The 72089-nt window shown below is 35.4% G+C and overlaps 1 protein-coding gene across 1 annotated transcript; it reads right to left on the minus strand.

Annotated features, from left to right (window-relative positions):
* Nucleotides 1–15120: 15120 nt before the first annotated feature.
* Nucleotides 15121–58523, minus strand: CIA30 (complex I intermediate-associated protein 30). The gene is made up of 4 exons (XM_072529821.1): nucleotides 58156–58523; nucleotides 57609–57826; nucleotides 18878–19063; nucleotides 15121–15392 (listed from the first exon to the last, which is right to left on the minus strand). The coding sequence occupies exons 1-4, from the start codon at nucleotides 58403–58405 to the stop codon at nucleotides 15168–15170; spliced, it is 879 nt and encodes a 292-aa protein (XP_072385922.1). The 5' UTR covers nucleotides 58406–58523; the 3' UTR covers nucleotides 15121–15167.
* Nucleotides 58524–72089: the final 13566 nt, after the last annotated feature.

The raw sequence follows: 72089 nt of genomic DNA on the forward strand, positions 1-72089 counted from the left end.
TTTGCAAAATTGGCATATTTGGACTCAAAGTTTTTCTAGTTGATAACAAAACAGACCAAAATATACTCGATCCTAGCAATAAATCTATATCATTAGACACATTAAAATCTGGATCTGCCAACTTTAAACCTAAGGGAATTTTTAAATCATTTTTATTAAAAGACCTAATCGGTAACTTTCCCGTAATATTGGGAATAACCAAACAATGAGTTTCCATAGTGAAATCTCCTTCGCAAGAACTTAGTGTGACAATAGCTTTATTATTAATTTTTGCTAGCGCCTCTCCAACACCCTTGACCAAATGTTCTACCCTTTGACATTTTAAATCTAAAAATTTACAAATTTTCTCACTAACAAAATTACTCTAAGAACCGCTGTCCAGTAATCCACGGCAAACAATCGATTTATTTCCATTTACAATGCGAATTAAGACCGTCAATAATAAAACCTCAGAAATCTCATAAGAGCTGACAAGGCAGTTGGAAACGTGAAGAGCAGAACTTAGACGACGCTGACCGCTGTCTGAGCGTTCAATACAGTTGTCCATATTTTGATTAGATTTTATTTGATGTTGATTCGGATCAATTCAATCAGTAGTAGCCATATTTCTAGAAACATTATTTGTGTTGTAATGACTTAAATGCAATAATGAATTATGCAACTTATTTTATACATTTTTGTAGCTTGCATTTCCATGTTGGATGTGAATTACTTAAACAATTTAAACACAAAATTTAATCTTTTAGCAGCCGAGATTCTGTCATTTACATTTAATTTTAGAAATGCATCGCAATTATATATCGGATGATCTTTTTGACAAAAGTAACATTTGACATTGGAATATCCTTCAATAGAAGCAAAACTTCGAGAACTTACATTGCGAACCTTTGCTTTATTATTTGTATAACCAGAAGATATTTGAAGCTTCTCCAACATTTCACATTTCTCTTTTAAAAATTTATTTAAATAATGTTTAGTCTATTTGAAAGTTGTTGTTGCAACATATTATGGGCATTTTTCCAAAATGTTAGGGTGGGTTGGGACTTATTTATTTCGATGAGGCCTCATAATCAAGATCGAACTTCAGGTAAGTTCGTTTGATCTTAAGATTATATTCGGCCTCATCTCATAAATAAATAAATTGTAGATGTTTATAGTCGTTACAACAACTTTATTATAATAATGCCCAACATATTATATGTTCCTAAAATGTAAAGTTCGTATCTAAAAATGCCCTGAGGCAATTAGTTAACACATTACATAACATAATCCAACCTTAAACTAAATGTTCTAATATTCTAAAATCCTTACAAATATTATAGTACTTAACATAAATCAGGTTCTTTTTATCTATTTAAAATTGTATTGCAAATTCTTTATTAAACCTAAGGGCCTATTATAAAATTTCGCAAGTTTCTTAGAATTTTTCGTCCCACCTGCCGCCTACTTATAGTGTCAAAACTGACCCTTTTCATAGTTGCCGCAGATGTTGCGACGTGGCGTGTGCTATGTGCTTTAAACCACAAATACTATGTTTAAACTGACTTATATCCAGGCCACTCTGTTGTAGAATAAATTTGATCCATCTACCAATAGTTTGTGGAGTGGCCTTATGAAAAGGTTTCTTATGAGTCAGTCATAAAGTTCTGCATGATCGTCTTAAATCTTTTGTCTTCTCCAAATGATTGTTTCAATGTTAAATATTTATGACGTTCAAATAATTTTTGTGTGTAAAAAATTAAATTCTATAGCCGGGCAAGCAGATACAAAAGTTTCCAAAAATTTTTCAAATTTTCTAGTTTTAGACTCCGGCAGTTGCAAAAAATATTAAGCGTTTTTAGAATCTTCAATTTTTTGCTGTTAGGTAATGTTACTGTCAAATTATTTGAGTCAAAAGTAAACCCCAAATATGTGCACACATTTGTAGGAGTAATTTTGGTTTTAGTATGATTAATTAAAAACCTAAATTTATAGTATTTCTACAGTTAATTTTACATTATGTTCACACTCTTTATATGATTTCCCTAGAATCAGAAAATCATCCAAATATATTGTTAAAAGATCCCCCTTTTCTCTTAGAATTCCTACAATAGGTTTTAATATCTTTGTAAATATTCTAGGTGCACAACTTAAACCAAAAGGCAAAACAGTTGTATTCGTATAAAGTGCCATTAAATGAAAATTTTAATTATTTACGATGAGATGTTTGTATCGGTATTAAATGGTAAGCATCTTTTAAATCAATTTTGACATGAACAATCTTGAGATATAAGTCTGACCACTTTATTGTCTTCTAGCTTAAAATGTACATTTCCAACAATTTTATTAAAATTTTTAAGATATAAAATAAGACGGTATGATACATCTGATTTTGGAATTGCAAAAACCTTGGAAATATACTGATAATCACTATGATCGTTATGATCAACATTAGATATTGCACCACTACGCATTAATTTGTTTATAAGGTTTGTAATAATGTTTACTTCTTTAGTTGACCGTTTATCTTCAGACGCTACAACTGTTTGTTTTGGTTTCTTTGCAAGTGGGATAACCATACCTCTTATGTATGTTAATACCTTTTTGTTGCCCTAATTTCTCCAATTCTTTCGCCGTCTTGACCTTATTGTCAAGATCATTACCAAAAGGCAATCAGTGATTGGTGTCTCCTTTATTACCTCTGCCATTTCTTTATTTAAATTAATGGCTATTAGTTCTCTTCGCGATACTGACTCTGAATAATGAATGTTTGTCAATAAGCGGCTGGCATCGCTATACTCTTTATTTCCTCCCTCCTTTTCACCAAGCATGTTTGTTAAAGCTATTCCTATAGCTGCCATACTAGCATCAATTTATTGCTGGAGCAGTACCAAACGAGCATCTTTGCGAAGTGTGGAGTCACTTACTGCTATTTTTACTTCCGGATTTATATTTAGAGGAGCCACTAGCTTGCAGATATCTTCTTCTAGTCCGGAAGTTAAAATATGAGCCCATCGAGCGGCAATATCTGTTTGTATGGAGCTTGCAACTGATATTTTTACTTTATTATCATCACCCAGAATTGATAAAATGTCTTCTTGCAATCCAAACGGCACTACATTCTATTTGGGGAAAATTCACTCATCCCAGATATATACGGTATTAAAAGGATTGAGCTCTGGTGGGACTCTTTCCGTGTTTTCGAGCCCTAGGTGACTTGGTTTGCTGGAGTATCTCCCAAAAATTTTCGTACACACCTGGACGTCGCGAGGAGTACAGCTTTCTGCATGGCCTTATAAAGATGTTCATTTAGACACAGCTGTTTTATGTTCGCTAGGAGGTTTTTGGGAATAACACCAGTAGTAGATAGAATAATAGGTACTGTCTGGGTACTTTCCATTCTCCATTGTCTCCTGATTTGTATTTCTAGATCTCTATACTTGGCGATGTTTTCGTTGTATTTAACACGCAAATTATTGGTGTTAGGTATCGCCACATCAATAAGTGTTGTTTGCTTGGTAAGTTTATTAACTAGTATGAGATCCGGTCTATTATGTGCCACTGGTTGGTCTGTGAGCACAGTGCGGTCCCAGTATAGCTTGTAGTTGTCATTTTCAAGCATTCTGTCAGGGACATATTGATAATAAGGAAGATGGTCGGTTTGGAGAAGTCCCAGTTTGTCAGCTAGTTCTTGGTGGATAATCTTTCCTACTGAGTCATGGCGTTCTTTATAATCACTTTCGACAAACGCCTGGCAGCCCCCGGTAAGATGTTGGATGGTTTCTTGGGCTTGGCATCCATATCGGTATCTGTCATTTTGGACTTGAGGATCTTTCAACAATATATTTCAGGTAATTTTTAGTTGGTATAACCTGATCCTGAATGGCAAGTAAAAAACCCTCAGTCTCGGGAAACATCTTTCCTGATGTCAACCAGTTGTTCGACGCTGTATTGTCGACATATTCGTGGCTGATCTCATTGAGATGTCGCCCATGCAGAGGTTTACTCATCCAGGTGCGCATTTTTTCTTGCTTAGTCAGATGGTTTATGCGCATTTGTTGTTCCCTTAGTTTTAGCGGCGTTGTGTCATCTACTGCGCAAATTGCTCGATGTAAGGTAGATGTCTCAGCCTGCACCTGAAAATAAGTTCTTAAATTAGCAACTTTTCTATCCAATTGCTCACCTATGTCCATAAGTCCTCTTCCCCCTTGATATCGCGGTAATGTTGTTCTCTTATAGGTATTATTATTCACCTTATTATTTTTATCACAAACAATATTCATTATCAGGATAAGTTCCCCGAATATTTCCTCTACAAATTTTGTTATTCCAGCAAATATTTTGTCCTAAATATTTGTCATCACACACAAATATTTCTTCTACGTATATTTTTTTTTGACGGTATTAACAACTATATTATTGACGATATTTGTCACCACAACTAAATATTTACTTGGATAATTTCCAAAGAGAAGGAAGAATAAATGAAAAAATTTATTAGGTAAGCCCCTATTGTTTATATTCGTCAACACAGACAAATATTAATTGTGAATATTTCGGTCAGGTGTCAACACAAACACCTATAGTAGGTAAGTTTATTTGTTATTCTTAATAACAATTTTTTATATACACATGTGATATTATATACACGGTATTAATAACTATATTATTGAATGTAACGAGCCCATCTCCGATACGTCATAATTCTTAGAAGGACGAATCTAGAAAACGTAAGAATTGGCATGTCAATAGCTCCCGTCTTTCGGACGGGTGATCTCGATCAGGCAATTAGAGGTGGGACAACGCCAGAATGTTCTCGAATAGTAACTTTGGTATATATACAAGTAACGATGATTAGGAGTTTAGTTGTTAAGACACTACCGAACTGTAAAGTTATAAATAAATATATGTATATAAATTCAAACCGCTCGTTTTATTTAAATCTCGCTACAGTGGTGTCACGGTGTGAGGATAATTGATTTATTTAAATATAAATTCAGCAGTGACTTTTGAAAAAGACTTTTTAACATTTTAAAAAGTACGCGTGCCTGACCAAAGATGCTGCTAGTAGAACTGTCAGTAAAACAGTTGCATGAGCAGCTAGAAGAACGCGATGAAGACTGCAGTGGGTCCAAGAAGATACTCCAAGAACGACTGAAGACTGTGCTTAACAAGAATGGAGAAGACCCAGAGACATTCCAGTTTCAATCAACAGAAGAAGCAGTTTTAACGAAAATAATTGATGGAAAATTTGAGAATGTCTCGAAAAAAATTAAAGAATCTTCTAAAAGAGATGATAATAAATTAGAGAATGTTCCCAGAAGATTCGATGAAACATTCGAGAATGTATTTAGAAGATTCGACGAGACTTCACAAATAATTAAAGAAATATGTATTCAAAACAATGAGAAATTTGAAGAAGTCTCAAGAACATTCGATAAAGTAGAAGAGAAGATCAAACAATTAGAGACCATGATAAGTAACACAAAAGTGCTACCACCAGTTAATACGGTAGCCTTAGATCCGGTAGTGAAAGAAGAATCACCGAGAGACGAAATGACACATCATATGAGATTCAAATTGCCACCATTTGATGGAAAGTCCTCTTGGTCCATATACCTTAGACAATTTGAAGCTATTGCGACAGCCAATCATTGGACAGAACAAGAAAAAGCTGTGTCCTTGACTGCTGCTTTACGAGGTGATGCTGCGGATATCCTAAGATCAATTCCTAAGGGTCAAGAAAAATGTTACCAGACCTTGTTCACTCGACTAGATAAACGTTACGGAGATGCCCATCTACAACCAGTCTACAAAGTACAAATAAGAAGTAGAATCCAACGAGCAAGTGAGAGTTTGCAAGAATTTGAAGCAAATATTGCTCGTATAGCGCTGTTGGCCTATCCAGAGGCACCAGACAACATTTTGGAAGAAATCGCTGTAGATGCCTTCGTCAATGGGTTAAGAGACATTGAACTACAGAAAGCTTTACGACTAGCAAGACCGAAAGTTTTAGATGAAGCGCTCGCTATTGCCTTAGAACATGAAACAGCTAGTCAAGCTTCACGGAGCTATCGAGTACGAACCTCTGAAGAGAGCGACGATCAAAACGAGAAACGTCTGGAGGAAATCGTACGGAAAGTAGTTCGTGACATGATGCCGAAGAGACGTGAACCCAGATGTTGGAATGGTAACGACGTAGGTCACATTCGTCGTAAATTGCAAGAAAATAATACAACAGTCAGAAAGCTAGAACAAATCGAACAAAGGGCTGGAAAAAGTCATTCAAATGCTGATGCTCAGTCAAGACGGGCATACAGTGCAAATCGTAATCATTGTCTCGAATTAGAAGAACGACTTTGCCCCGTGAGACGAACCGCCGTCATTAATGATCAATGGCAGCCTTAACAGCTACAAGACGCTCAAGCAGATGATCCATGTATAAAAAGAGTATTGGATTGGATGCGTCGAAGTAAAAGACCTTCTTGGCAAGACATTAGTGCATGTAGTCCAGAAGTCAAGTGTTACTGGAGCCAATGGAATTGCCTAGTGCTGAAAGATGATCTTCTGTATAGAACCTTTGAGAACGATGATGGTACAGAAACTAAGCTTCAGTTGATTGTACCTAAAAGTAAAGTGTCAGAAGTTTTACGTCAGTTGCATGACGGTTCATTAGGTGGACACTTTGGTATTACGAAGACTCTGCAAAAGGTTCGAGAACGGTTCTATTGGGTGAACTGTAAAGATGATGTAAGAAGATGGTGCCGGAAATGTGAACTGTGTGCAACCAGTAATGGTCCAGTTGGTAAAAAGAGGGCACCCATGAAACAGTACAATGTTGGTAGTCCTATGGAAAGAGTAGCAATCGACAATGCAGGTCCACTTCCAGAGACGAGTGATGGAAATAAATATATCCAGATAGCCAGTGACAGAATGAAAGATCAATATGATTCTCGATGCAAGAGTGAAAGCTATGAAGTAGGTGATTTTGTTTGGCTTTATAATCCACAACGTCGTCGAGGCTTGTCTCCCAAACTGCAAAGACAATGGGAAGGTCCATATGAAATTAAAAAGAAAATAAATTACGTAATATACCAAATTAAGAAGTTGCCGAAAGGTAAACCAAAAGTAGTTCACATAAATCGTCTTGCACCATATACTGGCTCAAATGAAACAGAAGAAGCACGAACCCTTCAACATGAGATCAAAGATGACCGGCGACCAAGCTTTAATGAATTTATGTCAAATTACGCAGAGAGAAAGAGTGCTAGATTCGGCGTGACCACAGAAGTTCAGCAGGATCTTTTTAGTGTTCCGCATAACGTCTCTCTAGCCCACTGTGTTGCCCAAGATCTTGAGATGACTAAAGGAATCTCATCCGTATTTTATAAGAAATTCGGTCGTTTGGACGAGTTAAAAAAACAGCAACCTAAAGTTGGAAGAGTACTGAGATTAGAAGATGGTTCTCGATCTTTGCTATATATGGTGACCAGGAAGTCGTATACAGACAGGGCAAGCTACGAGGATATATGGCGTGCTATAACTAATTTGAAGAAAATTGTGTGCAATTACGACATTAAGAATTTGGCCTTACCCAAGATAGGCCATGCACTAGATAATCTGGACTGGAAGATTGTCAGAAGCATGCTTGAAGTGATCTTCCGAGAAACCGGCGTACGAATTACTGTGTGTTGCATTAACCCGATGAGATCGTATCCTTCAAAGTCAGTAGACTGTTATTTCTTTCTAAAGGGTTCATGCAGAGCTGGAGAGTCCTGTAGATTCCGCCATCCTGTGCCTACATATAGAGTTGCTGATCGGGACGATCAGATTTAAGAGGGGAGCAGTGTAACGAGCCCATCTCCGATACGTCATAATTCTTAGAAGGACGAATCTAGAAAACGTAAGAATCGGCATGTCAATAGCTCCCGTCTTTCGGACGGGTGATCTCGATCAGGCAATTAGAGGTGGGACAACGCCAAAATGTTCTCGAATAGTAACTTTAGTATATATACAAGTAACGATGATTAGGAGTTTAGTTGTTAAGACACTACCGAACTGTAAAGTTATAAATAAATATATGTATATAAATTCGAACCGCTCGTTTTATTTAAATCTCGCTACATGACGATAATTTGTCATCACAACCAAATATTTACTTTTTACTACTACTATTAAGTATTCCAATATTGTTAATATTCGTCATCACAGACAAATGTTAATTGTGAATATTTCGGTCAGGTGTCAACACAAATACCTATAGTAGGTAAGTTTATTTGTTATTCTTAATAACAATTTTTTATTTACACATGTGATATACACGGTATTACCAACTATATTATTGACGATATTTGTCATCACAAACAAATATTTACTTGGATACTTTCCAAAGTGAACGAAGAAAAAATGAAAAAAATTATAAAGTATTCCAATATTGTTAGTATTCGTCATCACAGACAGATGTTAATTGTGAATATTTCGGTCAGGTGTCAACACAAACACCTATAGTAGGTAAGTTTATTTGTTATTCTTAGTAACAATTTTTTATGTACACATGTGATATTATATACACGGTATTAAAAACTATATTATTGACGATATTTGTCATCACAAACAAATATTTACTTGGATACTTTCCAAAGTGAAAGAAGAAATAATGAAAAAATTTATTAAGTATTCCAATATTGTTAATATTCGTCATCACAGACAAATATTAATTGTGAGCATTTCGGTCAGGTGTCAACACAAACACCTATAGTAGGTAAGTTTATTGGTATTCCCACCAACAATTTTTTATTTACACATAGGATAATATTATATACACGGTATTAACAACTATATTATTGACGATATTTGTCATCACAAACAATTATTTATTTGGATAATTTCCAAAGAGAAGGAAGAAAAAATGAAAATTTTTATTAAGTATTCCAATATTGTTAATATTCGTCATCACAGACAAATGTTAATTGTGAATATTTCGGTCAGGTGTCAACCCAAACACCTATAGTAGGTAAGTTTATTTGGTATTCTTAATAACATTTTTTATTTACCCATGTGATAATATCAGATACACAGTATTAACACTATATTATTGACGATATTTGTCATCACAAACAAATATTTATTTGGATAATTTCCAAAATGAAAGAAGAAAAATTGAAAAAATCTTTAAGTATTCCAATATTGTTAATATTCGTCATCACAGACAAATATTAATTGTGAATATTTCGGTCAGATGTCAACCCTGCGATAGTATTTATTACCACCTACCTTATGTACTAGTATATTTTTATCTTGATTCTCCTATAAGATAACAATTTTGAACCAACACTTGAAACACTTTTGGGTATCACTTTTCAAGCTAGGTGCTGGGAATTTTGATATGATGAATGACGCTGTGAACGATTTTTAATTAAATCCAATCTCTTTTCGTCGCTACTTACAATTTTGTATATTTCTGCGATCTAATGATCGAATTATATTCCGTTTTTTTTCGGTAATTCGTTGCCGAATTAATTTTACGCGCTCTGTGTGTAGCAATCATCACAGAAAAGGAGACTGAATGGTAAGAGGTTTCGAGTGGTTGTTTATACTTTAAAGTGTAAGTAATTAGCCAGAGGCGGAGGTACTACAATTTATTTATTTATGAGATGAGGCCGAATATAATTATGTTTGAACTTCTGGCTAATCAATGGTGATTGACCATATTCCTGATTCTATCATTTAGTATTAAAGTACATAAAAACTTTAATTAAAGAAGGAGACGTGTTTACCATTTTATTGCTACATGACAGGAGAGATATTACAATATACAACCGTTACATCAATCATAACAGGCTTGCCAACACTTTCACTCCACAAGTACCTATATTTAACAAAATAAAATTTATGTCTAAACACCCCGAGCTTAGAAGACGTTTTGCTAGTACTCCGTCTACTGCTCCCAGGGTCAATACAATTGGGTTGTGTGATGAGTCTCACTCGTTGATTGATTGTATTTCGTTTTGTTGACCCACGTTTTGTGGAATTGCTATGTCCAAATATGTGGGAAGTCTGTCTCCAATGTGGAAGCATGTAGGTTCTATGGGCCCTACTACTATGGTGTTCTGGTTTTCTTCAAGATAGTCACACACCAGTCTCCCGTTACGATTTGTGGTTCTGTCGAACCAGTTGAGCGATCTCGCATTCAGATCTCCAATAATGATGGTGGGCTCCTCCGTGTCCAAAATGACATTTAGGTCCTCACTAAAGAGCGGATCACTCGGTCTAACATATGACGAAACGATTTTCAGCATATCGTTTCCGGTTCTGATGTTTACTATAGTGGCTTCCATATGACCAGGTCATCTGGTGTAGGAATTGATTCATGTTCGATTCCCTTTTTCACTAGTATATCTGTGCATGGTATGGAAGACCGAACAAATTGGAAAAAAGTTGTACAGTCAGCCAAGACCCACCCAGGGTTGTAGCGCTACGTGATGATGATATCTGTGCCTCCTGAATTAGCCCTGTAGTCATTTCTGTAGACATCATAGCCCGGAAATTTTGTTTTTATTTTTTCCGTTATCTTAGTTTCTTGTAAAGCTATGATGTCTAGTTTATGTCTACTGCAAACTCGCCCAGAGTGTTAATTTTCTTTCTTAGCCCTCCAGAATTCCATGACCCTATTTTCAGATCGTCCAACCGATTAGAGAGTTCCGTCTACACCGATACTGCCCATTGCGGTCAGTACACCAGTCATTTTCTCGAAAATAAAAGTAAAGTTCTTAATTTGTTCGTGCAGGATTGCCATAAGATTCGCTACTTCATAATTTTCTTTTGGTTCTTCTGTCTTCTTTGCTACTTGGGCATAACTTTTGTTATTGTTTTTAGTCGTTGGTGCATGTTCCATTGTTTTGTTTCTTATTGGTGCATGTGGGATGTGTGTTTTTCTTTTTGGTGCTTTGGGACATCCTCTTAATTGTTATTTTACGCATTTAGTTAAACAGTGGCATGATTTGGATCCATGTTAGTATCCTTGGCAAATATAACACTGCATAACTTCTTTGCTTGTTCTTAGTTCTTCTTCTACGTGTATTCTCATGTAGCAGTGATTTGTTAAGCTTCTTAGTTTTTCTTTTTCCTCTTCTTTTATTTTGACTAGGAACATTGGCAGAACAATTCGGTCTTCCTTTTTGGAAATCATATTTGAGACTTTAATTACCTCTATACCTCTAACTTTTAGTTCTTGGTGGATTTTTGTTGTTTCTGTAGTTTCGTATAATTTTTCTGTAATTACAAGTATTGTTGTTCTCTCTTGGTCTATTGGATATGCAATGTATTCAATAGGGTTCTGTTGACTGTATTCTTTGAGTATCTTGATCATTGCAAGGTATCCTTCTCTGTGACTAGTCTGTATAATGATTAGTTTGCCGATCCTATCCCTTTTTCTGCAGCTTTTTGCAGGATCTCCTGACTTTTCCAATGGTTTTGAGGGTGATAGTCGGTGGTTTGGGCGCATCTTCCTTGGCGTTTCTTTTTTGTTTGTTGTATCTTCCGTCACTACTGGTGGTTTAGTCATGTTCTTTTTTTATTTACCTTTTTCTATATTCTTTTCCCTTTCATCGTGATGTTCTTTGTCTTGTCTCTTTCTTAGCCTATCACTGGGCACGCAAGTATCTTGTTTTCGCTTATGTATTTCTTGTATCTTTTCAGCAACATTTGTCTTTTTTGGTTTTTCTACTTCGGGATTCTTTCTTTCCGAGTTGGCATTTTTGTTTATTTTTCTTTTTTGATTTTGTTGAATTTTCCAGTCAGCATCATTGTTCTCTTCTGTTTCCATTTGACATCCTTTACTGGTACTGGGTCTTCCCAGTTCTTGAGTTTTTGTTGTCATTTTTTGATTTTGTTTCTGTTTTTCAGTTTTCTACCGGCTTTTGTAGTCCTGCTATTATATCTGTTAATTTAAATATCTTTTGCATTAGCTTTTGTATTTCTTGGTCTTTTTCTGAGATTTTTTCTTAGAGTTTTGTCATTTATTTCATATTTTCCTCCTGCATCTTACGGAGTTTTCCTCCTGCATCGGTTTCCACTTTTTTTGATCAATGTGTCCATTGATCGAACTAGTTCTTTATTTGGGCCATTTCTTTGGTACATTCTGTTTTTGAGTCACTTCCTGTGGAATGGGGTCTTTTTCTTTTGACTAAGTCTACGTTATTTACATTTACACTTATTTCACCTTCACTGTCACTATGGGCAATGTCGGGGGATATATCACTATTAATACTATTTATAATGCAACTATTATCTTCTGTAATTACACTACTGAACGAATCTTTAGAATTTGTTTCTTGTAAAAGGTCAGTATTATTGATATTTATTTTATTGTCAACTGTTTGGTCAGAAGGACCTGATTTTTCTATTAATGTATTTAAACGAACTGTAATTGTATTTACATTGTCTGAAGGACTTATTTCCAATTTATTCTTATTTGAGTTTATTACGTTTATATCATTTGATTCATTATCTTCTATTTATTTTAGTAAATCATCTACCCTAAAGTCAGGCAGATCATCGTTAATAATATAGTCTACAAATTCTTTTATTTCGTTTATTTGATTTGATGTACTTACTTCGGTGGTCATCTGATGACTAGTATGCTCGTTTGTAGGCTCTAGGCCTTTTTTGAGTAGTTATTTATCAGTTATTTACACTTATCAATCACTTTGTTTTTCAGTGTCCAGGCCTCAATCCCATACAAAAGGATGGGGAAAATATAATATCGAAGCATTCTCATCCGGATATCGATATTGCAATTACAAAAAGGTTTCCTCATTCTGTTAAAAGTTGACCGTGCAATTTCAATGCGACATTTTATTTCTTTTGTTTGATCAGTATTTTCTGTGATCCATCATCCAAGGTATATGTATATAGGTATGTGTTCAATTGTTAAACTATATTGAAGAGAAATATATAATTTACTTACATAAATGTCTCAGATGTGTCTTTATCCCCTCAACTATGAGTTATGGGTCCCGAATTTGGCATGTCCATCCTCAGCAGCTCTGAAGACAAGCATATCTTCTGGCGGATGTGGCGTCGCAGTTGCTTCTTTCAATGTCAATATAGTGGCCATCTAATGATGATAATAGTTAGTGAGTAGGCACCCAGTATTTCGGGGATGGATACTTTACCCCTATTTTCCATTTCCAACGACCATTTTCTCGTAAACAGATTTAACACATCGTTGAAACAAAATCCGTGTATTGATCATTTAAACTGCACTACTGTAACATACGTCAGTGGAACATACGAACAGACTGAGTGTCCCAAGTACCAGTAAACCTCTTAAAAATTATTTTATAACACACGATTCAAATGACATACGATCAAGCACCACCAAAGCTTCACATCAAATGACTATATCAGTAAGTTAAACAACATTATGTTTAGTGACTCTGCAATTGCATCTAAGTTTAGTTAGCTCAGCTGGACCAAAGCAGTCAGCTCTGATAACTCGTGTTTTAACAACATTCAGCTTGAAAAATAGTATTGAAGAGATGAATAAATCCTGTTTACTTTACATGGTGGTATTGAAGGTGTGAGTTGCCTTGCACATGTATTACATAACAGCAACAGATAGATTAAGATGTGACATCAAAGATATTAATGTCAAACTCATCTCTTATTTTTCTATAAGCACGATGCGAACAGATTTTGTGAAATGGTTGACATCAAAATATGGCACTACTTTAGCACATTCAAAAACTCGTTGCCTGTCTTTGATGCCTGCAATAGAACGAATTTTAAAACTGTTTGATGCTCTAAAGGATTTCTTTTTAAACGAGAAAATAGCTCCACACATTTTGATAATATTTTTTTAAAACCTTTAAGTGAGGCATACCTATGATTTGACCTTAACCAATTCAATATGTTTCAACAAGGAATTAAAAAGATTGAAGGAAGTACAAAAAGTGTTATAGAAGTTAAAGATGTATTAGAGTCTACTCTCACAGCTTTGACTATGCTTGAAGCTTGAAGAAAAGAGGAACATTTAATATATAATACATTCTTAAGCGTGGCAGTATTACGGAACAGGACGAAATAAACTTCAGAAATGAAGTAAATGATTTTTATGAAACATGTATACAATATCTTGAAAGATGGAGTGTATCCTTCTCTACTTTCTCAGATTAGATGGATGCTTTTGAAGGATATTGAAAGAATTTATTTTTTACTTCAAAGAAAAAACCACCGAAATAAATGATACTTTGCTATTTGGTGAACTAGTACCATTGGTGGGTTTTGAAGGTGAAAAAATTAAAGAATGGACCGATGAAGATAAAAAAAACCATGAAAAATGGCTTTGTTGTTTTAAAATGCATACCAGAATTTTTCAAGATATACCAGTATGTGTTTGCGATCCCTGTCCATAATGGTAATACTAAAAGAATATTTTCCTTTGGAATGGATACCCTTTTTGCAATATTGCAGGTACTCTACAATTTAAAAATGGATTGTTCTAGTTGTTACTTTATATTACATAAAAAAGAGGTTTTAAAAATGAATGCAATGAAAGAAAAATATTCCCAATTCAAATTCTAAAGATTTTTAACACAACTTTAACTAACGATTTTAGTTATCTTCTTTAATTATATTTTGAAGTATGTATTAGTAAATGAGTATTCACTGCAAATTGTTGTTTTTATTTATAATACGCCTCACAATTTAAATTAGGTTACATATTCATAGGTCTTGAAACTTTAACTTCACCCAAAAAAGATTTATAGGTCTCAAATTAGCTAAAAGAGCATTTTTCAATTATTACGTATCAACGGACGACCCTCTTGACCGTCCTTTAGCTAGTGGGTATCGCCACCAAGCCATCGTTAGGTATGTCCTGTCTTTTTAAGTTTATTATTTGGTCACCTTAGTCTACGGGTACGTTTGTTGCACTCAACTTCGAAATATCTATCTTTGCAATTTTTTAAATTGGGATTCAGATATTACTTATTTTCATTTTACATATAAGCGCGCTGCATCGTTACATTTCTATTTTAAATCGATGATGCTTCATTTTTGTTTTTTTTTAATCATTTTTTTTTTATTTTGTCCAATATTGCTTATTTCACAATATTTTTAGAAAAATGAAAAACTATGAACAATAAATATATTTATTTAAATTTCAAAATACTAACAACTTCTTTTTACGTTGATGCTATATACTTATCTGTTCTGTACATTTCATAAGCAAATTCTTCCCTATGATTTGGATCAAACTCCAAACCTATGTAATCTATTTCCAAAGCAAAGTCACCACCATATCTTTCACCAGCAGTAATTCCAAAACTAGCAACTCTATCCAATTGTACTTGGCGTTGCATATCCTGTACTCGTCCTTTTGAACCAAAAAAGAATTTTGAGAAAGGTATCTAGAATGAATTTATTAAATAAAGATTATTTGCCAAAAAGGTAAAGGAAACTAAAAGATTCTCAAAAAATTATTAAAATCCTTTGTAAAAGGTATATATTTAAAAACCCAAACGGGCTGTGTTAGACAAAACGTTTTTGGATTACATGGGTTTATTATTCGGAATACATTTATTGGGTTTTTAAATATATACCTTTTACAAAGGATTTTAATTAATTTTTTAATATATGGTATACAGCCAAATACAGGAACGTAGATTCCTTGTGGTTTTTCAAAAGATTCTCGACGCGCTAACAAACAGTGGTATAGTACATCCACTAATAATTTTCCAACATAAACATGTCTTATTCTGGTATCAAAGAGACCGCCTTTCAAATCAAGGTTGTCAGACATATTTCCTAAAATTCCTAAGGTTATATTTAAAAAATATTCTCTATTCTCTATTCGTTATTATTCAATTGCTAGTCAACGAACGACACTCTTAAAAAATAATATGAACTTATTCTCAAAAATATATATATAAATTAATTAACTAGGTACTAATATTTACATGGACTCTTCACTAATGAATTAAAGCAACCGTGAACTTTGTATATATTACTTATATTCTAAGTAATTTTCGAATATTGGCAACATTGTAGTCTGGAGAGAATTTGAACGTTCGACGTTGCCCTGTTGGTGAATTTAGCGGTAATACTTTTATAGATATAATGATCGACTTTTAAGAAATCAGACAACTTTTAAGAATCCAAGTTCTCAAAAACGGTTTCAAGAATTGTATTATTTTTTTCCAAATTTCATTGATTTTATACCTTACCTGGAAACATGAAAAATTGCATATATATTAATAATGGTATTAAGGTTATATTCACTAATTTTAAACTCATGCAACAGCGCGAAGCGCAAAGCCATAAATTCTAATGAACACCTGTTGTCTGGCTATGCGATACGATAAAATATTTCCTATTGCAGAGGCGGAGGCTTATAAGCTATAGGTTATATAAGTTATAAGTAATATTATATTTTTCTAGGATGGCATTTTTTAAGATGCATCAACTTCTGTGTTATCAATAAATAATGACAATTATGTTAATGACAGCTCTGAATTAAAAAATAAAGATTTGCACGTACAATCCCAAAGAATAGTTTTAAATATGTATGAGTGTTTGAAAAAAGAAAATATTGGGATGGCTGATAATGCAATTGTTTCGAGAATTCATGTATTAAAAAAATCGGGTATAAGACGATATATACAATTATTAAATTAGGCACAGTTACAGATCATTCCTTAAAACGAAAGCGACCAAATAAAAAATTGGGTAGGATTGACACTGCTGCAAAAGACGTTATTCAGCGAACAGTTTACAATTTTACAGGCACACTGACGATTCTTTTCAGTCCTTCTAATTAATTTCTTTACAGCTATCGCGATGCATCTTGAACACTAGTATTCATTATTATACAGTGTGTCGCATTTAAGATGAAGACAACTCTATATATCAGCTACTAAAATACATACAGATTTGACATTTTGCACAGTCATACATGTTGTTAGTGCACATTTTTTTAAGATAGTCATCTGAAATTTAAATTTTAAACGCGGCTTACTGCGAATCCACAAACAGGGTAAATTTTCGATATTTTGCTTCGCGTTAGAGAAATCGGAAAAACTTATTTGGAAAAGTTGTTCCACTTATTGTAAACGCACATACCAAATTTCATGACAAAATTCGCAATTTTAGTTTTTCAGTATTATTTGTAATCTCGATCCTAAATCTACAATTGGCTGTCTAAAGATGCATCTCGGGACAGCCAACTGTCCGTTTTAGAATCCTGACTACAATTGAAGAGCTTATTTCCAAAGTGTCTTACATCCATATAATGAAATCCATGAAATTACAGATTTTCATACAAATTTAACATACAAATTATACAATTTTACAATTTTCATATGCACTTTTAAATGGTAAATAAGAAGTTGTTTTGGTACATATAACTTTATTCTAGACTTGAAGAAATCTATAAAGTTTAAAAAAAGAAAATTTAAAAAATCGAAATTTTGGATTTAAGACACTGGAAATAAGCTCTTCAATTAATGAAAAAAGTAAAAGTGCGAATTTTGACATAAAACTTTGTTATGTGGGGTTAAAATAATATTTGGAACATCTTTTCCAAATAACTTTTTCAGATATCTCTAACTCGAAGCAAAATATTGAAGATTCACCCTGTTTGTGCATTAACAGTAGGCCGTGTTTAAAAATTAAATTTTAGTTGACTATCTTAATTGCTGGATAGACAATGTTTTAAAAATTTCTGACAGAATGAGCCATTATTTACAGATAATTGTAAAAAAATATTATGGTTTATGTAAAAACTAAATAATAAGTCCAATATTCTTATAAATCACTAAAATTAACAAGCTTTAATTTGAAAGAATTAATTTGTTATTTATTCGGTGTTGTGAGCCCGCTCCCATTTGAAAAAAAAACTGATTCTGTCCTTTGAAGAGTCCTATTCAAAAATGCCCCGTTTAAACAAATCGAAGGTTGAAGGGTGCCGGACATTTTTGCCGGAAACAATTCAAATTCAAAAGATCACCTTTTTCTGCTACGGAAAATATTGCTCCGATTTCTCTCCAAAATCAATGTTGATACTTTAGTTTAGATACTCTTGAATCTCAAAAATACTCATTTACATATTTTTCAAGCCTCGAAAATGCATATTAGGTATCGCATTTTTCGGATTTTAAATCGCTTATATCTCCAAAACTATTAACTTTTGAGAAAAATGACATAGATCTTATTTAGAGTCACCCAAAAACCTAAAAAATATTTTTTGGAGCACAAAAGGTGATATTTTGAATTTGTTTAAAAAATTGTTTAAACAATTTCTGCCCAAAAATTGAGAAATTTTCCTGAATATAATTATGTAAAAATTAATAAAAATTATATGATTTTTCTTGAAATATGCGTTTGATAACTGATCCCTTTTCTTAATTTCCACGCCAATGGTCGGCATCGACATCAAAGAACCTCAAAAGCCGACGCTTGGCAAATTGACAATGGAAAAAGTATAACACTGCCGAGTCAATAAATACTTAATTTTTACTTAAAAATTCCTTAATCAACGTGATCCATTTATTTCATCTCTCAAGCCGAAAAATGTTGAAATAATAAAATTTTACGACTTGCTGTCATCGCTTGCTTATTTATGACTTTTGTAAGTAGGGAGTATAATAATGTTAATATTTTAGTATTGCATAGGAGTAACAAACGATATAGCAATAAAACCTTTTAAGTCACTTGTGTATTTTTATATAAAGTATTTTTTATTTAATTGAATTATATTTTCTATTATTTTCGAACCAGGGAACTCACTATTTCTAGTAAATACCCTCATCGAAAATAAAATAAAATTTAACACAACGAAATGTGACAAAATGAAAAAAATATGAGTATATATATGTCCATTATAAAACCATCTTACCCTTGCTACTTGCCAATATGGTCCACCTCTTGTAAACAGAACATAATGGTACATGTCATTCCAGGTAAGATCATAATATCCTTTACAATGAATATTTAACAAATATGACCTTCCATCTCCCCTTACTTTCATTACTAACATATTATAAGATGTCCAGTCTAAATGTCCATCTCGTTTAAATGATTTCTAAAACAGCAATAAACAAATAAATATTATAGTCGAGTCACTGCGCTTGGGAATACGTTTACAGAGACATGGTTGGAAACATGCAACATAAAAATTCCTATCACTCCTTATTGGTAGCTGAGATTTCTGAACACTGTACAGATTTCTTTGATTAAAAAAAGAAGAATAATTGTGAATAATGGAATATACAAAGCTTTCTATTCAATCTAATCAATAAACGATTGTAAAATTTCAAAAATAAACATTTAAACCAAATATACAACCAAATCGTCTGATATTTCCTATTATTTCAAGAGAATATAAAAAAACAACATACGAAATAAAAGAATATTTATTTTAAATCAATTAAATCACCAATACATAAAAATTAAATAAAACGGTACTCTTAAAATAATAAATTAAAACCACTTTAAGTCAATAACATAAAACTTTTCAATGTAAAATGACTAATGTTTAAATTGTTTTTATTTATTTATGTGTTTTTAGTAGTCAGTGTAACCACTCTCTCATCTTACACAATAAATAAAAATCATATCAAACTCCATAGTCCGAGTTCAACAAATAGTTTAATATATTCCGCGATTCAAAACATCCATTCGAACAAATTATTCCACGAACCCCATATTTTTTTTTATCAATTCCTTATAAACAATTGGCATAGTGAAGATACGACCACCCACTGAGAAATAAAATAAACACATGTGCGGATGCTCCTATTTTCTAATCACCATAAAAAAAAACCAAATGAAGCGGTCGGTAAAATTTAAATTCACCGGATAATTAAATTAACACAGCATCAATGTCGTTAATTTTATTACACCATCACTGTCGTGTTAGATTTTATCTAACATTAGTGTTTTTTCAATAAAACAATTTTAGTTTCCCAATAACTCATTTTAATAAGCAAAAACTGAAACTAAATTATTTAACACATTCAAACTTAACATAATTATGGCAACAAAACCGAAAAGGGTAAGTTAAAAGATAAGAAAAAGTAAGCTTTGGTAAGCAAAGTATTCCGTGTTTCGCTTAGACTCTGCGAACAATTGCTTAACGTTATTCTGTCTCACTGCCTAAAAAAAAACACAAAAAGGGAATAAGTAAGCTAAAAAGGTAGGTAAACAAAAAACTTACAATGATTTAATTTTCATCATTATCGTCATCTGTGCATTCCGTGCATGTATAACTTGTTCTCTGCGTGTGTTCTTTACAAATTGGGCTTGTGCAAATATTGCAACGATGTTGGGCAAAGCGGTTTTTTCTTACTGTGCAGTAAAGGCATCTTGGTTTTTCATTATTTGCTGTTGACGGTGCCGGTTGAGGTTTGATTCCAGCTACGTTATGTATTTTTTGACGAAGACTTGTAGATAACCTTGGTATAGATGCTCGACGAGTTACATGGGGTAGTGCAAGTTGTTTTGCTAAATCAGTAATGAAACCTCTTCGTTTTAAAATTACACTAGTATTGCTTCTAAAAATTATCTGGCTATTTACAGTGGCAATATTGAGCAGAGTACAAAAGACAGTAAGGGGCCAACGGTTACTTATTCTGCTCACAGAATACTCTGATTTTAGCCGATCAACGACATCTACACCTCCCTTCGTACTGTTGTAAAAGGTAATGACCTCAAGTTTCAGATCTTGGGATGAAGGATCTATGGAATCATCGTCATGCAATGTTGATAACATTAGTACGTTTTTGTTCTTTTTTGGTACGTAAGAAGCTAATATACAATGGTTTTTCGTATTTCCTTCTTTGTCACCATACAAAAATATGGAACTTTTTATTGGCCGATTTTTAACATCCAGTAGCATTGGAGGAATTTGGGTTTTATTTTTTCGTATTGTACCTACTATAGTTAATCTGTGGTTTTCGTATAAATCATTGGCTAGAGGAACCGATGTAAAATAGTTGTCCATAGTAACATTTCTTCCTGAGTTATTAATTGGTTGAATAAGTCGTTTTACTACACTACTCGCATCATTGGGCTTTTGGAAAGGCCCATCGGGTTGTCTGCCAGCATAAATTTCCATATTAGATGTATAGAACATTCTAGTATCACAAAGCGCATATATTTTAATCCCGTATTTTGCCGGTTTATTAGCAATATACTGTCTAAATTTGCATCTACCCCGAAATGCTTCCAACATTTCATCAATTGTTGCGTATTCACTAATTGTGTAATTATTCAAGCATTGTTGAACAAAGGCATCAAAAATGTGACGTATAGGGGCTAAATTGTCAAATTTTGCTCGTTCCTTCCTTGAATTGCTGTCGTCAAATCTTATAGCTTGAACCAGAATATGATACCGATATTTTGATAATGTAGCCGCAAAAAAGTCCGGTGCGGTTCCATCGGTGCTCCATAACTCTGCGGTATTCAAATGCTGAGCTTTTTTGACTCCGGCCAGATAAAGCAAACCCAAGAATGCACTAATTTCTATAAAATCGGTTGGCGCGCAGTTTTTTGAATTATTGTATGATGGCCTCATTTTATCTAACTTTTGATCGGTGCAATCAACAATATAAGAAATTATCTCATCGGGGAAAAACAATTTCCAACAATCTAGAGCTGTTTTATATCGTTTCGCTACATTTTTTACGCCTGGCCACTTCGTAATTATATTTTGCCGGGAAGTTTTATTTCTGAGATCAGTTCTTTTGTGATGAAGCCACTCTGTTTTGTCTTTTCCTCTAGAGATTGGCACATCAATTGGCAAAATAGTTATATTTGAAGCACTTGTGGATGGAACCGGCTCACTTTCAATTATTTCCTCACTCTCACTCAACCCAGATTGTTCTGTATCTGAACAGTGTTCACTATGCCCAGATGGAGCATCTGAATCCGAGTTATTATCCATTTCCACATCACTCTCACACTCCTCGAACCATTTTATCAATTGTTCTTGTGTTTTCTCATCCATTTTAGATAATAAGTGTAAAAGACGAGCGTAAATAATCTCGACAGACTACACGAAATAAACAACAACCTTACTCGACAGCGAGTACGCGATCACTGTCGTGTTAGATTTTATCCAACGTGCACCGCGCAGTCCGCACCTCCCACTCCAACCCATTGTTTCGCTTTAAAATGCGATATATCCAAAGCATCACCAGGCATATCTAGAAGCTTTAAATCATAACTACCCGAAAATCAAAAATATAAGGGTAAATTCGAATTTGTTAGATTTTTTCTAACATCGACAGTGATCGCGGGTTAATCGACTTTACTGATTTGTTGTGTTTTTCGTTAAAATATTTGCTTTATATGTTGAGTAACTTTACAGTTTCTAGAACATCTGAAAAACTACAAATTATTTTATAAGTAGAGGAATCCAACATTGTAGGCGTTTACTTATATTCGAACAACTTAAGAAGAGGTTAAATATTCGATATGGCCACGAACATTTGGAGCATGTATATCAGTCGCAGCTTAAAAATCGTAGACAGAAGAAAGATGAGGCTCTTCAAGAATATGAGGTAGATATTGCCAGATTAGTACGATATGCTTATCCAACAGCTCCCGAAGATATGATGGAAAAGTTGGCCGTTCAAACGTTTATTGATGGTCTTCGTGATCATGAAATGCAGAGAACACTACGATTAGCTCGTCACAAGACGCTGGTTGATGTCTTATCCGCCGCCCTCGAATACGAGTTAGCTACGCAGGCCTCTGGAGGATACAGTAAAGTTAGGACTGTAAAAGAGGAAGGAGATGAAGATAAACTTGACTAGCTCGTTAATATGATGAAAATTATTACATGCAAGAAAACGAAGACCATAAAATCAAGAAACTCACCATCAGGAAAACCAGAACGAGTCGGCTTTAGGGGAGCAGCTTCGACCCGGAACTTTTCCAAAGACCCTCTTATACTAATAGCTTCTTTGAAATGTCGTGAAGATAGTGTATATGTAGATGGAGAAATAAATGGTAAAAGACATACGTTGTTGGTGGATACCGGAGCGACCAGAACCATTATACGCCCGACAGTTATAAACAGCCGAAAGAAACTGTTACCAACGAGGTTGCGACTTCGGACCGCTACAGGTGAAAATGCCAACATCCATGGAGAAATCCAGGTACAATTGGGAATTGGAGCAGAAAAGTTTGTCCATACTGTTATAGTTGCTGACATCGAAGAGGATGTTATATTAGGAATGGACGTAATGAATATGCATGGATTCCAATTGGATTTTAAGAATAAGGTAATCAAAGTTGGCAACGAGGAAGTATTTCTTCATCCACATAATGACAACACTGTGCAAGCAGCCATTACAGAAGATATAGTCGTGCCTGCGAGAAGCGAAACGATCATAGTAGCGCGACTACAGGGAATTGTAGACGAAGGGACACCTGTTATGATGGAGCCTTGGAACCACGACGATGAGGTTGGCCGTGGAATCATAATTGGAAAGGAATTGGTGACTTCGGCTAAAGAAATTCCTGTGAGACTTATCAATGTCAACGACTACCCAGTGACCATCAAGAAAGAGACAAAAGTAGGAACTTGTGTACCTGTGACATCCATAATCCGTCAGGCGACAACATCTGATAATTCCAACGACAAATTCGACCAAATGGTTGCAGTTGCAGGACAGTCTCTAAATCAGATGGAGAAAAGGAAATTAAGGGAATTTCTTCGGCAGTATCGTGATATTTTCGTACCGAAAGGAGGAAAGACGGGAAGAACTACCGTTGTTAAGCATAAAATTGATACTGGTAATGCTAAGCCAATTCGTCAAACAGCTCGACGATTACCACAGGCGAAAAGAGAGGAAGCTGAAACGATTGTTCAGGAAATGAAGAAAGACGGGGTGATAGAACCTTCTACAAGCCCATGGGTCTCTCCGGTGGTCCTGGTTAAGAAGAAAGACGGAACGACGAGGTTCTGTGTGGATTACCGTTTGCTGAACAACGTTACCAAGAAAGATAGTTATCCTCTGCCTCGGATCGATGACACATTGGCTGGAAGTAAATTGTTTTCTACTTTGGATTTGAAGTCTGGATACTGGCAGGTAGAAATGGACCCAGTAGATAAAGAAAAGACAGCCTTCACCACAGGATCTGGATTGTGGCAATTCAACGTTATGCCATTTGGACTCTGTAATGCTCCTGCGACATTTGAGAGGCTTATGGAAAATGTGTTGAGAGGGTTATCTTGGAAAACATGCCTGGTTTATTTAGATGACATAATCGTCTTGGGGAGACATTCGAAGATCATTTGAGGAATTTAGAAAACGTTTTTAATCGACTTAAAGCTGCCCAATTGATGCTAAACCCCAAGAAGTGCCAGTTATTTCAAGGTAGAGTCAATTATCTGGGTCATATAGTCAGTAAAGAAGGAGTGGTCGTGGATAAGGGAAAAATCGATTCCATTAAGGAATGGCCAAAACCAACTGACAAACATCAAGTGAGAAGTTTTCTTGGACTATGTACTTACTACCGGAGGTTTATTAAGAAGTTTGCAGATATCGCTAAACCATTAACGCGACTTACGGAGGAAGCAAGAGATTACCGCTGGGATACAGACTGCCAAAATGCCTTTGAGACCTTGAAAAAGCATTTAATAACAGCACCAATTTTAGGGTATCCACTGCCAGAAGGAGAGTTCATCTTAGATACGGATGCAAGTAATGTGGGAATTGGAGGAGTGCTGTCTCAGATTCAAGGAGGACAGGAACGAGTCCTCGGATATTTTAGTAAAGTTCTTTCAAAACCTGAGCGGAATTATTGCGTCACGAGAAGTGAACTTCTAGCAGTAGTTAAATCAGTAGAGCACTTCTATCAATACCTCTATGGCAGAAAGTTTCTAATCCGAACCGACCATGCCGCCCTTAAGTGGTTGATGCAGTTTAAGAATCCAGAGTGTCAGATAGCCAGGTGGATCGAACGACTCCAAGAATACGATTTTAAGATTGAGCACCGGGCCGGAGTTAGCCACAGAAACGCTGATTCTCTTTCCAGAAGGCCATGCCCAGCAGAGTGTTCCCACTGCAACAAAACGGAATCCAAGGAAGCAGCAGTGCTAAGAACGACGATTGTCAACGACGACTGGACGCCTACTAAGATAAGGGAAGAACAGGAGAGAGATCCAGTTATACAGAAAATCCGAAAATGGAAAGAGGAAAACCGTCGACCACCTTGGCAGGAAATATCAAACCTATGCTCAGTAGTTAAGACGTATTGGGCCCAGTGGGACTCATTTATCATCGAAGATGGCTTGCTCAAACGAGTCCTGGAAAATGATGACGGTTCAGAGAAGAGAAGACAGTTGGTGATCCCAAAGAGCAGAATAGCCGAAGTACTTCGTCAGTTACAAGACAGTCCATCGGGAGGGCATTTTGGTGTAAGGAAAACCCTTCAGCGAATTCGGGAACGGTTTTATTGGATGAACAGTTCCGACGATGTAAAAGACTGGTGTAAGAAATGTACTATTTGTGCCACGAGTAACGGGCCTTACCGAAAAAGGAGAGCTCCTATGAGACAATATAATGTTGGAAGCCCGTTTGAAAGAATAGCTTTGGACATCACTGGGCCATTTCCAGAAAGTGAAAATGGAGGCAAGTACATGCTGGTAGTAATGGATTACTTCACTAATTGGGTCGAAATTTACGCACTTCCAGACCAGAAGGCCGCCACCGTTGCAAAAAAATTGAAGGCAGGAACTTCGAAAGCGATCTATTCCAAGGAATATGTGATAGACTAGGCATGAAGAAAACAAGAACTACCGCGTATCATCCGCAATCGGATGGTATGGTAGAACGAATGAATAGGACAGTTGGCAAGTATTTGACAAAGATGGTGTCCGATCATCAGCGAGACTGGGACCAATACCTTCCGTTCTTCACAATGGCCTACAGATCTGCTGTTAACGAATCAACAGGCCAGACACCAGCCAAAGTCCTATTCGGACGCGAAATGCGACTACCTTGTGATCTAGAGTTTGGGTGTCGACCTGGAGAAGATGTAGCAGGTGAAGATTATGTAATCGAATTACGAAGAAAAATGGACGACGTACATGAGTTGTTCCGTTCCCACCTTCAGATCGCTAGCGACCGAATGAAGAAACGGTACGATACACAAGCCGAAAAGGGTTGCTTTAAGAAGAACGACAAAGTCTGGCTGTATAATCCCAAGAAGCGAAAAGGTTGTTCTCCCAAATTGCAGCAGTTTTGGGAAGGTCCATACCTCATCATGGAGAAGATCAACGATGTCATCTACAGAATAAGCAAGATTCCGAGGGGAAAGCCGATGATAGTACACCATAACCGGCTGGCGTCTTTCGAAGGTGACCACGACGTAGATGAAGAAGTGGAAGTAAACCAAGTCCAAGATGTGTCTGACCTCAGGTTTGAGGAATTCATGGGTGCCTATGGAGGTACCGGTAAAGCGAGACATGGTGTTACCACTGAAGAAAAGCAAGATCTACTCGCGCTCCCCGATGACTACTCGCTGGCCCTTACCATCCCGGCCAGTATCAAAGACGCACCAGGGTTGGCATCCGTCTTTCGAAGGAAGTTTGGTCGAGTTGCAGAACTTCAATGCCAGGTGCCAGCTCCCGGTAAAACCTTGAAACTCCAAGATGCATCACGTTACCTTTTCTACCTGGTAACAAAAGACACTGCCGTGACCAACCTACCTACCGAGATGTATGGGAAGCCTTACTTCAACTGGGAGAGCACGTACTAGAGTCCGACGTGCAAAAGTTAGCCATGCCAAAGTTGGAGTGCCGCCAATTAGATTGGAGGGTTATCCGAAATATGGTGGAGGAGATCTTTAAAGACACCGAAGTCCAGGTGTTAGTCTGTTGCAATCCGCATAGTTACTGGTGCGGAGAGAAAACCGTCCCTTGTCATTTTTATACAACTGGAAGTTGTAAAAGAGGGTCCAGTTGCCGATACCAGCATACAGTTCCGGTTCCAGTCCCGACAAGGTTCCAGGAGGAACCATCTTTTAAGAGGGGGGCAATGTTACGATAAATATCATGGCCTAAAAATAACCGTAAATATATTATGACTAATTCTAATATGTTTTAGATTATACGAGACAATTCGACCAGCTGGCATAAACTCCAAGTAATAAAAAAACTGGTTCCGTTCGAATCTTCCGGAATTAGGCCTGTTCATTCGAGGCGAAACCAGGTCAATTGAGGTCAACATCCATGGGGTTCTAGAGCAGCTGTTTTCGTATAAATATGAGGGAACTTTCATTTTGAAAAGAGTTAGTCAAGATCTGAAGACCGCGCCCGCGATTTTTAATTGTTACGCTCGCCTTTAAATAAATTATGTATTTTTAGTGATTAATAAACTTATATAAATTATCGTGCCTTTTAATAAATTAAAGTAGGAACAATATAATAAATTAGTAAAGACATTATAACTAATTATAAATAAATAAAAGACATAATACCTACCGATAGCATACGCATCAAGAAGTTTTAGTAAAGGAGAATGCAATAAACCTATAATCATCAAGGAATTACTAGCAATTCATTGGGGAATTAACCATTTCAAATGTTATTTATATGGAGCACCAACATTTTTGGTAAAAACGGATCATAAACCCTTTACACACCTATTTTCAATGAAGGAACCTACCTCAAAACTTACGAGGATCAGATTAGATCTAGAGAAATACGACTTATAAATATAATATATAACAGGGAAAAATAATTACGCGGACAGTCTTTCAAGAATAACATTGCATCAACTGAAGGACTTATACATAAATAACACGCATATACTAGGTATAATCCAAGCTTAATCAAGAAGAAAAATGGAAGAAACAAGACACAATTATACAAAAAGTAAACCTACATTACAGCCGGAACTCCAAAATCAACCAGTAAGAAGACGACTAGACTACCAATTTTGTCTTTTGGAGTGGACCGAATCTCACCAAGACTGAGCATTCGGATCAAAAACAAAATCAAGTACAGCATGGCCACAGGATTCAATCACTTTGATTTAAATCAAATGTTGACACAGCTTAATTGGCTGGCGGTAGAGAATGCAGTACGTAAAGTAAAGATATACGTAAATGATATTATTTTTAAATTGTGCACAATTGATGAATTTATAAAAGAAGGAAACAAATTATTGAAAAATATAGAAATATACATATGCGAAGTACCAGAAATAATAGAGGACGACAAAGAAAAACGTAGGATTTACGTACGATTAACGTAATGAGGAATATTATAACCACCCGATATTTGGGGTCATGTAGGAAATAATAGGCTAATAAAGAATCTGAAGACAAGATTCAAATGGAGAAACATGGAAAAAGACATAAGAAAATACATTAAACAATGTCATAAATGTCAAATTAATAAACCGGAAAGACTACATGTCGAGGAATTCCTGATATCGGACACTTCTTCAAAACCATGGGGCATAGTGTACATAAGACACGATATGTCCATTCCCTAAAATTAATGAAGGCAATAGATACTGTAATGCTGTACGAAATACGCAGTGAGTATACCAGTGTGCAACAAAGAAGCCAAGACAATAGCTCGCGGAATTTTCGATTATTTTATACCAACATACGAATTCATGAAACAACTCAGAACAGACCAAGGCACAGAGTACAACAATGAGGTAATGCACGAACTAACAAAAATGCTAAAGATATAGCACAAATTCTCAACGGAGTACCACTCACGATCGATTGGAAGTTGTGAGAAACTACATAGAACATTAAACGAGTACGTGAGATCATTCATAGATGAAGACAGAGAAAACTTGGGACTTGTGTTGCAGAATGTTCACATACTGCTACAACACAACCCCTAACGCGTATAATGGATATACACTGTTCGAATTGCTGTATGACAGTAAAGTAAACTTACCTGAAGACCTTACACGAGACGTTCAACCATGTTACAACATAGATGCCTACTACAATGAGTTACGCTATAAACTACAATTCGCACACGAGAAAGCTAAAAGCGTCTTATTAAAGCACAAAAAGAAGCGACAGGAAAGAAATAAGTCAAAAGCGGCGCCACAACACTTCGAAATAGGAGACCTAGTCCTGGTCAAAAGAGAAGAGAATTGTAAGTTTGATAGTCCTTATGCAGGTCCTTTCATAATGCAGGTCATTTATGGAGGTCAATTTTTTTGTTACTAGATACAAGGAAATATGTACCAAAAATTTGTATATAATTCTATAAATATGTACATGTAAATAGTGAATGTAAATAATGTATGTATGTACAGTAATCAGATGATGATGACACGAAAAATTTTCTTTTTTCGAAAGGGAAGTGTAAAAACAGTTTATGTAATTGATTGAAACGAACAGCACTCAGAAAATTTTTCTTCTGAGGGTTAACGGGATTTAAATAAGCATCCAGAAATCAGATCTAAGTAACCCAATTCAGTTTAAAATTTTAATAATATTAATCATTGCTTATTGCTCAATGCGATTGTTTGTTTATGACATTGGAAATATCGATAGGAATATCTGACCTAGTCAAATTTGGAATATAATCAAAAGCTTATTTAATATTGTATTCAAAATATATTAGTAAAACATGAATGCATAAACAAACGCACGTGAGTTAAATACCCGGAAAATAACGGGAGTAGATCATTAAGAATTAAGAGTGAACAGTCGAAGCTAGTGTTGTCATCCGTCAACTGGGTACTCTCTCTATTATTGTACTTAGAGAACCAATAAAGTAATTATGAGTATCGAGTGAGTTCGAGTTAATCAACCCCATGCAGGGGGTAAACTACCCCTAGAGTTCCACTATATGGAACTCCTGATGGAAGCAATCTAATAAACATTATATGATTAACCAACATTATTATACAGGGCCACTATGCAAGAGCATTCACGACGAATGTACACATTTTCGTATTTTATGCTGACTCGTGGGGAGCATATTCGAGTATGTAAAAATTATTTTTTGGGAACATTAGGTATTTCACAAAAACCTATATACACGCCTAAGAAAGATAGGAGAGGTAAAACAAGTAGTAGATCGATATCTGATGATAAAAGGGAAGAAGTTAAAACTCATATTAACTTATCTCCTATAATTGAATCTCATTATTGCCGACAAACGACTAAACAGAAGTATTTGGAAGCCAGTTTAAGTGTAGCAAAATTATACGACTTGTACTTGAAGTTTTGTAAAGAACTAGGAAAAGATCCAGTTAAATTATCCTATTAACGATTTGTAATAGATTTGTAATGTAGAATTCTGTTCTTGGCGGCGTGACACAGCTCGCCTGTATTGTGTATTCCTGTCCATTCTTTAATATTTCTTAACCAGGATAATTGTTTGCGGCCGGCTCCTCTCCTACCTTCGATCTTCCCTTGTAGGATTAACTGTGGTATTTCATATTTTGCTCCTCTCAATATGTGCCCAAGGTAACCAATCTTGCGTTTTTTAATTAATTTAAAGAGTTCTCTTTCCACGCCGGCTCTCTTAAGGACGTCATCGGTTCGAACTCTATCCACCCAAGGTATGCGCATCATTCTTCTTAATGACCACATTTCAAATGCTCCAAGCATTTGAAATTAAGGTTTTCATATCCCTAAAAAGGACCGTTGTGTAAAATGTGAAGACTACAAATTTAAAAGTCGTGACAAACTTTTGACAAAAGAGGAACACCGGAAGTTTGAAGGACACATTGAAATAAAAATAGTATGAGGCTGGAAAGAAATACTGATGGGGAAAACGGAACACCTGTTCTTAGTTTTGATTTACAGAATGTGATAACGTGTTCAAGATCGGAAGTTGGCAATTTCTTTTATTTACAAAAATTAAACATCTACATACTGACTGCATATTACTCTGTAACAAAAACTGTTTATTGTGCCATATGGACAAAAGAAAAAACAAGGAACGACCGACAACATTCTGGCTAGCAGGCTAGAGTTTTGGAAGATAATAATATCACTAATCTAGTCACATGGAGTGATTGTTATATATCTCGTAATGAGAATCGTAACTCATTTATTTCATTTTCTGTTATGAAAGCACTGAGACAGCACCCGGAATTAGAAAGTCTTACAATTAAGTTTTCTACACCAGGTCATGGAGCAATTGAAGAAGTGGATAATGTGCATAGTAACATTGAAAGATTTATGGAAAAAGTGTAATTTTATTCACCATTTTCATTTATACGCAATTTGAAGTCTGTGAATAAAAGACATCCTTATATTATTTTACAATTAAAAGATCACGATTTTAAAGACTATGGAAACTGTTCCAAAAATTTGGTGTTCAAAAAATTTTATTTTCCAAAGTGGTGTCAATTAAATTAACACAAAATTTAGCAGAAGCAGAATATAAGGTCCCTCAATCACACAGAAAACATATTTACAAAAGTATCTCTAAGGAATAGTATACCACAATACATATGTTCCTCATTCCAAACGCGATGGTCCAAGAACCCGTGGCAGAAAAGCTTCTCGACATGGCATTATTACCAATCGCAGAGAACAATGCCCTGTTTTCAATAATATACCAATCCTCTTACCTCCAAAAAATGAGCTCAAAAAAAGTTAATGTAAAAGCAATTGAAAAAATGATGAATATGAGTATACCCCATATTGATAAATAATATTTTCAAGCATTTCTGAATTCTTTGAAATAAACTGTTTCATTTTTAAATATTATACATGAAGTAGGTAACATTTATTTCGTTTCCATCTCGTATGATGATCGCATATAAAATAAAAATTTTTTTAATATAATTATTAGTATTATTGTCTCCATTCTTAGTGATATAGAATTCCAATCCCATTTATAAAACGAGGGTGTATGTGGAAGATAGAACTATGTTAAATAACTGGAAAGCATTGAAATTTAGAAACAAAGTTCTAACTGCGTTTTGATGCTATTTTATTTGTTTATTCTGTTTATTATATATGTAAGCAAAATAGTACATTCGTCGCCGAAGAGCCAAAACCGCGTAAGTGACATTTTCCCCAAATGTACTTTATGGTCTTTACATATATACATCTCTTCTGCGTCATTTGGCTTGAAAACCGTCTAATTTCGACAAACGACATGTACTCCAGTGACGCTATTTTAATACCGCCTATGTACATTCTGTTAAAAATGCAGCCGTTCTCCTGTCAAACAGGTGTAACATTAACACGTCGCATGCTTAAAGCCTAACGATATGCTATTGTAATGAATTTTATTTAACTGCTTTCTTTATTTAATTTATAATGTCTTTATTAATTTATTATATTGTTCTTATTCTAGTTTATTAAAAAGCACGATAATTTATATAAGTTTATTAACCACTAATTAATACATAATTTATTTTAGGCGAACGTAACAATTAAAATCGCGGCCGCGGGTCTTCAGATATTAACTGTCCCTACATATAAAAATGTTTTATTTATATACATAAATCGCCGTTATCTCGAAAAGTCTAAAACCTTCTTGAGTAGACTGGACGGCGAAAACGGTAAGGGCAAACTGGATTTCCCATAGACTCGCCTCGAACTTTGTTTTTATAGCATCATGTGTCAGGTAGAAATGACCTAGAAAAGACTCGAATGAATAACATATCAGTAATAAACATATTTACCGTTTTTTGGGTCAGAATTTATCGTAACATTGCCCCCCTCTTAAAAGATGGTTCCTCCTGGAACCTTGTCGGGACTGGAACCGGAACTGTATGCTGGTATCGGCAACTGGACCCTCTTTTACAATTTCCAGTTGTATAAAAATGACAAGGGACGGTTTTCTCTCCGCACCAGTAACTATGCGGATTGCAACAGACTAACACCTGGACTTCGGTGTCTTTGAAGATCTCCTCCACCATATTTCGGATAACCCTCCAATCTAATTGGCGGCACTCCAACTTTGGCATGGCTAACTTTTGCACGTCGGACTCTAGTACGTGCTCTCTGAATTGAAGTATGGCTTCCCATACATCTCGGTAGGTAGGTTGGTCACGGGCAGTGTCTTTTGTTACCAGGTAGAAAAGGTAACGTGATGCATCTTGGAGTTTCAAGGTTTTACCGGGAGCTGGCACTTGGCATTGAAGTTCTGCAACTCGACCAAACTTCCTTCGAAAGACGGATGCCAACCCTGGTGCGTCTTTGATACTGGCCGGGATGGTAAGGGCCAGCGAGTGGTCATCGGGGAGCGCGAGTAGATCTTGCTTTTCTTCAGTGGTAACACCATGTCTTGCTTTACCGGTACCTCCATAGGCACCCATGAATTCCTCAAACGTGAGGTCAGACACATCTTGGACTTGGTTTACTTCCACTTCTTCATCTACGTCGTGGTCACCTTCGAAAGACGCCAGCCGGTTATGGTGTACTATCATCGGCTTTCCCCTCGGAATCTTGCTTATTCGGTAGATGACATCGTTGATCTTCTCCATGATGAGGTATGGACCTTCCCAAAACTGCTGCAATTTGGGAGAACAACCTTTTCGTTTCTTGGGATTATACAGCCATACTTTGTCGTTTTTCTTAAAGCAACCCTTTTCGGCTTGTGTATCGTACCGTTTCTTCATTCGGTCGCTAGCGATCTGAAGGTGGGAACGGATCAACTCATGTACATCGTCCACTCTTCTTCGTAATTCGATCACATAATCTTCACCTGCTACATCTTCTCCAGGTCGACACCCAAACTCTAGATAACAAGGTAGTCGCATTTCGCGTCCGAATAGGACTCTGGCTGGTGTCTGGCCTGTTGATTCGTTAACAGCAGATCTGTAGGCCATTGTGAAGAACGGGAGATATTGGTCCCAGTCTCGCTGATGATCGGACACCATCTTTGTCGAATACTTGCCGACTGTCCTATTCATCCGTTCTACCATACCATCAGATTGCGGATGATATGCTGCAGTTCTTGTTTTCTTCATGCCTAGTCTATCACATATTCCTTGGAATAGATCGCTTTCGAAGTTCCTGCCTTGGTCACTATGTATCTCCAAAGGCACTCCAAATCGGCTGATATATTCTTGGATCAACTTATCTGCAACGGTGGCGGCCTTCTGGTCTGGAAGTGCGTAAATCTCGACCCACTTAGTAAAGTAATCCATTACTACCAACATGTACTTGCCTCCATTTTCACTTTCTGGAATTGGCCCAGCAATATCGAAAGCTATTCTTTCAAACGGGCTTCCAACATTATATTGTCTCATAGGAGCTCTCCTTTTTCGGTAAGGCCCGTTACTCGTAGCACAAATAGTACATTTCTTACACCAGTCTTTTACGTCGTCGGAACTGTTCATCCAATAAAACCGTTCCCGAATTCGCTGAAGGGTTTTCTTTACACCAAAATGCCCTCCTGATGGACTGTCGTGTAACTGACGAAGTACTTCGGCTATTCTGCTCTTTGGGATCACCAACTGTCTTCTCTTCTCTGAACCGTCATCATTTTCCAGGACTCGTTTGAGCAAGCCATCTTCCATGATAAATGAGTCCCACTGGGCCCAATACGTCTTAACTACTGAGCATATGTTTGACATTTCTTGCCAAGGTGGTCGACGGTTTTCCTCTTTCCATTTTCGAATTTTCTGTATAACTGGATCTCTTTCTTGTTCTTCTCTGATCTTAGTAGGCGTCCAGTCGTCGTTGACCATCGTTGTTCTTAGCACTGCTGCTTCCTTGGATTCCGTTTTGTTGCAGTGGGAATACTCTGCTGGGCATGGCCTTCTGGAAAGAGAATCAGCGTTTCTGTGGCTAACTCCGGCCCGGTGCTCAATCTTAAAATCGTATTCTTGGAGTCGTTCGATCCACCTGGCTATCTGACACTCTGGATTCTTAAACTGCATCAACCACTTAAGGGCGGCATGGTCGGTTCGGATTAGAAACTTTCTGCCATAGAGGTATTGATAGAAGTGCTCTACTGATTTAACTACTGCTAGAAGTTCACTTCTCGTGACGCAATAATTCCGCTCAGGTTTTGAAAGAACTTTACTAAAATATCCGAGGACTCGTTCCTGTCCTCCTTGAATCTGAGACAGCACTCCTCCAATTCCCACATTACTTGCATCCGTATCTAAGATGAACTCTCCTTCTGGCAGTGGATACCCTAAAATTGGTGCTGTTATTAAATGCTTTTTCAAGGTCTCAAAGGCATTTTGGCAGTCTGTATCCCAGCGGTAATCTCTTGCTTCCTCCGTAAGTCGCGTTAATGGTTTAGCGATATCTGCAAACTTCTTAATAAACCTCCGGTAGTAAGTACATAGTCCAAGAAAACTTCTCACTTGATGTTTGTCAGTTGGTTTTGGCCATTCCTTAATGGAATCGATTTTTCCCTTATCCACGACCACTCCTTCTTTACTGACTATATGACCCAGATAATTGACTCTACTTTGAAATAACTGGCACTTCTTGGGGTTTAGCATCAATTGGGCAGCTTTAAGTCGATTAAAAACGTTTTCTAAATTCCTCAAATGATCTTCGAATGTCTCCCCAAGACGATTATGTCATCTAAATAAACCAGGCATGTTTTCCAAGATAACCCTCTCAACACATTTTCCATAAGCCTCTCAAATGTCGCAGGAGCATTACAGAGTCCAAATGGCATAACGTTGAATTGCCACAATCCAGATCCTGTGGTGAAGGCTGTCTTTTCTTTATCTACTGGGTCCATTTCTACCTGCCAGTATCCAGACTTAAATCCAAAGTAGAAAACAATTTACTTCCAGCCAATGTGTCATCGATCCGAGGCAGAGGATAACTATCTTTCTTGGTAACGTTGTTCAGCAAACGGTAATCCACACAGAACCTCGTCGTTCCGTCTTTCTTCTTAACCAGGACCACCGGAGAGACCCATGGGCTTGTAGAAGGTTCTATCACCCCGTCTTTCTTCATTTCCTGAACAATCGTTTCAGCTTCCTCTCTTTTCGCCTGTGGTAATCGTCGAGCTGTTTGACGAATTGGCTTAGCATTACCAGTATCAATTTTATGCTTAACAACGGTAGTTCTTCCCGTCTTTCCTCCTTTCGGTACGAAAATATCACGATACTGCCGAAGAAATTCCCTTAATTTCCTTTTCTCCATCTGATTTAGAGACTGTCCTGCAACTGCAACCATTTGGTCGAATTTGTCGTTGGAATTATCAGATGTTGTCGCCTGACGGATTATGGATGTCACAGGTACACAAGTTCCTACTTTTGTCTCTTTCTTGATGGTCACTGGGTAGTAGTTGACATTGATAAGTCTCACAGGAATTTCCTTAGCCGAAGTCACCAATTCCTTTCCAATTATGATTCCACGGCCAACCTCATCGTCGTGGTTCCAAGGCTCCATCACAACAGGTCTCCCTTCGTCCACAATTCCCTGTAGCCGCGCTACTATGATTTTTCGCTTCTCGCAGGCACGATTGTATCTTCTGTAATGGCTGCTTGCACAGTGTTGTCATTATGTGGATGGAGAAATACCTCCTCGTTGCCAACTTTGATTACCTTATTCTTAAAATCCAATTGGAATCCATGCATATTCATTACGTCCATTCCTAATATAACATATTCTTCGATGTCAGCAACTATAACAGTATGGACGAACTTTTCTGCTCCAATTCCCAATTGTACCTGGATTTCTCCATGAATGTTAGCATTTTCACCTGTAGCGGTCCGAAGTCGCAACCTCGTTGGTAACAGTTTCTTTCGGCTGTTTATAACTGTCGGGCGTATAATGGTTCTGGTCGCTCCGGTATCCACCAACAACGTATGCTTTTTACCATTTATGTCTCCATCTACATATACACTATCTTCACGACATTTCAAAGAAGCTATTAGTGTGAGAGGGTCTTTGGAAAAGTTCTGGGTCGAAGCTGCCCCCTAAGGCTGACCCGTTCTAGTTTTCCTGATGGTGAGTTTCTTGATTTGCGTCGTACCTAGGGTGCTTACAGGAGCTTCGTACGTGTCCTATTTCGCCACAATTCCAGCATCTGATGGTCTTCGTTTTCTTGTATGTCATGCTTTTTATCATATTAACGAGCTGGTCAAGTTTATCTTCATCTCGTTCCTCTTTTACAGTTCTAACTTTACTGTACCCGCCAGAGGCCTGCGTAGCTGACTCGTATTCGAGGGCGGCGGATAAGACATCAACCAGCGTTTTGTGACGAGCTAATCGCAGTGTTCTCTGCATTTCATGATCACGAAGACCATCAATAAACGTTTGAACGGCCAATTTTTCCATCATGTCTTCGGGAGCTGTTGGATAAGCATATCGTACTAATCTGGCAATATCTACCTCATATTCTTGAAGAGCCTCATCTTTCTTCTGTCTACGATTTTTAAGCTGTGACTGATATACATGCTCCAAATGTTCGTGGCCATATCGCATATTTAACCTCTTCTTCAGTTGTTCGAAATCATCGGTCTCCTCTACGGCTATGGTCTGAAGCACATCTAAGGCATCTCCTCGAAGAGCGATAGTCAGGTTTACAGCTTTTTCTTTTTCAGACCATCCATTTGCTCTTGCGGCTGATTCGAACGGTTTCATGTAGTTGTTCCATGATGATTTTCCGTCGAAAGTTGGGACTTTCACATGGACAGAACCTCCACTTCCTTCAAATTTCGGTCGTGTTTCCAACTTACATTTCGTCTCGTCTTCTTTTGTCTCCACTGTAATTGGATTGTTTCCTCTCTCTGCTGTCCCGGTTTCCTCCATCTTCCTTTCCATCTCTTTAATCTTTTCTTCGAAGGCCGACATATCGGCAGCAACTTGGTTTTTTAACGAAGACATTCTATCGTCGAGGGCAGACATCTCAGTAGTTACTTTAGAGATTTCCAAAGAGATATTAGCAGAGACTTTGCTTTCCAGCGAAGAAATCTCGTTAGAAACTTTGTCTTCCAAAGAAGCGATGTCGCCGGAAACTTTGTTCTCTAATGATGCGATGTCACCAGAAACTTTGGCTACATCACCAGAAACTTTCGAAATCGACGAGAGGACAGCATCTTCAAATATATAAGTCACTGGATCTAGTCCTTCTTCTAGCAAAGCGTTCTTTAGTCGTTGGACTAACTCAGCCTTTTTTCCGGTAGAAGGTAATTCTCTATCCTCGAGATGTCTTCTTAAATTCGTCACTGTGAGCTCATAAATCGTCGTCATTTTCACGATTTAAAAATATTCTCTTCGGAACAACACGTTATGATTGATTACTATAAGTCTAATTTACTTTGATTTCACTTCCGACACCATTTGTAATGAATTTTATTTAACTGCTTTCTTTATTTAATTTATAATGTCTTTATTAATTTATTATATTGTTCTTATTCTAGTTTATTAAAAAGCACGATAATTTATATAAGTTTATTAACCACTAATTAATACATAATTTATTTTAGGCGAACGTAACAATTAAAATCGCGGCCGCGGGTCTTCAGATATTAACTGTCCCTCCATATAAAAATGTTTTATTTACATACATAAATCGCCGTTATCTCGAAAAGTCTAAAACCTTCTTGAGTAGACTGGACGGCGAAAACGGTAAGGGCAAACTGGATTTCCCATCGACTCGCCTCGAACTTTGTTTTTATAGCATCATGTGTCAGGTAGAAATGACCTAGAAAAGACTCGAATGAATAGCATATCAGTAATAAACATATTTACCGTTTTTTGGGTCAGAATTTATCGTAACACTATTGATAGGTGCTGATAGTATTTTTTGTAAATCCTTATAACTGTGATTGGTTTCTTGTTGGCAGAAAACATTTATAGTTTTTGCTAAATCTTGTCTTTTTAAACGCGTGACGCTCACATGCGTCGTCAGCACTAGAGCATTAATGTTTCATCCATATGCCAAGAGACTCACATGTGCGTCTGTGATTTTTAAATTGCAGAAAGTCATTATTGTCAAAAGAAACATTTACTGGAAATTTTAATAGAAAACATATTACAATAATAATATTAATAATTATAAATTATTATCATTATGAAACTATACAAAACAATTTTCAACACAAAAGCCAGTCAGCTTTCATTCGTCGTGGTAGTTAGACGTGCGTAAGAAAGAAGCTTGTTTTTAAAACCGGTGTTTATAAATTAGCTATATAAATAAATATTTCGTGAACTTTAAAAGTAAATTAATTACGCCAAATAAAAAGCGAAATTCGGAAAGACATTAAAAACTTATGAGTGCAGTTAGCGGAGGCGATGCCTCCGATAACAATGTTTTAGAAACCCAAATGGATACAGAACATGCATCATCTTCAAAGGATGAGCTGTTAGGATTTCAAAATCTGGTTCCGGTTATACAGATAAGTACCACAAAACTTGATAATAATAAACCCATTATCGATAATGACTTTGCTAATGTACACACTTCAATAACAAATACCGTAAACAAAGAAGTAGGAACAAAAGGAGAGGAATTTCTTTACCGACAAAACGACTTGGGACCTCATTACGTGTATTTGGAAAATGATTCACCCGATTTTAAAGGCAGGTTAAAGGCTTTAAGGATAGGTGACATTATTATCACAAATTTTAAAGAAATTGATGAAAAAATTGTGAGCATTGACGCCGTAGGGAGAAATAAAATACGTATAAAATTTAAAGATTATAAATCGGCCAACTCTATCATATCTAAAAAAAATGAAGCAATATTTACAAAAAATAATTTAGACATATACATTCCTAAGTTTCTTGAAGTTAGACAGAGCGTAATAAGAGATATTTCCACAGAATTTTCAGTAGAGTATGTTAAAGACATAATCAAAATGTACGATTTAGACTGTAAATTTGAAGTCATTCAAGTCAAAAGATTAAATAGGAGGCAAGTAGATGAAAACGGTACTCAATATATTCCAACAAAAACATGTGTAGTTAGTTTTAGGTCACAGGTACTACCAAAATATGTAACAATCAACAAGGTACTAAACTTTAAGGTACTTAAACATTGCTTTAAGCTTTAATTGTCTAAGATTTGGACATACAGGGGGACAATGTAAGAGCAGGGCTAGGTGCGAAAAAGTCAGGAATCACACAACTCAAAAGAGTGTAAAACGACCGATATAACTCCAAAATGTTTTAATTGTTCGGGGAATCATTTTACTACAAATTTGAGCGCGTGTCAGGAATTTCAACGTCAAAAACTTGTAAAAGACACTATGTCTTCCAGTAATATTAGTTATCAAGACGCCAACAGACAGTTTCCCAGGAACTCCTATGCAAAAGCAACAACCATTAATACGGAACAAACTACAAACATTTCCTGCCTCAAAACTTTCCCTCCATTAAATCCCAATAATTATACACCCACCCAGCTCTCATCAAATTCAATTAACGAAATGTCAACAAATAACATATTTTGCAATAATTCAAATAATACAAATTCTAGAACATTTAAAAGACAGAGGCCAAATAGTCCAGATCCAACATTAATTTTGCATAATGAAAGTATAGCTTCCCCTAGATCTCAATTACCTAAGGGAGGAATATTAGACAGTATTAACTATAAAGGAAATATTAATAATAATTCAGTTATATCTCCTTCAGACCTAAGCATGATAAATTCAATATTAGAATTAGTTATAGAAATTGTCACAAAAGTTTTAGTAACAAAAAGTATAAATATAAATAAGGAAGAACTCGAAAACTTAGTCAAATTAACTATAAATGGAAACACGTCATCACATTCTCAGACCTCAACCATTCAATAAATATTCTTCAATGGAACTGCCGCTCAGCAGTTTCTAATAAAACTAACCTAGAATATCTACTAGATAGGGGCAACTACTCCGTTGCACTTCTATCGGAAACATGGTTTAAAGCAGGAAAATATTATAATTTTAAAGGCCTCAACAATATTCGCTGTGACCGGGACGACGGATATGGCGGCTCAGCCATTTTATTAAAATCAGACTTAATATACCAAGAAGTCTCAATTCCAACTACAATAAACTTTGAGCATACTTGTATCTCGGTTAATTTTCCATTTATACATAAAAAAATTTACTTCGTTTCAGTATACTTTAAACCGAGAACTAGAATATCATTACAACAGTGGATCAACTTTTTGGAACAAATTCCAAAACCATTCATAATTGGGGGCGACTTTAACGCACATAGTTTGGCTTGGAATGATGGATATGACGATATCTATGGCAAGATTCTTTTGGAAGCTATCGAACAATGCAACCTAGTAATTTTGAACGACGGATCACCTACATTAGCAAACAATAAGAAGTCAGCTGTAGACTTGACCCTCTGTACACAGGATCTGACGCACCTAATTACGTGGTCTACTTTAGAAGAACCTTATAGCTCTAACCACTTACCAATACACATACAATTTGGAAGGAATAGCCCGCTTGTGCAAATTAAACGGACAAAACATAACATATGGAGACTCAAGGCTGCTAATTGGGATGTATACACCGCTACACTTGAAGCTACAGAACCAAAATCATCACTAATGGGCATTATCGACAATATTAACAAAGCTGCCAACAAAGTAATTCCCTTACAAAAATCAAACACACAAAATAGAAATCATTGTTCGAAGGACTGGTGGAATGAAACCTGTAACATAGCTGCTAAAGCAAGAAAACAAGCTTACTTAACCTACACACATGCTCCAAATCTTAATAATCTAACAGAATATAAAAGACTTGATGCAGTAGCTAAAAAAACTTTCAAAGAAAAAAAGCTGGATTAATTATTGCCAAAATCTAAATCAAAATACACCAATTAAAGAAGTGTGGAACAAAGTAAACCGATATAAAAACCGAAAACAAGTAAATAAACCCCCAATAAACCCCAAAGAAGACTGGATAAACGAATTCCACACAAAAATCTCGCCCCGATGGGTTGAAAACAACATTACTCAACAAATAGCTACCGTAAATAGAAACACTTCTTTTCTACAATCACTATTTCAATTATGGGAACTCGAACAATGCATTAAATCAACAAATAATAAATCTCCCGGGGCGGATAACAGTTGCATAAAATGCCCTTAGGCCATAAGAAAGCCCTGTAAGAATTGTTCAATTCGATTTGGATAAAAAAGATTCCTTTTCCACCAATGTGAAAAGAATACATCGTAGTACCTATCAAAAAACCTGGAAAACAGAACGGAAATGCAGATTCATATAGACCCATAGCTTTATCATCGTGTATATTTAAAACCATGGAAAGAATGATAAAGAACAGGCTTGAATATTGGCTAGAAAATGAAAAAATATTACCTAACTCACAATATGCTTTTAGAAAGGGAAGATCTTCCTTAGAACCCCTAACGATACTAGTAAATGACATCTATCTAGGATTCACACACAAATACAACACTTTGGCTACATTTTTGGATATCACTTCAGCATATGATAATGTTCAAATAAATATACTAGAAGAGAAGCTTATCAACATTGGTCTACCAACCTCCTTTGCCAACTTCATAAAATCAGCTTACTCTAATCGATCAGTTTCCTTAAAGATAAATAAAGAAGTTTCGGAATCAAGAATATGTAGATCTGGATTACCACAAGGTAGTATCTTGAGCCCAATCCTCTACAGCCTGTACACAATGGACATAGAAAATGTTATATCACGTAAGTCCAAAATTATTCAATACGCCGATGATGTTGTTATTTACACCAGTAACAAATCAGAGGACAAATGTATAGAAAATATCAACACTGAATTTATAGAAATCCAAAAATGCCTAGACAACATGGGACTTTCCATATCCGAGTCCAAAACCAATATATGTATTTTCTCTAGAAATAGAAACAACTATCAAAGACCATTAACAATAGGAAAATATAAACTCCGTATTAGCAACTCTGTAAAATATCTTGGTCTACATCTAGATAGAAAACTATTATGGAAGGTCTGTATCCACCAAATTATCAAAAAAAACAAGTAATTCTATAAATATTTTAAGAGCGTTTTGTAGGGCAAAGTGGGGAGCAGATCCAAATACGGCTTTACTTTTCTACAAAACAATGGTACGATCAATAATGGATTATGGAAGTCAACTCTATGGAACAGCAGCAGATATACATCTAAATAAAATCGAGATACAACAAAATAAATGAATAAGAGTTTGCCTGGGATATCTTAAGTCAACACCCATAAATATTATGCAAGCTGAAGCCGTGGAACCTCCTCTTAAACTAAGAAGACAACTATTGAGCAGAAAATTTATGATAAAAACCATTTCCAAAAAAACTTCTTACCTCAATAGTATACAATCACTAACAGTTCAAGTTTTGAACCATAGATACTGGCACTTCAAGAAAACCCCCCTCATAGTAGAAACTTTCTCAAAAATACCTGATATTACAGATATACTTTATTCCAACCAACTCCCCCCGGTTCTAATTTACTCGCCTGAACAAATTTTTTCACGTGAAATTAGAACCTACTATTTTGAAAGTCAATAAGTAGCAAGATTCAATCAAACAAAGTTTAACGAAACAAAAAACAAATACTGGCCAAACTATGATTCTATATTCACTGATGGATCAACGTCAAAAGAATATACCAGTTGTGCCTTTTACCATGTGGAAGAAAATACTGACAAAAAATTTATTCTACCAAAGGAAGCTTCCATATACACTGCAGAATTAACAGCAATTGTACAAGCTATGAAATACATACTCGGCTCTAACCACGACAAATTCATAATATGTACGGACAGCAAAAGTGCAGTAGATAAACTTAAAAAAGTAAACATAAATAGATCAGTTAATCATATTGAAGCAAATATCCTGTATTTACATAATAAGATACACATCAAGAATAAAGTCGTCATATATCTATGGGTAAAGGGACACGCAGGTATAACAGGTAATGAAATAGTAGATGCCTTAGCAAAAACAGCCCCAACATCAGGAGAAGAACTAAATCTTAAACTACCCCCGTCCGACCTATTCTTAAACCAAAGAAACAAAATAAATGAGATGTGACCAAACCTACACAACGCTTCAACAACCGGAACAAACTTTTGTAAACACCAACAAAGAATTCCCAGAAAACCATGGTTTCACAAAATACCAAACAGAAACTTTGTCGCCACAATAAATCGAGTACGTGCTAATCATGCACTAACACCTTATTATAAGCACAAAATGAAAATTACAGACGATCCACGGTGTAGTTGTGGTAAAATGGGTACATTAGTACATGTTTTACTTGAATGTCCAATAAATAATGTAAACATTAATAAACTATATAAAAACTTAATTCACTACAAGATAAACTTCCAATAGACCTAAATTGTATTATTTTTTCAGGAAATAATGATATCCTTTATGTACTTCATCAACACATCATAAACTGTAAACTAAAACTGTAAAATTACTAACCAATTTTGTAAGCAATTCTGCGAAAGAAACTAAATGTAAAGCACACAAAGAGGGCTGAAACCTCCGAGGGGATGAACCGGGTTGACGCCCTAGCGCGGAAAAAAAAATAATAAACACCTTACACATTTTATATATTACTAACAAAACAAATGAATACATCATGCTCAGGTCTGATACTATGAAACATTTTACACAAATTAATGATTAAATCTAACATAGTCTGGCTAATTGGTTCTCGCCAAAGCCATAAATTCCACGGAGAAAAAGAAAAAAAAACAAAAAAAAACCTTACCTCTTTTTCTCTTTATCCGACCTTTACTATCAACATTTAAAATTGCTGAAATATTGTGCTTGTCTGTTGTTTGTTGATGTATGTATGCTGGAGTAACCAATACTATTTCAGAATTTTTTAAGAGATGTCTGACAATTTCTAAACGATATTCATATAAATTCATTTTTCTACCAGTGTATGGAGTATAACTTTTGTACAATGAGAATTTAATAACAAAACTTGAAATATGTAAATACCTATTTTTTTATACCATCTGAGCGTCTTTCGTTCACATGGATAGTAAACGAGCATTTGATCTTTTCGATCAACACCACTCATAAACTCATTATATTTGGATATAGGTAGGGGTTTTATTTTTATTTGGTATCTTTTGTTTTCAGTTTCGATAATATCATTTTTAAAGTCCGTGGATATGTACATAACTTCTCTTTTACTCTCCACTTTCCTACTAAAATGCCATCTTTGTATTGCCTACTGTCAGTCCTTGTGCTAGTTTAGCTTCTAAAACTTTTTTAGGGTTACCTTTTCTCTTGGAAATTAAAGTTCCTGTGCAGAAGGTATTGTTTTGTAAAGACGTTTTTGCTAAATCAACACTTCCATAAAAATTATCTATAAAAAGAGAATGCCCATCGTTAAGTTTATCTCCCATTAGTTCTAAAACTACTTTTTCAGAGTGGTCTTTTTCACCTGCAGAGTCATAACGTCCTGTATATAATGTCATACAAAGCGCTAAGCCGTTGGGTTCTGCCAACACATACAATTTAGGTCCGTATTTGTGACGTTTGCTTTTTATATATATTGGAAAAAATAATCTACCACGCCACAATAACATACTTTCATCAAGGTTGTAACGAAATATTTTGCCTACCACATAGGGTATAATTATAGGTGGATTGAAAATTGGGACAGAAGTTACTGGGGTGGAGATAGGGCAAGCAAAATAAACGATACTTGTGCGAACGGCACTCAGTGTTTATTTGGAGAGCTGGGTCGTGGATAAGTGAATGGCAAGGGGGTTGGATTGGGTCAACTACAAATAAATCAAACAAATGGGTACTTACATGAATCTCCTAGACAAATGGGTTACAAAAACAACAAGAAAGGCATCTAGCTATTTAAAATAAGGACGCCGCTTCGAAGAATCCTTGTCTTGCTGGATAAAGGAAAAAGGCTCTTCCTTCATAAAAAAGAAACATAAAAGGAGACTTTTCTAAAATAAATAGACAAAATGGTTCAGAGAAATAAATTAAACATTTATTACTGTCTCACCACAAACAGCTACAAATATAGATAATACATAAAGACTATATTAATAGTCACAAAAGTAAATATAAAAATAACACAGAAAAGCTTACATGTCCTTTTTGTTTACAAGATGCTACAAAACTTACAAAAAAATTGTTACTGAGCTATAACTGTGGCAGAAATAAATTATTACAATTAAAAGATATCTTTTTAGATGAAAACATTCATAAAGGTTAACCTTTTTCTAAAAACTAAAACAAATTAATGACAAAAATAGTAAAGCAAGCTGTCATATGTCGATATTTAAAAACTGGAAAAATAAAATGTCCCTAAGATTTATAACTTTAATTATTACAAAATTTTTAAATTATAAAAGCAATTATTAGGAAAAAATATCCATCTTTACTTTAAAAGTTTAACACAAAAAAAGTTACCTGGATTGCACTAAATTTCTTTACTTAACATATTTTCTGAGGTCGGAAACTGGATCTTCTAACATCTCTGCCACTGCAACAAAAAACTACATATCCACTGCGAATTACATGCTGAAACGCTTTCTCAGCACACTGAGGATTGAGGTTGAAACGGACGGCACTGGATATAGCCTGGAAACGGCTTCTTAAAAAAACTGGAAACTAGCCGGTATTTTTCAGAGCTGTTGCACACGACACAAATCTCTTAGGTGCTTTGAAAAAATAGAAATAGTGATTACTTTTCCAAATTTGACATATTACATAGAGCAAAATTTACTATTTTCAACAAATTTTGCCGACTTCTGCAAACTACATAACGACGTGTGTCTTCAATGGGCCATCTTCCAAACCTCTTGAATTTCCCTCGACCTCGGTCTAATACCGGCCGGCTACCTATGCCGCACTTTTCCCCCGCATCAAAAGGGGACTAGCGAACCCTAAATTATTGTTAGACCGCTTCAAAACTATCGTAAAATAACCTTGAATCACTTCCAGTTTTTAAAATCGTAGAAATAAACACGTATTATATTGATTATTTTAACTTCGTAACCCGATTCTTTCTTTGGGAGATTTGAATGTAAAAAAAGACATTAAAATTTATATATAGCCCAGGAGTATACTACAAAATTTTTATACTTGCATTTTAAAGAAAATTATTATGCTGCAAGATATAGATTTTTTCCTGCTTGATATATTTCAGCCATTATATAATTGAAGTAATTTAAAAGTGATTTAATTTTATAGTTTATCTTCTATTATACCCTCTTCTGGATTTCTGGCAAAATGGACATCTCAAAATAAGCAAGTAACGATCTCGGCTCATATTATTATGGAAACATTTCAATTGAAAAAGAGGATCGGTATTCCAGTAGTCCCAGATTCTATTATTTTTCCATGTTCCCATATGCAATGTAAGTCCAAAAAGTGTTTTTAAGTTCGTTAACAGACACAGGCTTTCATTGATTTATACGTGAATGTTCTGCAACACCGGATAAAAATAACGATTCGGCATAAACATTTGTTTCCTGCACTATCATCTCAAAAAAGGACTCCTGTATATTTTCATTCCTATCTGCATTTCCATGTTACGCTTCAACCAATCCAGAATAATCATTTTCTTCTTCAATTTCCAAAAAAAAAGCAACTGTACAAGAAAATCTAATGCTGCAAAATAATTCTGTTGGTATTCTAAAAGGTTAATATTAGAAATAAACATTTCAAAACATGTATACAAATGAAGTTATGATATAATTTTTAATTCATTTCTCAAATCTCGTATTGGAATCATAGCTGTACTTTATAATAAACATACATGTGTCTTCATCTGACAGAACTACACTATTATTGGATTCACTGAATTCATCTTCACTAGATCAATTATTATTTAATATATTATATAATTGATCAGTACTATAATATTTTCATCTTTTACAATTTGAATTATTTGCATTCATTTTACCACACGAAGTACTGTATTTCGATCCTTTACAGTGTCAATGATTATTTGCATTTATTCTAACAAACGTCAATAGTTTGATAGTTTGACAACTAAAAAGCATGGCAACCTATTATGTAGGTACGGAATTATGTAATAGATACGGTTTTAATAAAAAAATAAAATAATAAAATTGTAATAGATACGGATTTCGGTTGTTGACTGTGATAATCAGCATTATCTTTTCTAATAATATAATAAGTATCCAAAATAAAAAAGTCTAATAGCAAAAAATAGAATAAGGTTAATTTAAATTTAGAAAATATATTAATTTAATAAATTTGATATGGCAAAATAAAGATAATACAGAAACTAAATTTAAATAATTTTATGAATTAGTTTTTGTACTTGGAAATAAGATTTTCTTTTTTGATTACCGGTGGCTTTACATAAATAAAATAAAATAAAAAAGCTGTTGTTTTTTATTTTTATAGTGTTGGTGCAAAACAGAATTATTGTGAGTCCATCTTTGGAAGCCTTACTTGCAGTGATCATTTCTTCTCTTAGGGTATAAGTTATGTTAGATAATGCTTTCGTCGAAATAAAAATAATCCCGACTCATCTGCTTTAAAATATCTTGCGGCGAGTATCGCTTTAATAAATTGAGCAGTTTTTCCTTTCAATTCAGAAACCACTAAGTAATTTTAAGCAGCTGTTTCGTCATATATAAATTTGAAGCAACTATTTTGTCGTTTTCAAAATTTCACAAGCCTAGAAGAAATAGAAGCCTTCATATCAATGCTTAGTTCACTTGAACTTTGTACTGCTTTTCTTTGAATAATTTTACCAGAAACAATATTATTTTTTAACCCCAATTTACGAAGCAAATCGAAAATAATTTGATTTAATACAGCACCCGAGAAGAAATTACCGAAACACAAGTGAAATTGAAGAAGGTAATGGAAACATTCTAAAAGGAGAAAAAGAGTATAAGAGGGTATAAAGACATGATATAAATACATGATTATGTATAATATATAAAAATGCCGTTGCCGGTCTGGCAGGACCAACCTGTCACTTCTGGAACAGCTTCATATAAACGACAGGCTAATAAAAAACCGAGACTACCTAAATTGCTTTAGCCATAAAAAGGGGAACTATGGAACTATTGGTAGTAGAAGGAAAGATAGAAAATGTTTTTGAGAACCGCTTAATAAATAGGTTAACAGATAGTTTCCTCTACAAACTCTTCCAAAAAGTAAACTTTTATTCACAAAGGTATTTATGCTAGACAATATTAAACATAGGTATCTTAAAAACTCACATGCGCGTCATCAGCATATAACTGAAGCGATGTCTTGACGCTCATAGGCGTGATTAGCATGCAACGTGTTAAGGTTAGGTTGTATCGCTCCGTGTTTTGTGCCAAATTACAAGCGAAAAAGGTAAATTTAATTAGTCAAATATATTTAACTTAGTTCTTAGCTAGTTAATTAACAACATTTTAATAAATATCCTCATAATAAAAAAGTTTATTAGTAAAAATTGTACTGAAACTTAACCATGAAGTTGCCATTGTTCTTTGTAACTAACATACGTATCCAAATTCAAGTAGATAAACGGTATTTATTTAAGTAAAATTAATAATCCAATGAAGACAAATTATAGTAGCTTAAATTTTTGTTTTTATATTTATATTATATTAGTTCTTGGCATATTATTTAGAATTATGTTCTTCTATATATCTATGCATAAACTTATTTTATGTGAGTTAATTAAAAATAAACAAATATTTTATGTTTGTTTTTATTTCAGATAATATGGACTGGGAACTAGAAGATAGTCAGCAATCTGATAAAATAGAGGATTACGATGGCCTTTTCTCGAATGCCGAACTAATGACTGCATTTGACGAATATCAATCAAATATGAAGAATGGTCGTAAAAGTTTCAATATTAAGGACCATAGAGAGAAAACTCCTAAATTGCTGTTCTCATCTCCGGGAGCTTCAACATATGCGAATTTTTCGTTAGATAAGGGAATTTTAACCATACACAATAAAGAAATCCATACCGAAAATGCATTAACATCATTTACTGAATTGAAAACCGTTCCTTTGGTTTGTAGTATATTTGAAAAAGAAAATGAGTCAGCTAATTTATCTTCTATTCATTTGGAGGGTAGTATATCCGCCGAAGAAATTGTAGCTGAAATTAAAATTGAAGACATTGAATTAGAGGAGACTCCTACAAATAGAACTAATGACCCTGAAATGGATGGTACTAATATAGAACCAGCTAGTTCATCATCTGAAGATGCGAAAAGGACTCTTTTTGATGAAAATGCATATGCACTAAAGAAAACTTGTCAACAAAAAGGAATGGAAAAAACCTAAAAACAAAAATTTGAGGATGCAAGGGGAAGCGTATTTAGGGTATCGAAGAACCAGAAAGGGAAAAATATATCAACATGTTGAGAGAGGTCAACGAAAAATGGGATCACCCTGTTCTTCTGATATGTGATGAAAATCGAAGGTTACAGCCTGTAATGAAATTACCGAACAGAAGAGGCAAGAACTTTTTAGTTCGTTTTGGAAAACCACGACATGGGACAAACGAAAAACATTTATTGTAAATACAGTTGAAACGACGTATCAAACGACGAAGAAGCCAAGCTGATAATTCTAGACGCCACTCATCGCTACATTTCCTAATTATTAATGGGACTAGAAGACAAGTTTGTTGTAACTTCCTTAAGTACATTTGGTATTAAAAAATGGACTGTACGCTACTAGCTTAACTTTAAAGAAAATAGTGATGGTATTACTCCTGCTTCTAATGTTACTTACTCAAAATCTACAGAGACTGCTGCAAAGCAGCACACAAAGGACAAAGATTTCGTTAAAAGTTTTTTCAATTATCTACCAAAGATGCCGTCCCATTATTGCAGTCAAACAACAACAAGGAAGTACTTAGAGCCTATCGTAACATCATTTTCGCAACTGTACAGTCTTTATCTCCAAAGATTGCCACAAGAAAATTTTAAAAAAGTCAGTAGATTTACTTTTGAATCGATTTTTAAAAAAGAGAATTTGTCACTGTTTAATCCGAGGAAAGATTTATGTTGTGCTAATAAAAGTGGAAACATTTCTGAAGCAGTATAATATACATATACGAAATAGCACCAATTGAAAAAGGACAAGACAAAGAAAGAGCTTTAAAAGGTGAAGCACATGTGTTTATGCAAGATCTGCAAGCCACTAAATAGCCCGATGACCCAAGCCAGCGCATTTTATTACAAAAAAAAAGTTATATTTACATAAATTTACTATGTATAACCTACACACTCATGAAGCGGTTTGTTACCGGTTCGACGAAACAGCCACAGAATTGGTATCCTCTTCATTTGCTTCTTGCATTATACATAATTTGGAAAACGCTTTGCAAGAAAAACAGTTACCAGTTATCCTTTGGTCGGATGGCTGTAACTATTAAAACTGAAATACAGTTTTATCTAACGCACTGCTACACTTTGCAGTAAAGAACGGAATATTACTCGTACTTACTATCGAGCAAAAATTTTTGACCAAGGGACATACGCAGATGAAATGTGATTCCGTTCTGATATTCTGATATTCTGTTCTGATTCTGATATTACAAAAGAGGCCCGATGTAAACCATTTCCATATAGAAGTTACTATCTGGACTAATAAGTTTTTTCAAGATTATTCCCAGAAATTTTTTTTAATTTATGACTCCATAAGACCAGGTAGATCAGCTGGTGATCCAACCGTAGGGGATATTAAGGCCATAAAATATAGTAACGGGGAAATAACTGTAAAAACGAATTTTAATCACTATTTTGACTATTCTGCTTTACCAAAAAGACCAAAAAAAATTATTAACAAAACAAACTGCAATTATGTAATTTCGCTAAAATAATGATATACCCTTTTAAACAATCAAGAACTTAATCATTTAGGTCAAAATTGTGTTATTTTATTGATAACTTTTCTAATTAATTAGTTTTTACTGGCTCCTGAAAAATTACCTTTTTGGCACTTAGGCGGTTTTGGTTCTTCAACGACGATATGTTAGATTATTTTTTTGTAGTAATTTACACTAATGTAATCTTCGTGCAGTATCAACAAGAAAATAAATGTGTAACTTTAAAACTTTGATCGCCAGTAACTCAAAATGGCATCCGCACAACATAGAACTTTGTTATTCCAAAGCAACGAAATATAGATATATAAAACAAAACTAAGGTTTAAGTATGTGATATTTGACACCAATCCAGACAAAGTCCACTGGGTATCGGGATAGGTTTTGCATTACTAAATTGTATCTTTATGGATATTTCGTTCGCTGCAAGTTTTACAGCGTTTTCTCATAACTTTTCCCTTTAGATCTTTTACCTCTCGTTTTGTTACTAGGTGATGTTTTGTAACATGTTTGGTTTCAGAATAATTAATTTTTAAAAGTGATCTAACGAGTTCTAAACGAAACTCGTAAAGACCTATCTTTTTTCCAAAATACTTGTATAGTACGTGGGCATTTGTAACCATCATCTGCTAATATGTATAAATATTTTTGTTGCCCATCGTACAGTTTTTCGTTGACACAGATAATAGGCAAGCATCTGGTCTTATTGGTCAATACCAGACATATTTTTATTATCTTATAATAGGATCTGGTTTCATTACATGCTGACCTCTTCTTGTTGTAACTTGTTGTAAGGTGTTTTGACATTATATTGTTATATAGCAAATGTCTCTCTTATCCTTCCATTTGCCAACTAATATCCCCTTTCGGCAACCTGTGTGGCATATCTGGTAGTCTCATTACATATTTGCTGCAAACATTCATCTGTAAGTAGCATTCGAAAAAAAGTGAACTCGATTATTATCGGAAACTTGTATTAGTAGCTCCTGGTGCTTTAAAAAGGGGAAATTTTTCGTACCATCAAAATTTTCTTCCCATTTATCGCTTCCGTCAACTTCAACGAGCAACCTAGTCTACAATTAATATTTGCATCTAAATTTTATAACATGTGTTCCGTATCCTCAATAAGTGCTGCAGGTAAGTTATTTTCAATTTCATCCTCAGATTCTTGTAAATACTCACAGTCTAAATCAAGCAAGTCATTAAATTCTTCATCGCTTGCTTCTAATAATCTCAACAGTTCTTCATCTTTTTTTTTGGGAGGTGAGAATCTTCAAAAGACCTCTGGGAAGGTGTCCCAGGTGTGTTGGATTCGGACGACTACGCCTTACCGTAGTTGACCGCCTACCAACTAAACTCACCCCCTCTTTCTCCAACCGACGGGCCTGGGACCGCTCTTAGCGAGCATTACCATCTGACCCGTCAGCTTTACTCATAACTCCCATCTCCGTCTGCGCTCCGTGATTGCCATAGCAACACAGTCGCGCCACCCCACCCACGTCTGCACCGGACTTGTGCAGAGCGATAGGCAGGAAGGAGCGACCGCGCTGTTATTTTAACCATCTTGAACTTAACGAGAAAGATCAGACAACAGGTACAAGCAACTCCAGACATTCATATTCCACCCCCGGGGAGTGGTACATTCATTTCTCCATCTACACCAGCCCATTATATAGGTAATAGGCTGTTCCAAAAGGAGACACACACCGTACAGTAGATACAAGTAGAGACAAAACAAAACAACACGTATGATAATTGATTTCTGTAATGTGGTCAAGTTCTTTGATAATTGATTTAAGATTTTGGCGTCAGTAGCGGAAGCTGAATAGTGGCTCACCCCACTGACGCCGACAGATACGACACATTAAAATAAACAGTTCACCTTTGTTGAATTCTCCTCTCTTTCTCTTCCTTGTGTTTTATGGTTTCTGTCACAAAACCAATGATCAAGTCAAAGATTCTTTTGTTTTCAATTGCTTTATTCATTAGTTCATGTGGCTCGCCTAGAGGTGACCTAAGGCCCAGCTACAGTAAAGTTCGCCCCACATTGTATGCAGGGCATACGAATACCACATGATGCGCGTCATCCACCACTCCACAATCGGGACACAGATCGTCCTCGGTCTTCTTTATTCTATATGTATTGTATAGGACCGGAAAGATCCATGTCCCGTCATAAATTGGGTGAAGTAGTAGTTGACACGTCTGTGTTACCTTACATCTGGGATAAGGGCCCTTGTCCAGGCAGCCTTGTCTGTTTCCCTTGACCATTGGTCCTGCCAGATCTCCAAACTCCTTTTTCTTTCTTGTGTTCCTGAACCTAAAGCTCCATTGCCCCTTTGGTGCATCCGAACCCTTTCATTAGCCAGGTTATGCACCGGTACAGCACCGGCCACTACTTGTAAGGCAATGGTTGATACGGTCCTGTACGCGCTGCATACCCTGATCAACGGTTTCCTCTGCGTCCTAAGAAGCATGTCTTTATACGAGTATTTTGCTTTGTTGACGATCTCATGCCACACTGAGGCCTCATATAGTCAGATGGACATGATTGACTGTAGAATAACTGATCTTTTGTGTGACCCGGGGCCTCCTATATTCGGCATTATCTTATTAAGGGTCGAGGTCCTCTCTTCCGCCTTCCGACATGCTTCTTGTATGTGGTGTCTGAATGCCGTTTTGTCATCTAGTATAATTCCCAAGTATTTTACGGTCTTCTGGGGTCTTATTGCTTCATTTACTTTGTTTATAATACCCCAATTCATATCTTCTATAAGTAGGGCTAGGTCGTCTGCGTATGCAATAGCCGTTAATCCTTGTGTTTTGTTTACTTCTAGTACCCCGTTGTATAAAATATTCCATAGTATGGGTCCCAAGACTAACCCTTGGGGTACTCCAGCAGTCATTTTCATCTTATTTTTCTTCGATATGCATACGCTTCTTTCGATAGGTAGTCCCTTATTATATTGGACACATATTCCGGGGTCCCAAGTCTGACAATCTTGTCTACGATGAGACCCCAGTTCGCTAAATTGAGGGCGTTTTTAATGTCCAATAAAACAAGTACCACCCATTTATTTTTGCTTGTTTTCATCGCGTTTCTTATCCAGATCGCGACGTCGACTGCTGATCGACCTTTTCTGAATCCATATTGTTGGTTGGATAGAGCTCTCTTATCTGCCAACACGCCTTCCAGCCTCTTCTTGACAAGATTCTCATAGAACTTGCCAAGGCAGTCCAGAAGGCATATTGGCCTATAAGAGGATGCTGAATCGGGGGGTTTCACAGGCTTTAGGATCAAAATCAGATTTGCTTCCTTTAGTTCCCTGGGAAACTCTTGCTTCCGCAGTAGATCGTTAAATATTTTTCTGATAAAACCTGGTTTCTGTTGTTGCTATCTTCAGTGCCTCCGGTGGCAGTCCATCGGGGCCGGGAGCTTTCCCTGTCTTGATTTCCTGACCAGCGGTCTTTATTTCTTCTTCTGTGAATTCCTCCGCCACCGCAGGGGAGACCTTCAAGAAGTTTGTTCCTCCCTGGTGGGAAAGAGGAGCTCCGCCGTTTCTCGCCGCTTGTCCTCGTCTAAATTGTATGGAGCAATCATCTTTAGTGACTTCATTGTTATTTTATATGCGTCGCCCCATATGTCGTCTTCTAAAGCATTTATTAGGTTCTGCCAACTTTCTTTTTTTATTGTTTCTTTTTTACTGTTTTGTATACTTCTTTGAACTCGTAGGCGTCCTGCCTTCTAGTAAAATTCCTGCGAGCTCGGAGACACTCCTACCGTAGGCCTTCAATCTCATTCGTCCACCAGTAGGGGTTCTTTCTTTGTTCCTTTTCTTTACAGTGGCCAAGTCAACAGCGTTCTCTAGTGCCTTTCTGAGTTGGTCAAGGTCAGATATTTCTTCTTCGTTTATTTTTCTGACCTCCGATAGGTACACATGCTTAAATGTTTTCCCAGTATATCCTATCGGCCGTCTTATGTTCCGCCCCTTTACCTTAATTTCGTATGTAATGTATCGGTGGTAGGTGAATAATTGATCGTCGAGGATGTCCCAGTTTTGTATTCATCTGGATAGCCCTTCACTTGCAAAAGTTACGTCAATGTGTGTTTGGCTGGCCCCTCTTATAAAAGTTGATTTATTATTATTGAGTACCTGGAGGCCAGCCTAGGCTATCCATTCGTCCCATATCTTCCCTTTTTCGTAATTTGCGGGAGAGCCCAATTGTCGAGATTTAGCATTTATGTCCTCGGCGATCATAATTTGTTTTTCCCTAATGGCAGTGTTCATTATTTCGTCTACGTCTACTATATCCTTATATTCTCTAATCCTAATATTTGGAGATATATAGCATGCCAGTAGGCTGAAATCACTCATTTTTATGAGTATGTGATTCCCACCCCTGACAATACCAAGCACTCCAAGATCTTTGTTTTGAAAAAACACCACATTTTTCTTGGTGTCTTGCACCCAGCCACCATCCCATGTAATTTTGTTGTTCGGTTCAGGGACAATGAGCAGGTCTGTTTCCAACATGCAGGCTTTTGCATGGACAAGATTGTGAGCTCTTTTCGCTCTGCCCATGTTCACCTGCAATATCCTTATACCAGGTTGATCTTTGAGGTTTATTTTAGGTTCAGTTCCCTAGAGATTCGATCTTACATTAGTGTTTCTGTTTATATGATCCTAAATTAGCTAAAATAAACAAATAAATATGAATAAATAAATAAATAAATAAACATATAGATAAAAAGGTGATTGTATAATTAATATGGACGGGAACATGAAAGATTAAAAGGATAAAATATATGTACAGAAAAGATAAAAACACCTAGGTAAAATTGGGACATACAACATGGAGAATAAATAAAAACAAATATTAAGATGTGTGAGACATTTAAACTTATGCAACATGCATAGAAACAATGGTTGGAAGATAAAGGGCAAGAGTTTGTGCACCTAGTAAACTAACCAAAGGAGATGTAAAAGAAACCAAATCATATTTACGGGAAACACTGAAAATATCTGGGTATTACCAAGCTTTATGATTCATGAGTCTAAAAAATAGGAGAAACATCGGAATTGAGAATTACTAATCTTTACATGGTTACTAATCTGATAAAATAATATGCATATGCAGAATTTTATGTACTGTTACTAATATTTACAATTATTATTACAAAGCCAAAAGATATAGACACCCTGTTGGGACAAAAAGCTGTTAGTCTGAGAACCAAGAACAAAATTAGAGAATTAATACTCCTAGTTACCTGCCTTTGAAATATAAAAGGCCATGTTGTAGTGTCAGTGAAATAATCCAAGATCATAAGCAATAAAAGTCTGAACATGCGAGAGTATCATCGGCATCTAGCTGAAATGGTGTAATATTATAATAAATAATATCATCACCATTTAAACATTAATTCTAAACTGTCATAGTTAATTAATTCAATTAATCATTATGAGAAGTTACATTTTTTGAATCTATATAAAACAGCATTTATAAATGATTTTTTTTTACAATAACTAAATGTTAAACTAAATATTGTTAAGAATTGTGGCTTATTCTCATATAGATAATAACAAAAATAGTTTATCATCATTTTTTAACAATTTTATGAAACTTATTTAAAAACCATTAGAATTTATCATCTTTTGAGCTTTTGTATCCAGTTTGTATACTGATATTCTACTATTGACTTTTTAAAACTGTTTATTTTTGGTATTTCAAAACTATTAATTTTTGTATAATTTTAATGATTTTATATGTATTGTTTTTATGGCAACACTGGCAATGTTAAGCTTGCATGGAGTGTCAAATACATTACTTATAGGTCACATTCATTGCTCCAAACTAATCATTGTCCCAAAGTTCAAAACACACTGTATTACCCTTGTTCTATGAGTCTTCATACTGCAATACCCTGAACGTTTAACTCTACCATCTTGTGGAACTCTCATAGAGAGATTTCCATAAAATAATGCTTTACCATGCTCTGTAAGAGTAAGTGAAGCTTTGCTATATCCTTCCCTATTATCACTATCACTTGTTATATTCCAGTTTTTCAGTGATTGTTCATTTCCAAACCTCCATTTAACATCGACTTCCCCTAAAAACAAAGTATTATTTGAAAATACAAATGACTGCAATTCATTTTATATGGGGCAGCTTATAGTGTACCAAAAGGCATGACTCCCAATGTTTTCTTTCTAATTATATGTGTGTGAATGAAGAAATCAGACTTTTACAGGAAGCTAAGACATGCATTCATGCTTTCTGGTGTATAATAATATACTACCCTCTATAAAAATTAGTGCTATAAGTACCTACAGATTTCTTTTTAAAAAATATTTTTAAATACTAAGTACTATGTGGTAATGATTTAATTAAAAGAAAAAAGTTATACTTTTACTAAACCATATTTGAAAATCCATTCACCTGGTCTGAATATGAGGATAGGATCATCTTCAAATCTCTCTTTAACTTCTTGGGTCCAGAGCTTAATTTCATCCTTTAATTCATGTAAGCCTTCCCTTAGACGATCTTTTAAAGGAGGCATGTTATCTTTGTTTCTATAACCACCCTTATCATCTCGTTCCCAAAAAGCATTTAATATAGGAGATATATGAAACGTGCGTTTACATTGTCTATGGAGTGGATATCTAACGAATTTCCACATAGAAAACATTATGCAGTTGTTCGGCTAAATTGAATTTTAGGTCAATGAAAATGAAAATGAACATAACCTTGGGCTTGGGCCTTGGCATCGAATTATTATGTTTGTGCGTCACAGTGTTGCCATATTTTTTTGTATAAAGTATAGGAGTTTTTAAAATAGAAAGATGGGAAAATCCCAGTAGTTGGCTGTATACCATCGTTTAAAAAACTTATACAGAAGTAAAACACTTCACATTAGATTCTAACTCGATGGTATATACCATGATACTATGATTAAGAAGATAAGATATTGCGCATAAGTCGTGACGTAATTGGAGAGTTGCACGTTTGTAATGTCAGTTTTTTGTATGTATCAATAAATAATCTTTAATAAATAATTTGGAGATATCCTTTTGTGTACGATTATTGTAATTATTAAACATTTATTTAATATTATTATTTTGCTAATTGAATAATTTCATCACAGAATGCATAAAAATCCCATTTAACTATAACAAGAATTCAAATTCTACTCTCCAATGACGGCATGCGCGAACACGACCGATTTTGTGCTACGGGAAGATCCTATCTTGTTAGTCATAGCACAGTATAGACAACAACAGCACAGTTGTTATCTATTCGCTGTGAGTTTCGCCGGTAGCGCTCTCTCGCGGTTTGAAACTTGTACTTTTCTTGTAAAACCGGTGTAAGTGAAATATGACAAAACGAGAAAAATAGATATTTATCTCAAAATACACAGATTATGAACTGAAATATTATTGTAAACTGATTACTGAACGAATACACAGAATGAATAATAAAAGTAATTACGCTTTTTTATTTTATTCATTATAATTATAATATGTAAGATATAAGTTCCTGCGACTGGATGACTACTTACGCAAGAGGCCATTGAGAAAAAGACGAAGTTTATGTGAAAATATTTAAAGGTTAAAGGTTACCTTACCTTACTTACTTTTGTGGAGTGTTTATGTTTACTATTTGAAATATATTTAAAATGGAACAAAGACCTAATTATTATATAAATGCAATACATAAAGTGTTGCTTTTGGGTCTTCTACACTATGTGAGGCAAAAACGACGAGAACGTAGCTCAATATAATATATATTATATTATCAAACAACACAGCTAACATTTATTGACAATTAATTGAAATAAATATTCCATAATTCCATCCAATAATCTGACACATGATACATATATTATGACATATATTATGTCAAAAAATCTCGGATACGACAATCAAATATATTCGTACAAAAAATTTCGTATTTCGTGGTGTCATCGGATATCGGATCTGTCAAAATCCAGTTTACACCTCTTGTTTTCATTTTTCATTCTGTTTACTGTTTTTGCTCAGCGTTATTTGTTGTGTGCGTAGGCCTTAGTACTTAGATATCAATTTGTTTGAATTTTATCAAAATGGATATTAAACATTACACTGGATTTAAGTCTATATCACATGATATCCCATATCAACCGATATCCCATATCAACAGATTTAGTTGATGCTGGGCATGTACGCAATGTTTCGAAATATAATAGCTGCATCCAGGCCTCAGGTACATAACTAGGGCTCATTTCTGCATCAGATTTTCTTCCTCCAAGAAAATGATCACTGCAAATTAAATGATGACTTTTTGGAGTCCATAATGATCCATCCTCGCTACAAAATCAATTTTTTTTTATTTTACACCATAGAAATATTATGTTGTTTGTATTATAGGTTATTTACTTACTTTCTCTTATTGATAGCAATAATCCACTTTTCTCTTTGAACTGTTTTATGCTTGGCAACAGGAAATGAATAAAATTTACAATCACTGTTATACCCAGTATTTTTACATGTATCAATACAACAGCTGCTATATCTTTTTTTTTAAAAATCCATACTCGCCATTAATTGAAAATTTACAAGTTAAATGCAGAAAACTGCCACTAACAGCGCTGGTGAAAACTGTCCTATCCCCTCTACTCATCGGCTCACAGCGAAATAGGTATAGACTCCGCGAACGCTTTAAAAAGTGTCCACAACATGAATACCTTCGTTATTGTTTAGTGTTTTGATACGAAGTTGCACCAAGTTGTGTGTTTTCCTAACTCGATGGTGTTTACATATTTTTTGTGACAAGCAAATTTTATTTAAAATTTTTGAGAGTCATTTATCATGCATTTACCTGCTATTTTAGTAAAATGCCATTTAGGTGTCTTGTTTGTGGTCGCTGAAGTTCGAATGGCGAAACCACAGACCACGAGGTAGGTGATCTGTGGGCGAAACGTTATTTCAAGTACAATAAAGTAGACTTTACACTACATGATTTTATCATATGACAATATCATATGAGATTTGTTATGATTACTCGTTTCTATGATGTTTTAAAAAATCGTGTTTACACTGCATGATAAGTTATGACTTATGATATGAGTGACAATGAGTGAGGTTTTATTGATTTTTCATTTTGTTTATGGTTATAGAGATACAAGACACAGTATAGGTATCAACTATTAGATTTTGAAACCATTATAATGAAAAATAAATTTTTGATTGCATTGGCTTCCCGACTTTTAATAATAATACGCCGGCAACAACTGCGTACAGCAGCAGTAAGAAGAAAAAGATCAGACGCCTTTGGGCTCGCAGGTGGCTCTTACGAAGAAATCGTGGACAAGGTATATCAAATTTAGTGTTGATATTATACCAAATTAAAAATAATTAAGAGAGATTTGTTATGATTCCTCGTTTCTATGATGTTTTAAAAACTCGTGTTTATATTGCATGATAAGTTATGACTTATGATATGAGTGACAATGAGTGAGGTTTTCTTGAGTTTTCTTTTTGTTTATGGTCATAGAGATATTAGACACAGTATAGGTATCAACTATTAGATTTTAAAACCATTATAATGGAAAATAAATCTTTGATTGCATTGGCTTCCCGACTTTTAATAATAATACGCCGGCAACAACTGCGTACAGATTACAGCAGTAAGAAGAAAAAGATTAGACGCCTTTGGGCTTGTATAATCATGGACATAGTATATCAAATTTAGTGTTGATATTATACCAAATTAAAAATAATTAATAAAGAAACTAAACTAAAATTATAAAGAAGACTATAAAACACCAAACTTAGAATAAAATAAACTAAATAAATAATAAAAGAAAAATACGATACAATAGCACACATTATATAATAGGTTTAATATCAATGCAACAAACAAAAAATAAATAAATAAAGAATGTTGTCTCTTGGGCCCTGATTCTAATTGAGATTTCGACTCAAAACATGTCGAAATTAATATGGCGACGTCGAAATGCGACTTTGCGAACCTTGTGGATTTCAGCTGAACTAACCAAACGACGTCACTAATTTTCGACTTATCGAAATTAATTTCAACTTCAAGAAAGTGGTTGAAATTTCATTTCGAGTCCAAATTAATCTGACATGACTGACTGGACTGGGAGAAGTGAACTTAGGTTCAGTTTAGGTAGGCGGTGTTTTGATTCTTGCAAGGAAAACTGAGGCAAAAAGTATTAATATGGCTGTGTTTTAAGGACATTTGCTAGTTTTGGAGGAATTAGAGAGGATAGATATCCGACGCTCATAACGGAGGATAAGAAGAATGTTACGGGATACTCAAAATTCTTTTTCACTAAGTGATGCTCAATTTAGGCAGCAATTCCGGCTTAATAAACAAGCTGCAAATTATTTAATAAGGGTATTAGAACCATATTTGGAAGAAGGTGTTTATGCCTCTAGGATAACCAAAATGTTTAGGGTTAGTATTACTAAGCTGCAGTAAATTTAAAAATATATTAGAATATAACCACTAAGTCAAATCTTAGTGGTTATAACTTAAAGATCTCCCACATCGCCTTTTTTTTCTTGCCATCTTTTCTTTCAATTCAAAATATAATTGAGAATGGCCACTATTTATGATTTAACAACTTAAACAAGAAAAAAAAGACGTTCACGTAACGTAAACAAAACAAAGATTCAACAAGCGTAGTGCAGCCAATAAACAACAGGGCCAACCCAAATTTTCAGCAGTGTCAAAATGATAAAGTAAATATCCCCAGTTTTAACTACAATCGAAATGAATGAGAATCGCTAGCGATTGCGACTGTCATGGCGTAGTCGCTTTTAAATTTCGACATCGAAATGAAATAGAATCAGGGCCTTGGTCTTAGGGAATGTCATAGCACACTATGCAGTTGTGCACTATAGCACAAGGTTAGTAAATATTTAAGTAGGTTGTCTCGTAACTATAGACCAATCAAATGCTCGCTTTTTAAAGGCGGGAATACGTCACCCATACGACACTTTTAAAATTGCCATAAGCTTCAATGCTAATATAAGGTTCAAAAACTTAGGTTTTGCAATATATTTTGGGATTTTCTTGGGTATAGGGATGTTAAGTGGTTCTTATATTAGTAATTATATCTGTCAGAGATTGCCTTTACCTATTAGAACAATTTGTTGGATGAAAGGCGTAGTGGTGTTAGGCCACGAAAAAGAGACAGTATGAAGTAGGCCATTAATGTCATATAATTGTGTTGATATTGCAAGTTTGTTATTATTGCATATAATAATATTTAAGTAAATGTAATACTGTATTCTGTGTAAAATAAAAGCAAATAAAACCGAATCCAACATACGCAAACCTCTTAAAACGGGTAGTTTTTTGGTGGTGCGACATTGTGGCGACCGTGACAGGACTTTTTGAGTTGGATTTCGGTGTGAATTTTGTAGTTTTGGGCCAGTGAGGTTTTACCGCGTTCTTTTGGTTTGTGATTTGTATTGAGAACGTTTCGGTGGTTTTGAACCAAACCCACTATGGCAGCAGAATTGGAAAATAGAAAAAAAAACCAGAAGAGTATTAAGGGCTATTTTTACGCGTACGGCCAACGAATTAGAAAGTCTTATGAAAGCAGAATCATTGGACTACGAGTCAATAGTAGTGTCATGGGAACTGTTAAAATGTAAGTTTGACGAGTTACAGTCAATTGACTCCCAAATTACTGAATTATCGTTTGAAAGTTCTACTGAAACGGAGCTAGAAGCAGAGATAGAGAGTTGTGATGTGTATTTGAGAAAGTTTTCCAAGTGTAGAACCAGATATAACAAGCTGATGGAAGAAACGAAGACTGAAGCATCCAGCAGGCATAGTGCAGTGTCCCAGAATACAGATGAGCCAGAGTTAACAGGTATGAGAAAATTTAGATTACCTACTATTGAATTTAAAAAATATGATGGCAGGATCAAAGGTTGGTTGACATTCTGGGCACAATTCAAAAAGATTCATGAGGATGATTCTATTGATTGCCATGATAAGATAGAATATTTAATTCAAGCCATAGTACCAGGTAGTAGAGCACGTCAACTAGTAGAGAGCTATCCAGCTATGGCTGACAATTATAGTAAAATTATGGAAAGTATGCAAAGCAGATTTGGCAGAGAAGACTTACAGATAGAAGTATACATTAGAGAGTTACTAAAACTCATTTTGAGTAAGTCTGCATCTAAACAAAAGATTGATATATCTAAACTGTATGACAGCATTGAAACTCAACTGCGAGCACTGGAGACATTAGGTATCACATCTGACAAGTGTTCAGCAATGCTCTTTCCATTAATCGAATCTTGTTTACCTCAGGAATTGCTTAGGGTATGGCAACGCTCCACAAATATTGATTGTAGAGATGGGACATTGGAAAACAGGTTGAAACTGTTGATGACTTTTCTCAGAAATGAAGTAGAGAATGAACAAAGAATTGCTTTAGCTGCTGAAGGTTTTGGATTGTCTGAAGAAGTGGATTCATCCTCTAAAGCTAGTGTCAAGAAATCATCAGGTTTTCCAACTGCTGCTAATTTAATTAATTGTGAAATTTCAGCTTGTGTCTTTTGTTCAGGTACACATGGTAGTGAAGATTGCTTTAAGGCACAAAAAATGACTTTTGTTCAAAAAAGGGATATTCTCATTGGGAAGAAGGCTTGTTTTAGATGTCTTAAAGTGGGACATCAGACAAAAAGATGTAAAACAAGGCTAAGATGTGTTATCTGTAGCCAAGCTCATGTAGTCTTGATGTGCCCCAGTTTAACAATAAGTCAAGATAAGCATAGTAATAGTCAAAATGAGAACATGTCTTCTAAGGATGTCATAAACGACCAAGCTTTGACTAACCAAACTAAAGGTCATGTATTTTTGCAAACGTTGAGAGTTACTTTAACTGGTATATTTGGTAATAGTAGAGTTGTTCGTGCCTTAATTGATAGTGGGTCACAAAGATCATATATATTAAAGGACACAGCTTTAAAATTGGGTTATCCAGTTAAACGACAGGAAAAAATTGTTCATTGTCTGTTTGGAGGGTCAGAAGTTGCAAACTCTCATAACTGTTATGACGTCACAATACAGGGTAAGAACTCTACATATTCTTTTGAGGCCTTAGATCAACTAACAATTTGTACTGATGTGGCTCCAGTATTTCATGGTCCATGGAGGGAACAAGCCAAGAACCTTAATATTGATTTATCTGATGATCTCCAACCTGGACCAATTGAACTGTTGCTGGGAGCAGATGTCGCTGGTTATTTGTATACAGGGGATCGTCATAAGCTAGATTGTGGGCTAGTAGCTATAGAAACTCTCATTGGATGGACACTTATGGGAAAAATACCTACCAGTAGTAAACATTCTGATGTTGTCATGTCCACATTAAATCTTCTCATAAAGGATGCTTCCTTAAGTGAGCTTTGAGAGTTGGAAGCAATTGGTATTAAAGAGCCTACAGATAGATATACCAAAGAGGAGGCTGCTTTAGCTGCTAGAGATTTTTTTATGCAGACTGTAAGTGTAGATAAGATGGGCCGCTACGAGATTCGTCTTCCTTGGTTGGATGGTCACCCTCCTCTCCCCAGTAATTGTGAGTTGTCGGAAAAAAGACTAAATTCCACTCTTCAAAAGTTGAAACGTTATGGTTTTTTTGAAAGGTATGATGATGTTTTTGCTGACTGGCAAGCTGAGGGTATAATTGAGCTAGTTGGAAAGTTAAATGATGTTGATAACAGTCTAGGACATTTTTTACCTCACCGCCCAGTAGTAAAGGAAGAAAGTACTACCAAGGTACGTCCAGTGTTTGATGCATCTGCACATTCAAAGAATAAACCTTCACTTAACCACTGTTTAGAGAAAGGTCCAAATCTAATTCAGTTAATTCCTTCAATGTTTGTAAGGTTTAGAGAAAACAAAATAGGAGTGATTTCTGATATTAAAAGAGCATTTCAACAAACAGGTGTGCATGAAAGGGACTGATTTCCTCAAATTTTTATGGGTTGACACAGAAGGTCAGACAGTAGTTTTTAGTCATAAACGTGTAGTATTCGGTGTTAACAGTAGTCCATTTTTATTAGGGATGACACTAGAGTACCACTTAGCAAGATACCTGGAAAAGGGCTCTACATCAGAATCATTCTATACTTTAGATGTTGTGAAGAGGTTAAGTCAAAGCTTCTATGTGGACAACTGTGTTACAAGCTTACCTGATGAAGAAATGGTGTCAAGGTTTATTACAGAGTCTGTAGCAGTTATGGCAGAGGGACAGTTTGAACTAAGAGGGTGGGAGCGTACAAGAAATGCTGAAGTTAGTGGAACTGAAGAGATATGTCCTGTTCTTGGTATGAACTGGCATCCTGTACGAGATGTTTTGACAGTTAATTTGAAATTCTTAAGAGAGGACACTGACTTAGAAAATATGGTAGTGACTAAACGTAGAATCCTTTCTATAGCCCAGAAAGTATTTGATCCTATTGGATATTTATGTCCCGCTCTATTAGTGCCCAAACTCATGTTGCAAAAGTTGTGGGAGAAGAGCTTGGCATGGGACGAACCACTGGATGAAGTCATCTCTGAAGAGTTTAAAATTTGGTTGAAAGATTTACCTTATCTTGAGAAGATTGAATTGCCTCGATGGGTACACATGAATGGTGAGACATTACAAAATTTAAGTATCCATATTTTTTGTGATGCAAGCAAACTGGCCTATGCTTGTGCCATCTTTTTGCGAGTGAGTTTTCCTGGTAAAGATGGAAGTGTTCGACTGTGCAAAGTTAAGACAGCTAAGGGATATTTATTGAGACCTGTCCACCGTATTTACCCACTAGAGTGTTGTACTGTTCCTGAGTTCGAGCTTCAGAATGATGTGAAGACGTCAATGAAGGATGACAGTGAATTAAATGGTACTCCACATGTTCCTGAGTTGGCTGCGAGAGACTCCAGTTCCGAAGACGAATACTGTGAGAGTGCGGGAGTGTTTAAAGTCAGTATTCCGACAAATAGTGCAAAGGTTTCTAAAGTGAAAATCACACGTACGGGACGGGCTTCTAAAGTGCCTAAACGTTATTTGGAGTAGTGATTGTCAAAAACTGTATACTTATTAGCAATTTTTAATTTTTTGTATAATGGTTTTGTAGTATGTCTCTTTAGATTTTGTGAGCAATATTTTACTTTATCAGAATATTCCTGAGGTGGAAGTATGTCAGAGATTGCCTTTACCTATTAGAACAATTTGTTGGATGAAAGGCGTAGTGGTGTTAGGCCACGAAAAAGAGACAGTATGAAGTAGGCCATTAATGTCATATAATTGTGTTGATATTGCAAGTTTGTTATTATTGCATATAATAATATTTAAGTAAATGTAATACTGTATTCTGTGTAAAATAAAAGCAAATAAAACCGAATCCAACATACGCAAATCTCTTAAAACAGGTAGTTTTTTGGTGGTGCGACAATATCAATTTTTTTTTTCTAAAATCAATAGTCTGATGACAAAAAATAGAATTGATTATAGTGATAATATTATGTGTTTTAAATGGAGATAACAGTTTATCTCGCACAAAAACCCAAATAAACAGTAGAAAAAGTTCAAAAGCAAAAATACTAAATATGTAGGAACTTACTTATTATGTTTTTCCTGGAATTTGCAGCATTTTTATCATATCTAGTGGTAGGCAAAAAAAACCAATAGGTAATATTAATAATTTATTATTAGATTAAAATACAAAAAATGATTAGTCCTTCAAGCACAAATCTTCAAGCTATATATACTTATCTCATCTAAAAAATATATCATTATTATAACGTACAAAACTACATATACTTGTTATGACAAACCTTGATATCACGGCTACGAAAACACACTTTACAAGTGTTTATGTACACAATTAACTAAATAATAAGTCTCTATAAATAATATTGTCCTTATACCTATACTTAAAAATAAAAACTAAACAAATAAACGAACTAATGATACTATAGAATAGAGACAACAACAAACGTGAACTTAAACTCAGACGTGCAGACAACTGTCCATCAACTGTCAAATTTGACTTTGTCGTATGAGTGACGTAAGCATTCTGCCTTCCCCTCGCTTCGCCCACATAGTTACGAGACAACCTACTTAACATCTACTAACCTTGGGTGTTGCCCGTATTATTACCGAAAATCATATGATTTTATCATGCGGAATAGGCACCGTCCTATTCTCCTGTGACAAGCTATGACGAGCCGCATGACAGTGCTTATGACAAAATCATATGACAAATCGCACAGTGTAAACATGTAAATTTCACTTTATGACCAAATCACATGATAAATCATGTAGTGTAAAGTGTGTATGTTATTTTTTATATGTATGTTTTATAAATATTAGGTTATGTGTTGATAGCTAGTGGAGGCGTTTAGTTGATATTGATTTAATAAATAAATAAATTATTATGCATTATACTAACTTCGCCGTGCCGGTGTAGTTTCCAAGAAGGAGGAGTTCTGAATTGAGTAGGGGCTCTTCAGTACTTCTTGGAAAACACACTCGGAGGGGGGTAGTTCTCAACCTCAACACGGCGCGTCCCAATGGCTGATAGGGAACGTCCTACAGATATGTGGGGCAGGTGTGAATAAAGCTCTGCCAAATAAACACCCGCAGATCAACTGAGAGCATGGCATAGGGCAGCTGCTATGTCATTACAGGATCGGAGCGGTAGAGAAAATCTCTTTACCGGTCTGATACTGAATAATCACAGGCGGTAATTATGATTTAACCGGTTGTGACACTGCGAAATCACCGAATGTTTGCCGGTATAAGCAAACCCCCACTTACTGACCAACGGCTTCGGGCGGATGAGTTGGTAAGTGGAAGGGCACTCTTTTGTCCTGAGATTGAGAAATCGATCTCAAAGGCGGATGAACCAAGATCAACGGCATAAGGATGCAGAAGGCAAGGAGAAACCACTGCATTAAAGATCCCTAAGGATTCTCAAGAACAACCACAAATGGACGTAAATCAAACAGTGGCCCCGAGTGCCCGGCGTCCCTTTAATGGGACAGGGGTGCGAAGAATCCCCGGGTGGAGAAACAAATTTAGTGTAAGCGATTTAAAACGCATAGCAACGTGGAATATAAGAACACTTTATGAAGCAGGAAAATTAACAACAGTCATGCTAGAAATGGAGAGATTAGACATACAAGAATTGGGCCTTTCAGAAGTCCGATGGCCAAAGTCTGGAAACTACACCAAGGATAATAATACTATTTTCTACTCAGGCAAAAGCACTGGAGAACACAGCCATGGTGTTGGTATTATTATCAACAATAACTTAAAAGAGTTTGTGACAAATTTCATTCCCTTTAACGAACGTATGATGCTACTTCAGCTGAAAGCCAAACCTCTAAACATAAATCTAATCCAAGTGTATGCTCCAACATCTGATAGCAACGATGCTGAGGTCGAAAAATTCTACGCGGACTTAGAACTGTTAACAAAAAACATAAAGAAGCAGGAGGTAAAAATAATTATGGGCGACTTTAATGCTAAAGTCGGTCGAGGAAAAACTGGAAATATAGTAGAAAATTTTGGGCTAGGTAAAAGAAACGAAAGAGGAGACAGACTAGTCCAGTACTGCCAGAAGAAAGAATTAGTCATAACAAATACATACTACGACCTACCCTTACGAAGATTATACACGTAGACTTCTCCAAAAGATAACACCAACAATATAATCAGAAACCAAATAGATTTTATAACGATTAACAAAAGGTTTCGTAATGGAGTACAAAGTGCAAAAACCTATCCAAGCGCAGATGCAGATACGGATCATAATCTATTACTAGCAAACGTTAACATTAAACTCAGGAAACCGGAGAAAAAAGTTAAAACCACCAAAATTAACATCAAAAACCTAAAAGACGACAACTGCCAACAGCAACTAAACCCAGAGATAAATAAATTAACTGAAGGAAGCGTTGAATGGGCAGATATGAAAAAAGCCATACTAAAAGCGGGAAAGGAGGTCCTAGGCGAAGAAGAGAAAATAACTAAAAAAGACTGGATGACACCGGAAATAGTTGAGCTAATAATTGAAAAAAGAAAATACAAAAATAAAGATGAAAATAAATATAAAACCATCAAGAATAAAATCAAATATGAAATCAGAAAGGCTAAGGAGGAATGGATGAACAAAGAATGCCAGGAATTGGAAGAACTCAGCAACAAACATGACACCTCAAACTTACATAAAAAAATGAAAGAACTTACAGGCAACACCAGACAAAGAAGAACACTAATAACAAGAGATAATAATGGAGAAATACTTACTGAAGAGTACAATATATAATCCATCTTTTCCATGACGAGAGAGAAAATGAACAAGATATAGGCGAAGAAAAACAATACCTACAAATTTTACCTTAAGAAGTAAAGAATGCCCTACAGAATGCAAAACAAGGAAAAGCACCGAGTCCTGATCAAATTCCAGTTGAACTGTTAAAAGCCTTAGATAACGGTAATATAAAGAGACTCACCCGAATTCTCAACCACATATATGTAGAGGGCAACATCCCGGAAAAATGGCTTAAATCGATATTTTTACCTCTACCAAAAAAGAACAATCCCAAATCATGTAATGACTATAGATTGATAAGCCTAATGTGCCACCCTTTAAAGATTCTCTTGAAAATTGTTTAAAACCGTATTTATAAGAAATGTGAGGAGCAGATAGATGAAATGCAGTTTGGCTTCAGAGGAGGCATGGGTACAAGAGAGGCATTATTTGCGTTGACGGTACTCTTGCAGAAATGTCGGGAATATAACAAGAGTGCATATGTATGCTTCATAGACTTTAGGAAGGCCTTTGACCGAGTGCAGCATATGAAGTTAATAGATGAATTAAAAAACATCAATTTAGACAAAAAAGACATTGAGTTTATTAAGGCTATATACTGGAACCAGAAAGCAGTAGTAAAGGTGAACGATATAGAAACAAATAATATACCGATTGCGAGAGGGGTTAGGCAAGGATGCGTCTTGTCTCCGACGCTTTTCAACGTGTACTCACAGGTCTTATTCAGAAAAGCCTTATGGGAAAGAAAAGAGGGAATAAGAATTGGTGGAGAAATCATAAACACCATGAGATTTGCAGATGACACGGTAATTATGGCTGAGAGTATAGAAGATCTACAAACCTTAGTAGATGCAATAAATAGTAGTTAATGCATTCAAATGGGACTTGACATCAACACAGATAAGACCAAATTTATGATAGTATCAAGGAGTCCAATAAATAATGAACAACTAACTCTTGGTGGACAGCAAATAGAGAGAGTGACAAAATATAAATATCTGGGAGCTTACAACAACACTGAATTAGATCCAGACCAAGAGATCCGGGTACGAATAGAAATGGCAAGGGCAGCGTTCTTAAAATTCAAACAATTGTTCTGTGACAAAAATCTGAATATTGCGCTGAGACTGAGGTTTGTTGAATGTTACGTCTGGTCGCAACTATTGTACGGGGTAGAAACATGGACACTAAAAGCGCAAATAGTTAAAAAGATTGAAGCCTTTGAACTTTGGATATACCGGAGAATGTTGAGAATCCCATGGACTGCCAGGGTCACCAATGAGGAAGTGCTGAGAAGAATGGGTCGAGACAAAAAATTGTTGAGAACGATAAAAGTACGCAAGACTGCATACCTTGGACACATACTAAGAAATAATAAATATAGCCTTCTGCAGGTCATCATGCAGGGTAGAGTCGATGGCAAAAAGGGAATAGGTAGAAAGAGGAAGTCATGGCTGCGAAATATTCGAGACTGGACAAACATGACTGTAGACGAATTATTCCACGTTGCAAAAGACAGAGAAGCTTTTAAAAATGTGGTCGCCAACCTCCGTTAATGGGGACGGCATAGGAAGAAGAAGATACTAACTTCGCAACAAAATAATTACTAAATTCACAACATTTAACTGTAAAGTCAGAATAATAACTGAAGAACCACAAAGCCTTATTATCATTATGTAGTCTCAGAGAACGACATAAAATCGCTGACATACGTACACCGTATTATTTTAAGTTGCAATTAATAATTAGATATATGCATTCCAAGCGGTCCGTTTATTTGCTTTTAAATCTGTGTATGATTTAACTAAGCAATATTTTCTACTGTTTTCTATGATTCATGGTATATGATATTCTTACCGAAAAACAAATAAACTGTCGTTACTATAATTAAAATAAGATAAAATAAAATTATCTTTTGTAAATACTATTTATTTAATTAAAATCATTTTCCCTACTTTTCATCTCTTGTTTCGAATGGGCACTTTTGGTCAATTACGTTAAAAAACATTAATTTAA

The sequence above is a fragment of the Diabrotica undecimpunctata genome, chromosome 4, assembly GCF_040954645.1.
Source record: "Diabrotica undecimpunctata isolate CICGRU chromosome 4, icDiaUnde3, whole genome shotgun sequence".
Taxonomy (NCBI): domain Eukaryota; kingdom Metazoa; phylum Arthropoda; class Insecta; order Coleoptera; family Chrysomelidae; genus Diabrotica; species Diabrotica undecimpunctata.

Bases quoted from the DNA above. Each gene is read 5' to 3' on its own strand.
- CIA30 (XM_072529821.1), bottom strand. From the start codon at position 58,405: ATGTTTTCTATGTGGAAATTCGTTAGATATCCACTCCATAGACAATGT. The intron at 57,827-58,155 runs GTGAATGGATTT...CTTTGTTTTTAG, and splicing joins TATCCTCATATTCAGACCAG to GGGAAGTCGATGTTAAATGG. The intron at 19,064-57,608 runs GTAATACAGTGT...TTGCTGTTTTAG, and splicing joins TGAAGACTCATAGAACAAGG to AAATCATTTAAACGAGATGG.